The following is a 64,968-nucleotide window of genomic DNA, read 5'->3' on the forward strand; positions in this document are numbered from 1 at the left end:
TCCCTCCTCCTCCCTTTCGTGTTTCCTACCACGCCATTTACCTTCACCTCCACTCAACCCACTCTAACATTTTTTCTCCCTCCCCGCTTTTCCCATTACCTACAATCGGTGCTACTCCCTCACCCATCCTCGCATTTTTTTCTCCCTCCCCAAGACCCTGAACCACCTCTTTTTCCTCAACCGAAACCTCCTCCTTACGCCTAGACAGCTTGGATACTACAAGCGGTTTCTTATCATTGTCCGCAAACTATAAGATGACCAAACCACACATTATTCAAAGCTTTCGACAATTTGTCTGCATTCATCAAGCTTATTCCTCTTGCTACCCTTTTCATTTTGTAAAAAGCTACTTTGTTTTATTAAATTCTTAATTAAATCATTAGGTGATCATATGAAATGACTCCAAATGAACAATTAAAGAATAATATGAACTAAAGTAGGTTAATCATCTTATAAAAAAAAGCTTGTAAAAAAAAATCTTATAAAAAAAGGTGAATATTATTTTATGGCGGTTTTTTTTTTTTTTTTATAAAATGATGCTTAGTTAAATTCAGAACTCGACCATATGTTAGAGTAGTTATGTTCAAATCCAAACCAATCCAAATAAAAAATGTATATTTAATTCAGAAAAATCAAAAACTGCGTAAAATCAAATATCATTGGATGTGATTCTATATTTGTTTCTTCTAAAAACTGTCTGGTTCAAATTATATTTTGGATTGATTTTTCAAAAACAAACCACACGCATACACATATTCTAATACTTATTTTTTTTATTGATATGATATATTTCATCAATCTATTATTCATTGATTTTTAATCTTTTTAAAATTATTTATTAGTTTTCTTTTTACTTTTTTTTAAGGAAGTTTACTTTTTACTATTTTACATGTTTCATGCATATTGGAACATTTTTGTTCCGTAATGTTCCCCAACAAAAATTATATAACACCATTAAAGTATTAGCGCATATTTATTTTGTTTTTGAAAGAAGTATTAGCGCATATGGGGGTGAAAAACACCATGAACTCATAAATCAATATCTAGGATAACAAAATAAAACATAAACTATATTGCATATGCGTTTAATCGTTTTTAATTAGTATTTATCAGTTAACTTTTTGTTTCTCCTTCAAAAAAAATCAATTAATTTTTTATGGATAATTATTAACAATTAATTATCAAATTTGAAATTATTTTCGGATTCTCATAAACCTATAAAATAAGGCTCATTCAATAATAAAAAACAGCACAATCAAATATATTTTATTTAATTTATATGTGGGGTCTGAATTTTTATTTCAATTGCAAAATCAAAAAGTTAGAAAAGGGTAGAATCTCAACCATTCAAATTTTTTATTATTATATTTAAGGTCTAAAGGCCACCTTTCCCACGGTGGAAAAGGATTCACGTTTCCCATGGTAAATAGTATACCACATTTAACTCATCCTTATAAAATCGATTTGTAAACGATGCAGTTTTTTATAAACTCTCTTTAGTCTGTTTTCAGTACATTGTATTACATCTAGTAATATTGGATTTAGTGCTTGAACATAAATAGCATGTCGTTCAAATCGATAACTCTGATACAATATTAAATTACATTGTTCTAGTGTAATACTTTTGCATTTAAGAAAGTTAATTACAAAATGTGATTGCTCTCAAACTTATATGAATGTTTGAGACCTTGCGTGCTATACAAGTTGTTGTAAGTTTTAGAGGTTTCCAAAACCTTGTTTGAAAGGTATTTCTCTTTCAATCAAAATCACTGAAGAAGTGAAGATGTTTATCATACTGGTCTTGAAAAATTGTTACAATTATGGAAACCTATTTATCAATGGAAAAGATTCCATCGGGCTGGGGATTTTTCGAATTTCGATTCTCATGTATTGATGATCTTAGAAGCGTCTGGTCGAATGGTGCTTGGAACTTGAATCCGGGTCTGTTGCGTTTATTTCGTTGGTCACCTGATTTTAATCCATTTAATCATAATCAAACTCATAGCCAGGTATGGGTGCGTTTTCATTATCTTCCTCTGGAATATTGGCATCCGAGAATCCTTTTCGAGATTGCAGGGACTATTGGCACACCTATTTTTAATTGATGAAAGAAAAAAAAAGTTTTAGAGGTCTCCACAGTGAAATCGCAACTGCAAATTGCAGCAGCAATATAGAACCCTGATCTCAAATTCTGAACCATTAAAACATATATAAAGAAGAAAATAGAATAGGTAAAGCATGTAAATTTTACAAACAATCTAGTAAAATAATGAAATTAAATTGCCACTAATAATTAGTTGCATTATCATAAAACATCATAGTCAAAGAAGCCCCATTCTTCTCTTATAGTCACTAATGGTTAATGTAAGATGATGTTTTCTCCCATCATTTTCAGGTATTTGATAACCAATTGTTGCTTCAATTTTTTGTTTCCTTGCAAAAAACACATTTCTTCTTTGTTCTTCTCCACTACCAAACTTCTGAAGTTCAGCCAATGAAATTTGCAACTCAAAATCATGCAACATATTTGATTCTGTTTCAACATCCACAGGAGCAATAGTATCAGTCAACTTTCCTGCATTAGCAGCTTCTTTCAATGATTCTTTTGTAGCCTCGACATCGACTATTTTATCGTCCTTTTCTTCTTTACCATCTTCTTCTTTACTCTCTTTACCTTGATCTTCATTGTAGTAGTTTCTTGACCTTGTCCACCTTCTAGAGAAAGGATCATACCCTTCCTCTCCCGCTTTCAAATTCGCATTCATCATATTTCTATGCTCGGACAGGTTTTTATAATTCTCAACACGATTCTTTCTGTTCATCTCCTCAAGCCTAATAGCCTTAACATTGTTCTCTCTCGCACGACGCAATGCTTCCAATTCTGCCAACTTTGTTTGAATCCTCTCCATCCATGCCTCGTCGTTTTTACTTTCCGCTAATTCAAACTCCCTCTTTAACTTATCCTTTTCGACCGCAACATTCAACGGCCTAGAAGGTGCAGTTTTTTTCTCCTCCAACATTTGTTTCACTGTGGCGGCCGAGTAAACATATGTGTTTGTTTTTCTTATAGCTTCCTTCTTTTCGATTATATTTACCTTACTTGGCATATAGCTACATGTTCTCTCGACTTCTCTAATCCAATGTTTGAACTCTTTCTCTAATGGTGCAGATTCAGAAACTACAGCAACTTGAATTTTTTTAGCAGAATTTTCACTTCCCCAAACACAGACTAAGTACTTATGAGTCACTTTATTTTCTACTTTGTAGTGTTTATTAGGATTACCACACTCAACTTTTTGAACCATGCAGAGTCTATAAACAGGTACATTTTCCGATTTTCCTATACCAACTCTCACAAAACAACCAACTATTAGTTCCTCAAAAAATGGTTCATTCAACCATTTCACAAGCCTTGACCTCTTTATGGTAATTTCTTTTATATCTTCAAACGTCGGTTTATCTAAATCATCCATGTTCTTATCATCATCACTGTCAACTAGTTCGCCGTCATCAGAAGAAGATTCTTTTTCACTTTCAGATCTCACAACACTTTCACTTTCACTTGAGCTACTTGGACTAGTTTCTAATGTTTCTGTCTTCTTTTTCTTCACTTCTGATTTTCCATGATTGTCTGTGACTTGTTGCTTCATTCTTTTCGCGCGCAATTCGCTTAAGGCATCGCCTTTTGCAGCTGTTTTCTCGGCATTTCTAGCTGATGAACGAATCTTGGTAGATGAAGGAAGAGGTGATGATTGATTATTAGAACTAGAAGCTCTTGCAGATGAATTATTTTTTTCTCTCTTCATTCTCATGATCATTTTCTCTTTCACCTCTTTATCGCCTTTTTTGGTTGCTCTTTCAGATAAAATCATTTCTCTTTCGAGTTCTGTCATCTTAGCAAGCCTTTTTTTGTCATCTTCATTCTTGTAAAGATCACCACCAATACCCTCAGATTCTTCACTGCTATCATCTTCTCTAACACCATCTTCACGATCCGTCGATTCAATACCTTCTCCTTTGTTTTTGTCTTCATTGCTACCTCTTTTGGTAGTTTCCAATTCTAACCTCTTCTTCAATGGAACTTGAGATGTAATTGTTTTTGGCCTTTTGTTTCCATTACCAACACCTTTATCAGAATCTTCCTCTTTGGAATCACTTTCATTATCAGATAATGATGCATCCTCGTGTTTCTGTCTCGTGTTTCGAAGCTTTTGTCGCTTTGTCACACCTGCTGCCTCTAGAAGCAAGTTTTCCAAGTCTGACATCCTCTCTTTTCTTGTGGTGTGCAGTTCAAGTTATTATATATATATCAGTTTTCCTGTTATGCAAGACATCCACAAATATGCAATTAGTTTTTTGTTTTGGAGTTTCGAAAATCATTGAAATAAACTTCTTTCTACTTGATTATAATGAATGCCATCTAGTTTGAAACGATATCTTACTCATAATATCTAACTACAGAGACTAATCTCTTAAGATAACTATGATCAATATAACGATTTGACTTCTCTCAACATATATTTTTCTATACACACTCATCGGGGGGGAACCGCTAACCAAATGCATATATACTAATAAATAAATTTAGGCTTTCCTAGACATTAGTATTGAAGTTGGATTTTATTCATGTACATTATCCATGTAAATATTTTTTTGCAAATTTAATCTATCATAATTCTCAGATTCTTCAAAAATATTTAACATTAATCAAAATTACTTTTAAATCACCTATATATATTTGATTGCAATTGTTTGACAATATCAAAATTAAACACTGAACATATATATAAATGTTGCAATAAATATGAAACATTGGCCTTTTAAAGTTCAACGGTGATCATAATATCATAATTACATCTAAAGTCACACGTATGATCGATTGTAATTTTTTGACGGTGTCAAAATTTAACATTGAAGTATATAGAAATGTTGCAATATATACATGCATTCAATAAAAGTGAAGCAGATATGGCAAAAAAGAAAGAATAATGAAAGATAAACGAACCTTAGCCAGAGGCAAATGTGTAATGGAATACCAAGCTCCCAAGGAATGGCTCAGGTAATCAAATTCAACATATAAAGTAAAAGCTAAGTTGATGGTTTGTGTCCTTTGAGTGGATACCTTTTGTTGTGTTTCAGTCTTCTGTAGAGATTTGAGATACGAAATTCATGCAATCAAAACTCAGTAAAATAATTAGAACTCACTATTTCTGGAAACTAACTCCTATAGTTACGTACAAATTCCACACATATTGTTTGACTGCTTCTTCCAACAAAATAGTGTATTTTTTTTCGGTAGATAGACGAAATGGCAAAGTCATTATAAACTCACACATACAAGTGGAGGTACCGGGGTTCGAACCCCTGTCATGGTATCTAGCCTAACAATTTCGGCATTATTCCAGTTGAACTAGGACGTCTGGATAAAATAAATAGTGTATTTTCTAATGGGGTTTTCGGTGCATGTTTGTATTACAGAAATTATATGACATTTTATTCTCAACATTATTATCATCATGTTATATAAAATTCTATCAGTTTTTATTGTTGAATTGTTGAATTAGATTGTGGACTCCGTTTGTAGTGTATTTTGTTTAAGAAAAGTTTAGATTGAAAAAATACTATTGGAACACACCATTTAGGTAACAATACGGAAACCTACACTATTCACCATATTTGTACGGTGAAAAAAGTTTTTTGCTGTCACTTTATTTTGTTTTATGTTTTGTTCGACAAAACTTATTTTTTAATATAAATGAGGATTTTTGTAACACAAAATTTGAGTTGAAAAGTGTATGTGTCTCATTATTGTTAAAACGGTGTGTTATTAGCTGAGTTGCGTGCTATCAGATGCGACTGACATCGTTCATATTAGAGATTATTTACATGGAAATGGAAATACAACATTGGTGCATGTTCTTAGGAACAAAATATGTGTGCAGATTTTATGGCTAAGGAATGATCAAATGCAAGGTGCTCTGCTCACATGCTCCGCCAGGCATGGAATCTCTTATCCTGAGAGATAAGCTTGAAACTTAATTTTGTTTTTCCCTCTTTTTTTCTTTTTTTGCCTCGTTACATTGTAACACTACCAAAAAAAATTAAAACGCTGTGTTCCGATAGCATTGCCGATAGAAATTATGCATGCCATATAAGCACAATGTTTTGTTTAATGAAAGTTTAATTCGTCTTAATAAAAATACTCACTCCGATCTAAATTATAAGCAAAAATTATATTTTCAGATTTGTTTAATTGATGTATCTCATCTATATTATAAACTAGATACATCAATTATTCAATAAATTTCAAAAATTGAGACAAGAGGGAGTACATGCTAAATAAGTACAATATTTTAGCTGTCTATTAACTATAATTTTTCATTCTTGCCCGAAAAATAAAAATCTATAATTTTTCATAAAATAAAAAAAAACTATTGAAACCAAATGATTGTACTCAAATGATTGATAAACTACACCAAATGACGAATTGTTCAAAAGAAATCAAGTTCAATTAATGAGATGTAAGTTGAAGAACTTATCGGAATAAGTTTTGGCGTGAGTATGTGGATATGAGGGAATTTGAATTTGTTGTAGATGAAGGCATTTCAGAGACAATAAAAATAGTAAATATATCATATTCTCTCAAAAAAATAAAAAAGTTAATATATCATATAGCATCATATCAACCAATGATAAATATAAAAAAGTAAAGCTTCAAAGACAACTCATAATTAAAACCATTCATTGATATCAACAAATGATAAAAATCAAAATGTAAAGCAGCTGACCTCAAGAGCCTGAAAAAAACCAGTCCAAGCAAAGCTGAAACCGAATCTCCTGTTCAAATAAGCATCCATTAATGTAAATAATGTGTCTACCTATTTACAAAAAATCTATAAGAATACATTCTATTCAACCTTTGCAAATGGTTATTCATTTCCTTTCTTTTCCTTTCCACAAACAACAAGAAACACTTTAAAAATAACATAAAGGAGACTTATTTCCATCTTTTCTCTCTTTTACCATTGTTTTGAACAACTAGATTTAACTGGCCGGGGAAATTCCATCTTCCTGCAATCTATTGTCTCTCATTAGTGCTGCCAGGTGCTTCAAAGCATGTGAAATTTCATCAGAACTAGGATGTGACATATCACTGGCGACAAACAAGTTGGTCGTTTTGTCAACTACAATCCAGCTACACCCGGGCGTTTTTTGAACTTCATTCTGTACCATTGTTCTCCTTAGAGATTTAGCTTCATCCCAATGTCCTGATCCAGCATGCATATTATAAAGTAGTACATATGGAGAAGAATTTTGCGGTTCTAACTCGATAAGTTTCTCAGCCGCTCTCAGTCCCCTTTTTTCATCTCCATGTATACTGCAAGCACCCAATAAATTAGCCCAAATCATTGCATTGGGTTCCACATCTAGTTTGTCAATGAACTCTTCAGCTTCTTCAAGAAAACCACATCGACCAAGTAGATCAACCATGCAAGCGTGGTGATCTACTCTCGGGTGAATGCTGTAATAGTTTACCATGTTGTCAAAAATTTGTCGACCCTCAGAAACCAGCCCTGCATGACTACAGGCAGTGAGCACTCCAAGGAATGTGACATCATCCGGTGAAACAGATGATAAAGTCATCTCATCAAAGACCTTCAGTGCCCTTTCCGCATAACCATTTTTCGCAAACCCAACAATCATTGAATTCCAAGAAATCACATCTTTTTTTATAGGCAATTCTTCGAAAACTTTTGCAGCACTTTTTACATCTCCGCATTTAGCATACATATCTACAAGGGCACTGCTGGTTAATTCATCTAAGTCAAAACCAGTATGGAAAATCAGAGAATGTATCTCTTGACCGTCTTGCAGCGAGGATAAGAGGGCACAGGCTCGCAGAACGGTAACAAATGTTGCTTGGTCTGGTAAGATATTGTTGTCACGCATTTCTCGGTACAAGTTTAAGGCCTGATCACTGCAATCATTTTGAGTATGTCCAGATATTAAAGCTGTCCACAGCACAATGCTTTTAAGGTTAGATAACTCCGAGAAAAGAATGTTCCCTTCAGCCAACTTCTGTGAATCCATATACATGCCCAACAAAGAGGTACCTAAGAATTCACTACCACATAAAAGACCATTCTTTAATATAGCACAATGAATCTGCATCCCTAAAATCACCTTAGGAGACTCCTTACAACAATCTATGAGGGAGGCAAATGTGATTTCAGATGGCTTCAATCCCAATATCTGCATCTCATGCAGAAGATTAATTGCTTCTTTTGTATCTTTTATAGCATATCCTGCGATCAGAGCATTCATTGAGACCACACTCCACTCGGGCATGCAAGAATAAATTTTACGCGCATCTTCGATTCCCCCACACTTGGAATACATGTCAATAAGAGAGCTTCCAGCGAAAAGGTTTGTGTCTAAACCCAACTTAACTGAAAGGCCATGGAATTGCAGTCCTGCTTCTAGTACCTTAATATTTCCACAAGCACTGAGAATACTGGCCATGCATACCTCGTCCGGTACAACGCCATGTCGATTCATTCTCCGAAACATGTTGAAAGCTTCAGTTTCCTCTTCTTCTTGCACGTATCCAACAAGAATAGCATTCCACGAAATATTATCTCGATATTTCATGCGCTCAAATTGTTTTCTAGCTTCCTTCAAAGCCCCAGCCTTAGCATACATATCCACCAATGCATTGTTCACGCATAAATTATCCGTAAACCTTTTCTTGATAATAGTTGAATGCAACTGGCGACCGATATCTAAGAAATCAAAGCACGCACATGAACTCAAAATGCTAGAGTATGTAAACTCATCCGGGTCATTACCACACCCCATCATCTCAGAGAACAACTCCATAACATCACTTAAACAACCATTCTGCGCATAAACACCAAGAATGGTATTCCACATAACAACATTTCTATCACACACAACATCAAACACTTTCTTCGCATCACACAGCATTTCACATTTCCCATACATATTAATCAACGAACTCGCCACATAAACACTCGACTCAAACCCTAATTTAACCGCCTCCCCATGAACCAACAAACCACACCCCAAATCACCCAAACCAGCAACCGCACTCAAAACACTCGCCAATGTAGACCTCGACGATATCACACCATTCATCCTCATTTTTCGATAAAACTCAACCGCCTCCTTATGATAACCTCTCTTACCATGACCAGAAATCATAACATTCCACGCAACAACATTACCACAACCATCCATCTCATCAAACAATTCACATGCGTGATCCAACTTCCCTAAATTCACACACGCATTCAAAACCGTCACAATCACCAATTCATCCAAAACAAAACCACTTTGCATTTCATCAAACAGTTGGAGTGCGTCATCAAACATCCCAACACGAACATAACCACCAATTAAAGCAGTAAATGTAGCTGTGTCGAGATTGTCTAACCTCGACACAGAATTGAATAATGTTCGAGCGGAGTTCAAACATTTGCATTTAGCGTAGAAATGAATGAGGTGACGTGTGAGTAACGTATCGGATTCGAATCCGTTTTTAATTATGGAAGTATGAACTGATGTACCGAACTCGAGGTTTTCGAGTTTTGTACATGATGATAATGTTGTTGAGAATGAGTTTATTAATGAGGTGTAAGTTTGTGGAAGGCGGGAGTATGTGGAAATGAGGGAATTTGAATTTGAGTTGGTTGTAACGGTTTGGAGTGGCAAGTGGGTATTGGAGTGAATGAGTTTGGGAAATTGGTTGGTTTTGAAGAATTGGGAAATTGGAGAGTGAATGATGAAGCTCAAATGATGAGTAGTGAGTAAACATGTTGCTCTAACTGCTACGCGCATCTATGTTGTATCTGCTGTAGGTGAGTAAACATTCGTTTGTTTGATGTGTTCACAAAATCACAGCTCCTTTTTCTCGGCGGCGGGTATTCGTTTTTCCCCTAATGCAGCCGCACGAGTTTATGACTTGATGTAGCGAATAATAGTCATTTTGGTGGCACAATGATCGATCGAAATTTCAAAATACTCATTAATAATACTTTTTTTTTTTTTTGTCAAGTAGCCTAGAGCTAGAGCTCACACATTTTAATTGTGGAGAAGTGAGGTGTCCGGGGTTCGAACCCCGGCCCCTGCATATAATATGCAATATCCCTATCAACTGAGCTAAGCTCACGGGGATACAGATGAAAATAATTTTTGATTAATATTGATTATAACAGATTTTTTTTTGTGTAAACAAAACAAAAAAAGAACAAAAAATAGAGCAAACCTCTCAAAAGGATAATTCGAGCCGCATCATTTTAGAGGAGATTCTTGAGGTTTATCGGAGGAGACTCATGCCAAAGAAACTCAAGGTCAGAAGAGGCACCAAGCTTGAGAAAAAAAAAATCCGTACATTGATTAATGGTAACATTTTCTTACTCCAATAAATCTTTTATGTCTTGGATTAGAACAAACATAAGCATGAAACCTCATTATTGGGGATGGTGATACAATGTAAAGAATCAGAGTAGCAAACAAAATCAGTAATACCCATTTCTTTGGCCAACAAAAGACCCTTATAGATGGCATAGAGCTCAGCATACAAGATATCAGATGAATTTTGAATGTATCTAGAAAAGCCTGACAAGAAAAAACCTGCATAATTTCTTAAAATTCTTCCATAACCTGCTCTTATAGGAGATCCAAGGCAACTTCCATCAACATTAACGATGACACAAAAATGATTATTGTTGCTCCACTTGATGAATTTGTCTTCATCAATAGTACTTCAAATGGAAGGATAAGAAGCTTTGAGGCTATCAACCATACTTTGAATGTTGAAGGATAATTTAGTGTTCGACCAGTTCTAGTTTCCTAAGCACAGTTATGACAATAAATATTTATGAGGATTGATACGAGAAAATAAATAAGAATATTGAATGATTATTTAAAAAAAAAAAAAGAAGGTATATTAACTCTGATATGACATTATTAACGAACATTTTAACACGAGAGACTATTTTGATTAATGGAATAAAAAATCAATGACTATTTTGGAATTCCGATAGAGAAATTATAGCGAAATCCGCAAGCGCACGGTTCTATCGAAGTAGTAAAATATCGTTCCACGGGGAGTTGTTGTAATTACCGATTTTCTTTCTAATTATGATTAGCTGAAAAGATCAAAGTTTAGAGGTTTAACAAAGCGTTGGAATAAAATTTAGAAATTAAAAGCGGATCGGGATTATTAGTTCGTCATATGACAAATCACTCTCAATCCAAACCTATATTTTCCTCTTATGTTAGATTTATTTTCTAAAGATAGGTTTCTCTAAGGTATTTCATAACTCCTTTCGGTTTCCATGAATGTATTTCGATAACAACCACGCTTATTCTCATGGTTGATTGTTATTGAAATCTTAAGAACGAAACCCTAAAAATCTCAATACTTCACAAAACTATTCATCTGGGGTGTTCCCATCAAGTTTTGTGTTGTCTTGTCTAATCACATTTGTTCCAACATCAAAATTCATCTTTCGATCCATCGTTTGATATTTCAGATGATGAAATAATAGTTATTGGACTTCACCTTTCGGTCCATCGTTCAATACTTTTTATTGAATTTAAAAACTATGTGATTAGATTAGAAAATAGACCAACATAAGAGTAGGTTCTATGCTTGGTTTGATAGGATTTAAGCTATTAGACTCATCCAACAATCCCAAGACCTATAGATCTACTCACTCGTGGTCTTGGTAGATGAAGAAATTAAATTGACGGAATAGATAGACATGGAAGTAGATTGCTGAATGTAAAAGTGCAGAATTGTAAAGAACAAGGAATTAAAGAACAAGAAAATAAAGCTTTGATCAATTTGATTCAATGGAAAACAACTATCACAGATATTTCAAGCTTCAAAGATGAATAACAAGTATGATGGCTGCTCAATTTATAGCCCCAAGACTAGCCTAAACCCTAGAAAAGGTATTAACAATGCATTACAAGGCAACCCATGGGCTTTTAAGTTAAAAATATCACTAAACAAGGCACCTGAAACCACGCACGGTCGTGCTTGCAAGGCACACGACAGTGCTTGGTGAAATCGCAAAAGAAGCAAAGGGAGTACTAGAATCGCGCACGGCCGTGTGTAGCTGAGCACAGACCGTGTGCAGCTCTCGGCGTTGTGGCACATGGTTTGGTAACAGGGGTGCACGGTCAGTGCAGTGGCAGGCACGACCGTGCGCGATAAATAGGCAGAAAAATCTTCATATTTTGCTCCTCAGTCAGCCTTGAATCATGCTTAAATCCTTTCTTTCCCTAACCATGCTTCTAAATCCCTTCTTTTGCTCAAAGACTCGATATTTCATCATATTTGAACCTAAAATAAAAACAAACAAATTTGAAATACCAAAGTTCTAAAAAGAAATTAAAACACATAAAATTCTACTAAAATAAACACTTAAAAACCACCTAATTATTGACTTATCAAAAAACTATAATGGTCACCCGTTGAACCAAAATAACTCTTACCCATTATTTATCTTTAAGTTCAATTTTAATGCGCAAAAGTTTTAACATGGTCAATAAATCACACACAATTCACACCATCAGAATCATGTGTTTGTCTTAAGCTATGGTTTAGATAAAATAAAAGTTAGACGTTTTAAAAACGCTATGAACATTGTCTTTATAACATTTTCTTTTAACACACATTTTTTTATTTGCGAAAATCATGTAGGTCTTACAAGTTTATGTGATATCCATTTAAAAAGTGTAAAACTCACATGAACTGCATCCAATAAGAGTGGGTGTTAAAAAAGAGTGCCTAAACACTCTCAAAACAGGATAGGACCAAACCTTATTTCATTCCTCTATATTTATTCTTAAGCAAGCTCCAAAATCACGTAGTTAAGACATCATATTTTTGCGAAATACTAAAAGCTCGTTGCAATAAGACAACCACTCTTATTAACTAATCATGCTAAAGAGAGAAAATCATGAACAATATGAAAAGTCTTCAGACTAATAGGTAAATTCAAACTTAACTTTGCAAATATGTCTGCTACTTAGTTGGCTACATGTTGAATTTATAGTCACAAAACTTAGAAAGCAATCCACCAATATGTGAAATAATCATTTGGTAAGAAACAGATCTTCTGAGTTTAATTGTCTCATCATTTAGCTCTTCACAAGTAACCAGAAAATGATCATATGTTAAGATAGATTCTATCCGAAGAGAGTTTTGCTCATCTTTCTCATAGTTTGCATTTGGAATTTTGAAAAGGTTTTTAGTTGCTTTTATAAAAACCAATTAAAAATTCTATTTTATTACTATGTTTTATATATATAAAAAAAAAGTGTGAAGTGTCATCTGATGTCAAGAGAGCTTTTACATTACTCACATAAATATCCTAAAACATCTGAATTTCAAGTAAATAAACTCATAATACAAGACTTGGATTGCCTTGATCTATATTTTTCTTTTTGCCTTGTAAATTATCAAAACATAATTATATTCACATGCACATGCACACTAGTTCATGTAATTTTACACCATCTCCAAATTCTTCACTCTAGTAAAAAAGTTGGTTGTGTTTGAAGCTTCTTTATCTTTCTCCTGTTTGCTCTGGGGTCAACCCTCCCTTTCCACAGCTGGGGCAACTGATCAACCCAAATCCTTGGCAGCCAAAGCATCTATACAATTATACTAGTGTATTAGGAAGGTTAAATATATTTTTAATCTTTATAAAATATATATCTATTAAGTTTAGTTTCTAAAACAGTTATTGACACATCACAATACTAGTCCATGTTTTGTGTCACGGTAAATATGTTAAAATCACGATAATTTATTGTTATTTTCCAGAAACCACATTTATAGCTTTTGCAAAATCACGGTAGATTACTATCATACCAAAGATAATGCAAGGGAGAAGAACTTACTTCCACCGTTCAAACACATTTCCATTCTTTTTATTCTTTCCTGATCCCTGTAAAAGTCCAAATTAAACAATCATTCTAATTAAAAACATAGCTGCAATGGCAATATATGAAAATAATCATTTTTACTAATGTATAATTGTTTAGGATTTAATTTGTAGACATTTCATAAATAATAATAATAGGCAGATGCTACTCACACCCCAAAAAACAAGTTACACCTCCGACTGACTAATATATCCTTTAACTAAAATAAAAATTTCAAATTAATCTAAAATTCTTTCATCCATCGCTTAATCACTGAAACCTAACGTAAACCTAATTCACATATTCCTCCTTTCAAACACACACACACACACACACACACCGTGTTTTTGAAACTTCCAAACCTAATTCACATATTGGCTAATCCGTAAACTTAATTTACATTAACCTAATTTCACATATTGCGTGCACAGAGTCTCTCTGAAATCAACTATCTTAGCTAATCCGTAAACTTAATTTACATTAACCTCTTTAATTGTACATTTGTAAACTAAATTTACATTAACCCTCTTATATATATATATATATAGGACATATCAAGTGAGAGGACTTTTATAATGAGAGATGAGAGTGTTCAATTGTGGCCCTTAGATTAATCTTTATGGTAATACTTAATTTTGGCAATAGCATCCTATTCTTTCCGACCTCTGGTTTCCTTCGTGTCTTTTCCGTTATTTTTTTTAGCGATCATTCTTCCTTACGAACAAAAAAACAATTCTTCTTTGATACTGTTGCGATTCTTTCTTTTAGATCTAACATTTTCGGTTCTTGAGCAAGGCTGATTCTTATTCAACTTTAATTTCTCTATAATAAAAATCATGCTTTTAATCAAATTGTCTATCGAATCTAAACAAATTAGAGTCACAGCTGTTTGAATTTAACCCTTTTCCAAAATTGAATTTTATGGCTAAGCAACCTGTTTTCTTTCACGATTGGGAGACGAAAGTGGTTCTGGAACAGAAAGAAGCGTGAGAGACCACGTAAGTTTGAATTTAACCCTGACCAAAAAAACCCCAAAAAATGGGTCTTTTTATTTACAATGGTGATAGGGAAGGATTTTGTTTTGACCAAATGATGAAATTAAGACCATGAAAATAAGAAGAGACACAAAAAGAACCTGTAGAAGTTACACAGAGAGAGAAAGACGAAGTGGAGAAGAAGAAGTGTATAGGTTGCACTACTTGACCCATTTTAAAGAGCATTTTAATCTCAGCCTTTGATTTAAATCCAACGGTCGAAATTAATTCCTCTCATCTCTCATTATAACTACTCCTCTCACTTGATATGTCCTCATATATATATATATATATATATATATATATATAAACTTAATTTACATTAACCTAAATTGAACATAAGTAAACTGAATTCACACTAACCTCTTATATACATACGTAAACTTAATTTACATTAACCTAAATTAAACATACGTAAATTGAATTTACATTGACGTAGCTTGAACATACGTAAACTAAATTTACACTAACTCTCTGTAAACTGAAATTACACTAACCCTCTTATATAAATACGTAAACTTAATTTACATTAACCTAAATTGATCATAAGTAAACTGAATTGACGCTAACATCTTATATACACATGTAAACTTAATTTACATTAACATAAATTAAACATACGTAAATTGAATTTACATTAACGTAGATTGAACATAGATTGAACATACGTAAACTAAATTTACAATAACCGTAAACTGAAATTATACTAACCCTCTTATATAAATATGTAAACTTAATTTACATTAACCTAAATTGAACATAAGTAAACTGAATTGACACTAACCTCTTATATACACACGTAAACTTAATTTACATTAACCTAAATTGAACATAAGTAAACTGAATTTACATTAACCTAAATTGAACATACATAAACTGAATTTACATTAACTTACACTAACCTCTCATATAGATACGTAAACTTAATTTACACTAACCTCTCACTAAGTGAAATCAAATTGCGGTTAACACGTGCATATCTCATACCAAAACAAATATAAACTCTTAGAAAATGAAATTTATGAATAGATTACAGATCAATGACAAAGATGTTGATTCAGATCTTGGTTGCACATCTATGATGATTTGTGGATGAAAGGGGTGAGAATTTAGAATGATCATAAAAGATGAGTTTTTAGAAATTTACTTGAACAGAGCAATTTTGATATTATTGTAAAATTTTAAATAAATTTGGATATAACTAGAATTATATAGGGTGAGACTAGCAAAGAGTCATAATAATACTACCTTACATCCTGGACATTCGATGGCCCCTTTGCCTTCGCAACTTTTACAGCTTTTAAAAAATATCTACACAACAGCAATGAAACATGAAAAATCAACAACAAAAGCACCCAATTAATATGGCAATATTAGTAAGATAAGGTTTAAAAGACAATACATATTGTGCAAGCACACAATTTAAGTCGAGAATCGAATTAAGATTCTTTCGAACAATTTGTAAGGAGATCCATCCCAATCACTTGGTTAACGGAAAAAGATTATTTAAAAAATATGGAACCTTCTAATCATATAATTTGGAAACTCTAGCGTGGAGTTTGTGCAAAGATAAACAAATAAGATTGTTCATGATCTTGCTAAAGTGGCCATATATACCGTTAGTGTTATAATTAATGCCGATGATACTTAGCAAGATAATGTTTGATTGTTATCGTTGTACGAAATTATAATGATTAAATTTTAATTATTGAAATGCTATAAATAACAATATTTTCGTAAAAAAAAAAAAAAAAAAAAAAAAAAAAAAAAAAAAAAAACATAGTTTGTATAAGCTAAAGTATGCAAACCGAATTAAATGAGAATCCTTTTGAAGCAGAAGTAGTGATTGTGCTCTGTCTTCGTTGTATACTTCTTGTTAGTGTGATTGGTTGAAGTGGAACTTTATGAAGAAAAGTTGGTGGAGCCGCAGCACCATTGTAGCAACAAAAAGAGATAGAGGACATTTTTTTTCTTCCTGTGAATGTGATCAGTGGTTGTGTGTGTATCTTGCAAAGAAATGGATAATAAGAGGGTTTGTCACGTGTGGTTGTTCTTTTTCCTAGTTTACTTAAATTGTTTTTAATTTTATAACGAGGAAACCATCAAATTAGTCCTTGTCTTTGCAAGTGATTCTCAAATTAGTCATTGACTCTATTAATGTTTGGCAAAAGTTTTTCAATTAAATCCCTCGTCGTGTGAAAAAAAAAACATAGAAACATGGATTTAATTAAGAAACTTTTGACAAAGACATGACTATTTTAAAATATTACTAAAGTCATAGACTAATTTGATAATCACTTACAAGACAGACGGGGCCTAAATTGGTGGTTTACACTTTTCATAATCCTATCAAAGCCAAAGGTGCTTCAAACACTTTTGGTTTGAAATGAAGTTGTTTTACTATATATATAAAAAAAAAAAACATGATATTAATTTTAATAGATTTTTTCACAAAATTATAATTTTGATATCCAAAAATTGATCCAAACTAAACCTCATCAAATTGGATCGGGTTGTATTTTGCTAGATGTCATCCCAACCGAACCACTAATATTTACTTTTTTAGATCGGGTGGCTTTTTGCCTCAAATCGATATAAATTGCCAAGTTATCGTAAGTGGTTTTCACATAGTTTATGTTTTTATTTAGCATTTATTTTCATGATTTCGGTGACTCAATGCATTGTAGTTTTGTTTGTCGTCTTAGTGCGACGTTTGTTTGTTTAAGATTGACAGGTCTAGCTCAATAAACTACATATTCAATCGATGACAATATCGTCGACATTATAGATCCAGAAACATGAATATGTTTGTCACTTAGATTTTGTCATATTATTTATAGACATGTTGTCGTTTTATGATTTGTCAAATCAACCAAAAAAGTTGTGATTTTTTTTTCCAGTGCAAATGGATATGCGACAACATAAGTAGATTAAAAGGAAAATAGTATAAAGAACGGGGAGACATAAAGTCTTACCTAGTCTAAAGTAAAAACAATTAGCGCAGATGGCTAAAACAAAAAACAAAATACATAACAAACAACACTAAATGGTACAGTAACCACAAATCACAATCCGAACTAAAAATCCACACACCAGTGCAGAATCACAAAGGTGTAGGATTCGACCACCAACAAGGAATGAAAACCACACACCTACGACCCATTGCGCTGCGACAATAAGTCATAGTTTTAAAAATCAAACTGGTCATCAAACCGACAAGATTACTAAATCACTGGTTGAACCGCGAGAAGAGTCTGATGACTCAATAGTATCTTTTGGTCTCTAAAAACTATTTTTCTTATTGAATTGTATTAAACCGGTTGACTTGGTATGTAAAAACTTATAACACTTATAAAATCTTAGTAAAATAACTTTATATAGTTTAATTTAGGCTTAATTATATAAATGGTCCCTTAAATAATTATGAGATTTCAATTTGGTCCCATTAATAATTTTCGTTCCATTTCGGTCCTTTAAATTACCTCCGTCCATCATTTAAATCCATTCTGTTAACTTTTGTGAAAAACTGTTAACATTCATCTTCCATTTCATCACCTTCATCGTAAAATCCAGAAAATTCATCATATTCATCACCAAATCCAGAAAAATTCATCATCTTCATCATCAAATCCATCATAAAATCCAGAAAAATAAAAGAAACTCTAAAATTAAATGTAAATTAGTATTCATCATCATCCAAAATTAAAACAAATTTAAACCCATCAATCTTCAAACAACAATAACAAATGAAATTAAATTAAAATTCTGCAAAATTCTTCAAACATTATGAAAATGATGATAAACACAATGAATTTATGAAAAACTGCAGCAACAACAACAGAGGCCAGGAAGTGCTTAAGGCAAGGAATTACAAATAGAGGCTAAAATGACAATAGCAGCTAAAGAAAACACAGGCTGCTAGCCAAACAAAACATCATCCAAACAGCCCACAATTAAACACCCACACCATTCGAAACCTGCTACTGCCACCAGCAAACCCCTCAGCAAAAGCCCCCAAACAACATTAAAATTTTAGTATAACACACAAAAATAGCACACCTAAACTTTAATTCCTGATGAACGCAAGAATTGAAGGAAAAAATGGGGAAAATTTGTAGATTTTTTTATAAAAAAAATAAAAATTAATTTGAAATCAAAATAAGTTTATGACTCAATGATAAAGGTTCAATAACAAGGATCTTTACTCCATTTTTTCAAACAATGTTTCCAAGAACAACCTTAAAATTCATCTTCATCTCCAAATCTCTTCAATTCGTAGATCCCATCAAACAACCACTCACTGCCATATTCTTTAACATTTTACAGATTCTTCTAATTGTTGATTGTGATTGGTGGAATTTCTACGATTGCAAATCCTTGAGGTTAGGGTTTGAAAATTTGGGGAAAAGTTTTAAAGGTTAGAATTTCTATGATTGTGATTGTAATTGGTTGAATTTCTATGATTGTAAATAGTTAATTTGGGGAGGAATTTCGCTTTCTGGAATCAAGGAGAGGTGTGGGGTTGTTGTGGTGAGAAGAGAGACAAGGGAGAAAAGATAAGTGAAGGGTTTGGGAAAAGGGGATGGCGTCTGTTGTTATTATGATGTTGGGAAAAGAGTTAAATATTTTTTTTGTAAGGAAGAGTTATTTGTTGTTTTTATTTATGAGCTTAAACTTTGTCAATTTGGGTTTAATTTAAGTTTTTCTTTTCTTTTCTGGATTTGATATTCAAGGTGATGAAGATGATGAATTTTTCTGGGTTTGCTGATGAATACGATGAATTTTCTGGATTTTACGATGAAGGTGATGAAATAGAAGATGAATGTTAACAGTTTTTCACAAAAGTTAACATAATGGATTTAAATGATAGAGGGATGTAACTTAAAAGACCAAAATGGGACGAAAATTAATAAATGGACCAAATTGAAATCTCATAATTATTTAAAGGACCATTTATGTAATTAAGCCTTTAATTTAATAAGAATTTGGTTTTCATTTTTATTTTGAAAGTAAGAATATAATATTCATAAAAGGCATGTATATTTATAAACAAAATAAAGCAAGTATTAATTAAAATTTAATGTTCTTGTCAAAAAATTATACAACTTAATGTTTTAAAATCAATTTGAATATGTGTATAGCTATGTAAATAAAACATGACATATATGTTATAAAAAATGCTTAGTTCAGTAGCATAGAGTTTTCTTGTTTAACTGAATTGACATGAGTTTGATTCCCACACTTGCCACTTTTATCATATGATTTTTTTTAAAAATGAACGCCGGCTTATTATCATTGAACCGGTCCGCGTCGGATTACACGAATTTGACCGGTTTAATAAAAGTTTGATCGGTTCAACTAGACGGATGGTTTGATATAAGGAATGGATCGGTAATGTGTCCGGTTCATGGTTCGGTTGGTTCAATAAGACGGTTCGTCCGATTTTTAAAACTTTGCAGTAAGCATCCACAATTATTTATAGCCAAATCAAACACAAGCAACCCAAAATCAATTGAAATCCAGACAAAGGATGATAAATCAACGGGTCTGAGCACAATAAAAATTGGCACCAATCAAAGCCCAAATCAAGGGATAGAAAAATGACAGAGCTCCATCCATCGACAACACGTGAAGCAACCACGACGAATACCAACAACAATGACCCTCTGACATGGAGGCGATATATTTAAAAACAAATCACCACCAACCAACAAAACAACGCCACCTCACATCCCTTGATAGATTTTAATGTCAACGATGATCAAGAGGACAATTAGAGAAGGTTAGGAGGCTTTTGAGGCTTGTACGTTGAAAGGAACACAATACGACAACAATGACGTCTTGAAGCCAACATGCTGCCGTTAAGAACACGACAGGAAACACCATGGATCTAGAAACTTATAATTGAGTCACACAAAACTAGATCTCACCCACCATAAGCCGTTGGCGCTGCAACAACCACAAAAAATGAACAACAACCATTAATAGAAAACAAAGAGAACCACCACACTTCTCCAACAAAAACAAATAGAGACCACTGCACAAAACTGTGCCAAAGAGAACCGACACAAGTGGGATGTAGATGTATGGGCCATCATCGCACCACCATCTACATCTTGAAAGGAGAAAGTTTGGATAAAAGGGTAGGTGTGTGCAAGTAAAATGAGAGAGGTGACAGTCTATTTGTTTTGGAGAGAGTACGTTTTCGATATAAAAAATTAGTGAAGGAATTGGACTTAAACCATCCATTTAAATTTGGATGAATAATCCATCCAACTTATTTTAAAGATCCAATAGATCACCTAAAATGATAATACATGTCCTTTTGATAAAATTGGTTGACTTAGGTATAAATAATTATATTAATTAATTTAAAATAAAACAAAAAAAATCTGGAAAAAGCTGAATATTTAAATAAACGAATATTAATTTATATTAATTTTAAAAAGAATTATATTAATATTAATTTAAAATATCAATATAAATTAATTTATATTAATATATAAATTAAATTCATAATAAAAACTGAATATTAATTTCAATTCTTAAATGTCTCGCCGCCAAAAAGTTATTGGAGTATCATCGTCCTCCACTTTGGCGGTTCCTGGAGCTCTGTCGTGCACTACTACCGATGTCCCACCATATTTACAATATTTAATCATTTGTTTCTTAATTTTTTTGTTAAAACTATTTTAATTATTTTTTTTGACACATTTTTCAAATAAAGTGAAGATAAACTCATTTTGAGATAAGATTTATTGTTCAAATTTTGCGTAGTATAAAATTATTACAAAATTCAATTAGTCAAAACAAACAAAAAAACTAAGTCAGAAAAACAAAAGCGAAATTCAAAGAAATTAATTCCTCCACCCTCACCTACAAGTCTCAACCACTCACCACCATGGCAGCACCACCGTTCTCTCCTCTCATCCATTCCACAACCTTCTCTTCCTCCCCCTAACCACTCCCAACCACCACAACACCGACGCAAAATCCCAATTCAAAACGAAGAACCATCGAATTTGAAATTCAACATTGATATCACATGTCAAAATCGGAGAATTCAATGGGATTAGGATCAACAACAACAACAACAACATCATCATCTGTATCATCCAAAATTCACCCTTCCAATCATCCACCAGAACTCGATCCTTCTTCCTACGCTCTCGAGAAATTCAAACTCTACGAAACCAGAGCGGTTCGTAACAACATTCAATTTCATTTTCTTTCATAACTGTATAACCTAACATTCATCAATTAATTTTGATTTTTTTTTTTTTTTTTGTAATTGTGTAGAGGTTTTATTTAATTGGAAGTGATCGGAACAAGAGATTCTTTCGCGTATTGAAAATTGATCGATCAGAACAGTCTGATCTTAGTATCAGTCAAGATCCTGTGTTGTATTCGCAGCAGGAAATTAAGAGTTTGCTTCAGCGGATTGCTGAAGGTAATCGAGCTACCGGTGGACTTACTTTCGTCGCTAAAGTTTTTGGAATTGCAGGTTAGTAAAGAGTTTTTACACTGTCAATCAATAATAACTGTTTTATTACTAGAAACAAATAATAACTGTTTTATTACTAATCAATGATAACTGTTTTACACTGTATAATTATTTTACACATGCTTATTCATTAGTTGATGTGGCAACAGATGATTGGATGTATTTGTAAAATAATTCGTGCATACTGATTAAATTCTGTTAGAACCATTTGACTTTTATTATAACCACGTGGAAGTCATGCACATAATTGGTTGTTTTGATTGTGATGTAATGCAGTGTAAAATTGTATGAAAACTAAACCGTTGTAATATACTAGCAGAAAAATAGGCACATTAGTTTAGTGTAAAAGTGCATGAAAATTTGATAGTTGTTTGTGATGTGCTGACAGTATTGCTAGTTGTTTGTGTTGACAGTGTTATAGGCGTGTATTGAAGTTGTTTAAATTTGATAGTTGTTTATGATGTGCTGATAGTGTAAAAGCATAGTAGTCAACTGCGGTAGCGGTGTGTAGCGGCCGACCCCAAAAGTGGGATAGTGTATAGTGGTCACCAATATTTGATTATTTTTTTGGACAAATTACATGAATAATACTCTAAAGTATAAAATAAAAAAACTTATATCTCATAAAACATTCATAAATCAAAACACCAAAAAACAAAAGACAGAGAACAATAAAAAAAATCATAAAAGAAGAGAAACCATAAAACAAAAGAAAACAGAGGAAGAAAAAAATCAGAGAAAGAGAGAAGAGATCCCCAGGTTACATTTTCCAGTTGGAAGATAGAAGAGTGTGTTTTCTGGTGCATGTAAGAAGAGAGAAAGAGTTGAAAAATGTTAAGGTTTTAAAAATATGGTCAATTTAGAAAATTCCTATTAAAATCAAATAGCGGTTGAAGCGGCCGCTATCCGCTACACCGCTATAGCAGCTGAAGCGGCCGCTTTTTCATTCTGAAACCGCTATGACGATTATTGTAGCGGTTTGTTGCCGCTATGCTACACTCGGCCGCTATAGGCTGCTATTGACTACTCTGTGTAAAAGTGCATGAAAATTAAACTATTGTGTTATACTAGTAGAAAATTGGGAACATTAGTTTAGAGGCTTGTTTGGATAAACAACTTATTTGCAGTTTATATCATGAGTGCTTATCATGATAAGTGCTTATGTATAAATTATTTCTATAAAAAAAGATAAAGTAAAGTTAAACTGTTTTAATATAAACTATAAGTCATTTTCATAAGAGGAAAATTTTATCGGACAGTTGTAAGACCGACAATGTTGTATGGAAAGTAGTGTTGGGCGGTTAAGAACCAACTCGAGAATAAAGTAAGCGTAGCAGAGATGAGGATGTTGGATTGGATGTGTGGTAAAACTAGACGGGATATAGGATTAGAAATGACAACTTTAGAGCGAGAGAGTTAGGGTAGCACCTATTCTAGTAAATATGGTGGAAACTCTGCTTAGGTGGTCTGGCCACGTGGAGAGAATCTTTGTAGATTCTGTAGTAAGGAGAGTAGATAAGATGGAAAGTAGTCAAATCACTAGAGGTAGAGGAAGACGTAGAAAAACTATACGTGAAACCAAGATCTAGAGATTAATTAGTTGGATAGAATTAGAAATAAGGTATATATGATAGAACATTATGGCGTTGTTTTATCTGGATTTATCTAAAATTTAATTTCAATATTCATGTTGTATCTTTTTATATTTAAATTTGGAAAGGAACTGTGTTGTTAAGAACAAATTTATACAGACAATAACTCCGACAAAAATTAATAGTTACTCTTGGAGTTTCCTTTATGTTATAAATACTTTTATATCTATATATCTTTTGTCCCTAATCTTTAGTTTAACTTTCAATATAGTCTTGCTTATATACCAGATCGGTCATTTTTGTCAATTATGATCCCAAGGCTGTTAACTGTGATATTGTTTTAGTCCATCATCTTTGATTTTGTACAAACAAGATGATCCGTATCTTTAACCTTTGTTATGAAATGGTGCTTTATCTTTATTTTTAGTTTTGATTTGGTCCAACAAATACTGTCACATAAGTCACAATTACAAATGTTAGTAACAAGATTTGGAGCTGATCATTTTGGTCAATTTTTTTATCACATACCATATATATAAATAAATTTAAATGTCAAACATAACTAGTAATTATTCTTATTGATTCTCTTGTGTTTTTCTAGGCTGCATCAAGTTTCTCGAGTCTTACTATTTGATTCTCGTTACTAAGCGCAGACAAATTGGTTCTATATGTGGCCATGCAATTTATAGCATCAAGGAGAGCCAATTAATTACAATTCCACATGTGTCAATTCAATCTGATTTAGCTCACTCTAAAACTGAGCTAAGGTAATTTGATTGCATCTGATAACTGCAATCAAAATTTGTCGATCTTTATAAATTGAACTGGGAAACGACTTAACATTGCTTACTTCCACTGCAGATACAAAAAGCTTTTGTCCAGTGTTGATTTGACCAAGGATTTCTTCTTTAGTTATACTTACCCTATAATGCAAAGTCTGCAAAAGAACGTCTCGTCCGATCAAGAAGGAGGGATGCCATACGATAATATATTTGTCTGGAATGCTTATTTGACACAAGCTATCAGATCTAGATGCAATAACACCATATGGACTATAGCTTTGGTTCATGGCCATTTTAGGCAGGTTTGTCTTTTCTTTTGTGCAGCCTGTCAATTATGATAGTTACTGTCAAATTAAGCTTATATACTCTTGTTTTAAACATGTGTTATCATTAAACATCCATGATTGGTTTTCAGTATTTGTAAATTATAGTTATCAAAGCAAGAAAAACATTGTTCAAAATTTAGTACTATCGGGAATTAGGATTCTTGGGATAGAATAGACAGTTGATTTGGAGTAAAGCTTTGGTTCCTGTTCATTTTAGGCAGGTTTGTTTTTCTTAGTTGTGTGTGTCAATGTCATTAATCATAGTTTGTTATTTGTTTAGTCCTAAGCGTAGTTACTCTTGTTTCTAGCATGCATTTCCGTTAAAGATTCACGATCAATTTACAGTATTTGTAAATTACTTGCTATTAAAGCAATGGGAATTTGTACAAAAAAATCAAGAGGAACATTGTCCAAAATTTACTACTATTGGGAATTAGGATGCCTGAGATAGAATCATAGAAAAAACCTGAATTGGTTCAATGTCTCTTCTTGGTGGCTGTGCAATAATGGGTTGATACAAACATGTTTCTATATGGGTCTATCTGACAGAATTTCAGGTTCCGGTACCGTTCACCTTAAAGCAACAATTATATTTATTACCAAGTGCTAGGGTGAGAGCAAGGACTGAAAACAGAATATGATGTTGGTAGATGAGTGGAAAAACTGAGATTCATCGTTTTAAATGTCATTCAAACACGTCTTGATTTAAAACTAATTTATTAAGACTTTATTTTTAAATAATTTCATTTGAAGTCTTCTTTTATGAAACAGTTTTCAACAACTAAAACACTATAGAATCAAACATGTTATTGACTTTCTTGGCTAACTTCGTTCTTTTCTTTAGTTAATAATAAGATGGCTTTCAGTTAATAAATCCCATTTCTCTCTCTTTGCTCACTCTCCATAATCTGTATGAGGGAAAGTAATTTTGGATGATACAAAGAGGAGACCCGACACAATGTTTTGAGTTGTCATGTAATACGAAGTTGTAGGTTCAAGTTGTGGAATGAGCCTCTTGCAAATGCAAGATAAGGCTGCTCAGAGTAGACCCTCAGTGGCTTCAATCCTGTTTCTAGTCAACCTCCCACTCCATCACTACTATTGTTTTTGAAAATGAAATTTCATACAATGTTCCCAAAAAACGAGAATTTATATAGATTAACCATGATGTATATTTGTAGTGTTAGTGGTAGCACGTTATATTTTTAATGCTGTAGATTTTTATGCGCTTATGTGGTGCTCCCACAACTTTCTAGGTCCATCACTACTAGCCATGGTGTGAACTTAATAGCACGGATAGCACTTGGGTGACATTGTGGTTGATGAAATTGGCCTACCACAATGTCACAAGGCTTTCTTCTCTCTCTTTCACAAAGTTTTTCTGTTTTTTGTACACTTGTGACATTGTGGTTGGCCAATGTCACCCAAGTGCTATCCTAATAGCACCAGGTTGACCTTTTTTTTTTTTTTTTTTTTTTAATTTTTTTTTTTTTATAACTAAAACATAATATATATAGAGATAAAATAGGGAAAGTACTGTTTGGGTTATAATATATGCTCTAAAACAGTAAAACATGCAAAGCAAGAAGGAAAGAGAAAGAGTTGACAACGCTGAAACCATTGGGAAATTTAGTTCATCCATACAGGACTTTTGATTGAGATGAACTTCTATGCCTCAAAAGAGCTATTTGATTGTGATTGATATTTTCTTAGAGTATCTATGATTATCTCATAAGATTAGATTCTTATCTTAGTATCTTATTGCTTGTTTGGAATAGCGGTGGATTTGCATTTTTCGCGTCCCAAGACAGATATAACGTGAAAATGAAGAAGCTACATTTTGTAGCTTTACAGAAAATGTACGTTAAGCTTGCATTCACCGCAAAAACAAACAAGAGCTTAGACTATCTCTATTAGTTCCATATTTCTGAACTAACGGTAACCAGTAACTAAAACATACCACATATATGTACGAATATTACACGTAAGACATAATTCATTGCCTTTTTCTTTTCTCCGTAATTACTTGATTTTATTGTCCTGTCAATCAGTTTATGTTGTAAATAATGAAGTTTTATGATTATTATTAGTAATTTGTAATTGTCTCATTAGTCATTAGTCAGGCCCATTAGCTTAGAATAGCCTATATAAACACATCAGTGGTTGTACATTATTTATCTCTGAAATATAATATTAAGTTTTCACAGTTTATTTATCCAGAGCCTTTGTCATTTTATAACCAATTTAAGATCTATAAAATTGCAGGCTCGTTTATCGATCTTTGGGAGGGACTTCAGTGTTTCCTTGATTTCTCGACGCTCTAGACATTTTGCAGGGACACGGTAAGTTCATGGTTTGATATTTTATTTATATTTCACATTCTAGTTCCATGCAATTGAATCAGATGTTATGAAATCATTGGGATAATTTAAATTAGATAGCTATTTAAGTTTCTATTATTCAATTTCAATTTCAATTTCTTCCTTAACATTGTGTTGCTAAATGAATTGGAATATGTAGTAGTAGTTAAATATGGAATATTCTTTGTTGTCATAAATTATCTGTATTTTGTAAAGTATTTGGTGTACAGTGTCTATTTGGCCATAATGAAGTTGTTGGATTAATTTTCTTCATCAAGAATTATTTTTGTAGTTACCTGAAAAGGGGAGTGAATGATCGAGGGAGAGTTGCTAATGATGTTGAGACAGAGCAGATTGTCCTTGACGAAGAAGCTGGCTCCTGCAAGGGCAAAATGAGTTCAGTTGTGCAAATGCGTGGATCAATACCACTTTTCTGGTCACAAGAAGCATCAAGATTTAGCCCTAAGCCTGACATAATTTGTAAGAATACAGTTGGGATTAATATTAATCTGTTCATTGTTAAATTGTACGCTGTTGTAACACTTTCCTTTCGATCTTTTGCTCCCCCTGTTTTGACTTCCAGTGCAGAGATACGATCCAACATACCAGGCAACAAAATTCCATTTTGAAGACCTTGCTCAGAGATATGGCAATCCAATTATTGTCCTTAATTTGATCAAGGTAATTCCTAATAAAAAATAATAATGAAGCTCACAAATACTAATTATTGTTAATAATGAAGCTCACAAATACTAATTATTGTTCTTACTTGTAGAAAAAAGTAATGTTCTTCCATTTCCCCATCCCCATTTCAGAATAGCACTTTCCCATGGTTTTACAAAATGGCTTCTCATTGGGAAATTTAAATTTCAGTCTAGAACTTTTTTTTGTTCACAACAGCTAATCTTTAAATAAAAAATGACCAAAGATCTGAATGAAATGGACACTGCCTAAAAATGAAGCATATAGTATTTTATCCAACGTTCTATACCATAAAATCTTCTTTTGGATAGGATTCTTTGCTTTGCTCTGGTTCCTAGCAGTTTATGGTCAGTATTTTTTTTTTAAATTGGTTTCTTGGTGCACATCAAGACAAATAAGAGAGATATTTTGAGCTAATGCTGAAAGTTTCCTTTTTGGTTGCTGATGTTAGGATCCCTGATAATGCGGTCATGTTTAACTCCTCTCAATAATTTCTTTAAGCAAAAATGGTCATAAGTTTCGAAATAATACCACGACAACAATTTCATAAAAATAAGTTCGTAATATTACTATTTCTCTACCTTAGTTATCTAAAACCCATAAACTTCAACAAGAATTAATGTTGATCCTTCATTTTTTTTCTCTGGGTTTAGTAGTGTGGAAGCGATGATTTTTTATAAAAGAAGAGAAATAATAAGAACATTGAGTATGATAACGGTACGATATGATTTATAATAAATTGATAGTTGCTTAATACATATGAGAACAAAGTGCTGTTGTGAAGAAATAAGGACAGCAAGAAATAAATCATAATAATAACTCGGTAATCAAGAAATAAATCATAATAAATCATAATCAAATGGTGGGACCCCTTTCCGGACCCTGCGTATGCGGGAGCTTTAGTGCACCGGGTTGCCCTTTAACTTTTGGGAAAATCCAAAGTCTCACATTGAATAGTGATAAGGTCTGAAACGAGTTTATAAAGAGTGACATTCCTCAACTTACAAGTCGGTTTTTGAAGGATGAGTTAGACTCAATATAAAACTTAATAATAACCTGAGATATTCTAAGATTAGAAATTGATCTTATACGATAAACTAGATTTTTTCCCTTTTTGCATACTTATTTCTTCATTGAAATATTCTCTTTATAATTTTTGTGGCTTATTTAAATGATAAATTGTAGACAGTTGAGAAAAGGCCTCGAGAAATGATGCTGAGGCGTGAATTTGCAAATGCTGTTGGGTATCTGAACCAAATTCTACCAGCAGAGAGCCATCTTAGATTTATTCACTGGGACTTTCACAAGTTTGCAAAAACGTGAGGAAGCTTTACCATATTGTTCTTCAATACCAGTCTTTTCATTTTTTTCTGCAGTTCTATTTTAAATCTGACTATTCTCTATTATGCTCTGCTGTTTTCAAAGCAAGTCTGCCAATGTTTTGGCAGTTTTAGGAGCTGTAGCAAGTGAAGCACTTGATCTAACAAGTTTTTACTATAGTGGCAAGCCCAACATTGTAAAGAGGGCAAACAAGAGTAATCGAACAAGCACAGCAAGGTAGGATCCATTGTTTGAATTGTTAACTAACATTGAATACAATTTTTTTCTTGTTTTTCATTTATGTTTTAGTTGAATCGTAGCTGTACTGCAAAAATATCAAATTTTTCCGATGTTGTCAACACAGATCACACAATGCCATGATGTCTTAACATGAATTTTTTCCAATGGCATCCCATTTAAATCTAATTTTTTCTAATCGGTTTGGCCTTTTTATGGTTCTGTTTCTCCGCCTTGGATAATTGGACTATTCTCCATCTCATCCACCCTCATTTTGCTGGTGCTTATACAATTATTTTCCATCGTTGCCCAAACCACCTATGGTGGTGTAAGGTAGATTATCATATTTTTCATAGAAGGTGCTACCCCGATTCCTTAAAAATCTATCATTCTCAATTCTATATTGTTTTGTGTGGCCACTCATGTATCACAACATTCTCATCTCTGCATTATTAAGCTTACTTTGCTGTTTGCCTTTGAGTCACAAGACAACTTTGTCATGTGTATTGTATCGTGGAGAGTGAACAACAGAAGATAATTCATTAAAGGAGACTTTATTTATTTTTTTAGTGAAAATTATTGACCTATGTTGAAGTTGTAAGATTTTAGATAAAAGGAAAAGAAGAGAGAAAACAATAAGAACATTGAATATTATTGATGATGACTTGATAGTAGCTTCCTGATACTCAATTGATATTTATAACCAAGTGATTACTTCAACTCTACAACTAAATCCATTGCTTTCTTTCAAAAAAATAAAAATAAATCCATTGCTTATAGGAATAATACTAACAAACCCAATCAGCGATATTTACTCAACATAATATAATTTAAATCTAATAATATCTTAACAACCTACAAGAGCTCTAACTCTTCCCTTGACTTGTCATGGTGGGAGACAACATCGGGTTGTCCATCATCATGATTATTTTTATTATTATTATTATTTAGATCCAAATGTCATCATTTAATCAATATACCTGACCGTGCCTAGTGACATACGGATTGGTGGTAGTTTGTCATTGGTGGTGTGATTAGTGTTAAGTCTGGGAGATTCTTATGTTACAAAACGTTGTTGAAGTTTTTATTTTGTATGTGTAAAAAAGCAATATGTTGCTCAAGAGAAAGAAAATTATATTTACATTTCAACATCTCCTTATACAGGGATGCTTCGTTGAGAGATCTGACAGCTAGTTCTGGAGATCTTGCAAGGCTTGGAATCAGTAGTGAAGTGCTAAATTCTATGGCTAATCGAGATAGAGAGACTGACATGAATCACCAGAACAAAGATGATTATTTTAATAGTGATACACCACATTTTCAGAGTGGAGTCCTACGTACCAACTGCATTGACTGCTTGGACCGTACAAATGTCGCCCAATATGCTTATGGCCTACAAGCTTTAGGACGCCAGCTCCATGCAATGGGTTTGTCTGATGTGCCAAAAGTGGATCCTGACAGTAGTATTGCAGCAGCTCTAATGGATATGTATCAAAGTATGGGAGATGCTCTTGCGCAGCAGTATGGTGGTTCTGCAGCTCACAATACTGTATGACGTATTTTACATGATTTTAAATTGGCGTAATCTGTAGGATAAAGTGTCTAATTTTCTTATTTGTATCTTACATTGATGTGATAATAGATGTATTTTTTGTGAATTTATAGGTGTTTCCAGAGAGGCAGGGAAAGTGGAAAGCAACGACACAATCAAGAGAATTTTTAAAATCCATAAAACGATATTACAGCAATGCTTATACGGATGGTGAAAAACAAGATGCAATAAACTTGTATTATTCCTTCCACCTATTTCATGTTTCCTAATCGGAATTTATATCTCATCTTTAATAATATTGGGTTTTTTTAGTTTCTAATATTTAGAGGGTCTTGCAACTTGTGCACTTAGGGCACATGTTAAGTAACTCAAAATTAGAAATTTTGCATTGAAAAGAATAATTTTTGTACTTTTAAGAATTTGAATACACGACCTTTGAGATTGAATTACCGTGTAGTTCTTTAACACGTGCACTTAGGGTACATGTTAGCATTTTCCATATTTAAATTTAAATACTTTAGCCCGTTGTTAATTTTGTCTTGAATAGTCTAAAATACTGATGCCATTGTTCCATTGCCAGATTCTTAGGTTACTTCAAACCACAGGAAGGAAAACCTGCTCTATGGGAGCTTGATTCAGATTATTATCTCCATGTATCTGGCATTGGAGATGATCTTTTTCCTGAGAAGTTGTGAGTCCTCCTTGTTACTTTCTTTATTTATGAGCATTCCACTTTATTATTTAATGATTTGTGCAGTGTCTATTTTTATTTATTTAATTATTTTTTATTTCCATTTTATGATTTAGTTTCCTTAGAGAGAGTAGATTCATAATTGTGATTATTTTCAATCCCTACGTGCGGAGATTTCCTTATATGTACGGCACTACAGTGTTAATTTCGCAAGTGTATCATTACATACTCAAATATGAGAAATTAATTTGTTTCAAGTTGTCATCAGAGCACAAGGTTTTGATCTAGCAAAGCCGTCACCCTAAATCCTCTGGTTACGCCATATCCTTGGGAGTTATATATGTCAAAATATAACCTCCCTTCAAGTTGGTCCTTATCCTGTATTTTGTTTGTACTTCCAAAAAAATACGACCTCCCTTCTGTTAGAAGTTATATATGTCAAAATCCATCCCCGATGCTTCTATAATATGTTAAATTTGATCTTGCTATTCCCATCTTTTTTATATACTGTATATTTACCTTTCCGATCTTCAATATCTTTTTCAAATCTGCAGTTGTGAACCAAATCTCAAGTCTTCTGGGAGAGACGGAACAATCTTCACCCCTGTACCAGCTTGCAGAGATGATTTCTCACGCATAAAGCTGACATCATTTGACAAGTTAATTGAAAAGACCTGTAGTACAATTAAAAATGTAAGGCTTTCCTGCGAACCTGATCAGAAGCCAGGTGGAGTTTCTGGAAACAGTGGTGTAGCACCTGATGCAGCGTAATGTCTCTTATTCTTTGTCTCTGTTTGATGATTTTAGTTCTGTTAGAAACCTTGAAACAGGTTTTTCAGAGGGAGCGGTGAGAAAAACAGAGAAAGGAAAGGAAAATTAATACTTTTGTAGTTTTTATTGAATTAAAAAGAACCTAAGGAGACAACTCTCATTCTAATGGTTTCCCCTTTTATAGCACGGCATATGCTTATTCTTCAAATCTAGATTTCTGAATGCCTTCCTTCTATCTTGCTCCTATTACGTAAACCACTGTAATGAACTATCCATCCCTTTAAATATTCAAATTATAAATAACTAAACTGACATCGAACTGTCTAACTAGCTCAGACCCTGCTCCGTTTTATTTTTACTATATTAACATTGTAGAGTGTTTTCTTTTGCGCATTGTTTTTTATTTCATTATGTGCGCTTGTGAATACTAAATTTTTTCCTGTCATTTGTTTTAACACCGGGTTCCTCTACCTGTGCTTGGTGATTTATGATGACAACAGTTGATATTGTTCCCTTGTTATTGCTTCTTAATACCTGCATTACTGAGTTGTATGGTCAGCATGATGTGTTGTCATATGCTTTCCCTTCATTTACTTCAACTTATTTTTCTCTCAATGCTTGGGATTCTTAATATGCACCATTATTTGTTTTGTTTAAGAAAATTGATATGCAAAAGCATCATTGTCAATTTGATTAATTGGAGATTGTCTTTTGACATAATATTAAATAGTCCAGAGAAACTTGCAAAGTTTTTGGTTACGATTTTACCTCATGCAAATGGGAAAATGTTGGATTTCCTACAAACTTTTACACTCTTATCCACAATATTCATAGAGTTCATTCTGTAAATTACTCCAATTGACATTGAACAACATCTAATACAAAGGAGCCATTAATTTGTTTGTTAAAATCAGTATAATTCTTCACCAATCTCTTGTTTTTAAATATATTCCCTTCATTTCTATACATGTAAGTTCCTTGCTAAAACTTTAGTTGCAATGTCAGTTTCCACTTCCCTGCCAACCATGTGTAGTTTTAGGTGGGAAATAGTGGGCGGAGTGTCAGCTTGTGTGATGTAAAAATAATACGAGCATCGTGAGGTAATTCTTGTTGATTCACTGCTTGTCTGTTGTGTTTATCCAGTGAGATACAGCTTAAAAGCCCAAATTGGCTTTTTGGCCAGAGAAAGTATGAAGAAGGTTCCTCTGCTGCAAAAGTTGCTTCTAGTGAAACCGACATTGAGGGATGTCATGCTAATGACTTTTGCAACTTGAATTGGCTTTCCTCTGGTAATGATATGAATGAAGAGGATGTTTTTCATAGGTATGTATCTTGAACATGGATTATCCTTACAAGGCTTTGATACATCTTCTATATATCCTTAGATGTTCAGTGTCCCGTTCTGTTATTTTTCCTACTTAATAACATCCGCACATCAGATAACCTCTGTATATTTAGTACATTGTGATTTGTGAGTTTAGTTTGCAACGTTTTACTGATGATGCTTTTCACATATCCTTGACTTTTTAGGTACTTTACAATGACCTCAGCAAACGAGTCCAATGGTTGGTATGGAGGCACCCTCCTTGGTGATCAAGATGAAAGCAGTGAGATATATAGACATTATGCTGAGTTATGTCAGGTATGTAATTTCATGTGAATATTAACTATTCCTACGCCTACCTGAAAAAAAATGTCATGGTGGATCTTGGTGTAGTAATGACGGGCAGGTTGAAGGTTAATAAACATCCTTGGTCTCACTTGCTATATATTCTTCTGTTTGTTTATACAACATGCAAGAAATTTACAACGACAACCAAAGCCTTATCCCACTAAGTTGGGTCGGCTACATGGATGAAATTACACCATAATATCATAAAGACATAAACCATATTTTGGTCCAACTCTTTAATCTTCAAGTCTTTCCTAAAGTTTCTATAATATACAATATAAGGAAATCAACAAACAAATAAATAATGACATATAGGTATTAATAAATAACAGAACATGTAGGATTTTTGTGTGTTGTGTTATTACATCTTATGCTGCCAAGATGCAGTTTTTCTAGTATTTTACCCACACCTTCATCTACTTCTACAGGGACCTGCCTTTGAACTTTTCCAAGATGATCATGAAAGAGAGCAACACTACGCGGATGCTCTAAGCATGAGTTCATTTGAAATTATAAATGAAGCTGGTGTTGCAGCAGAGATGGAAGCAGCTCTAAAGGAGTATGACCAAGTTGGTGCTGACCTTGGGATCATTCCCTCATCTTGTAAATTCTTCGCCGATGATCCAAGTTGGTTGACGAGGTGGTTAATTGGGGACGAAAAAGTACCCAGGATATGATGAGCTTTTGGCATGTATTTGGAATGATTGATTTTTGTACTATTTGAACTCTTGTTTAGTCCTATGTAAAGTCATAGTTAATGTCAGTTTTCTTATCAAGTTCAATTCTTCATTTTTGTTTTGAATTATGACTCTTTTTGTTCCATACAAGAATGTCACCTTTTGTTTTTAGGCTTTATTTAATTTGTTAGTATATTATATTAGTTAGGTCACTTGTCCCTTCTGTTTTAAGTTTGCTACTCAATTCGATAAACCAGTTATTATCGTGTTACATAATAACTGATTATTCCTAATGCCTCTTTGTTTATAACTAAGGCGTTGCCTCTTATTAATGCAAGCTTTTCATTTTATCAAAAGCTAATAAAGTTTATGAAATCTTATCTTATCTTATCTTATATACAAATGCAAAGAAAAGTTGCAAGCAAACCCTAGGTTTGCCATTTTTTTTTTTTTTTTTTTATACCAAAAAGCCCCTCTTGGCACCAAAATGCAAGGTCATGTGATAATTATGCCCATTGATTGTATCAATGCAATCAATGAATGCCATTTGTATCATAGTTTCTTCTATAAAAAAATCACAATGATTATCTTATATACAAATGCAAAGAAAAGTTGCAAGCAAACTCTAGAAAAATCCTAGGTTTGCCATTGTTTTTTTTTTATTACCAAAATGCCCCTCTTGGCACCAAAATGCAAGGTCATGTGATAATTCTGCCCATTGATTGTATCAATGCAATCAATGAATGCCATTTGTATCATAGTTTCTTCTATAAAAAAATCACAATGATTATACAAATCTTATGATGCATTCTTAAGCAACAATAAATAATATTTTGTTTGCCTAGATAAGAAAACAATAACTTCATTGTCACTCTATACCTAAAGGCTACATCAAGGTGCAATCTATGCACCTTTATCGCCACCCTATAGATAAAAGGCTAGATGATAGACTTTGACTTTAGTCAGAAAAATGACTATATTTCAAATTTACAAAGAAAAGGCTATACATCGAGACATAAAAGTTGTAATTATTAATAGCAAGAGGGTTTGTCTTCTTTGGTTTCACTTTTTTAGCTACACGATAAAAGGATTTTGTTGCAATGCATTCCAATCTTTTTTGATGTCTTTCCACTTCTGTGTATAGCATGGAGAAGATACAAACAAAACAGCAGGAATAGGTTATTGTCAAAAACACAAAATACCTAAACAATTCAACGAGACTCAAATTTATTGGAAGGAATTATGCAAAAGATATGAGACATGATGGAATTCAAATCATCGTCAGGGAAGAATATTGAAAAGTTTATAACAAAAAATTAAAATAAATAAAGCATCCCTTGAATTAATGATATGTTGATGTACATTCTTGAAATATTAGAGAAATTCTTTCTTTATTAAGCTGAAACTAAATCATTGTAGGCCTGGCATCAAGCTTTGGCTCAATATACCAAGTGAGACTAAAATAAGTGCATGTTTGAAAGAGAGTTGAGATGGGTAAAATCAAATGAAGTATATAGAAAACGAAGAAAAAAAATTGTTGTACCTGAACAATAGTGCACTATATTGGATGATAAACAAGCATTAAATTTTAATTAGATGATAAACAAAATACAATAATTCGCAAGAGATCAAATGGTAGTGCATGTTTGTTAGATCAAAGTGTCAGTCACCATATTACACCTTAGGTGCAAATTAAGACTGGGGCGACAATTACTATCATCACATCCAAAGAATATAATCAATGAACAGAATTGAAAAAGTGAAAAGCTATTATACCTTCACACAGATCTTGCGATCGCTTTGGGGTCTTTTGAAATGTTTGACCCTCTTCTTTATGATCTTCTTGGTGAGAAGTGGCACATCCATTGTTGATGAGCTGCTATGAAGTGAGGAGTTACGTGAATATATATAAACATCGTATCTAGGGTTTGTTACCTGAACAATAGTGCACTATATTAAAGTCGCTATGAAAAACTGTAATTTATTGTGATTAAAACCCTTAACCATATTCAGATTGTTATTTCTAAGTTTTACCACTAAGAAACAAAAATTAATAGACAAAAAAGGAAGGAAATCAAGTAGAAAATCAAAATGCTTCATAAACATATTTGAAGAAAAGGATAACAAAATGAAAATAGTATGAAATATCTTTCTATCTAGCACAATTTTGGTATGTTCTTTCATCGATTTTGTGGAGCAGAGGTAGATGACAAAGGCTATGATGCTTGAATTGATAAAAACGTGGGTAATGCTTGAAAACTCCATAAAACAAAATGACCCATTTTTCGATTTTGTTCCTCTGATACAAAAACTACTAACTCTGACATAATATGATTTTTATTCCATGTGACTGATGATAAGTGGAAAAACTATCTAATGAATTTTACCAAGAATGTTCGTTAATTAATGTTATTATTACTTATGTAATCTCTTAATCAAGTTTCAACTATATTATATTTAACCTATTTTTTATTTACTATGCTTATTGTGCTTATCATTGACCCGTGTGAAGCACGGGAGCACGATTTAGTATGATAAAATTTAGAGTAATATAAAATGGAGTTCTATAATTTAGATTTAAAAAAAATCAGTGGAATGGGTATTCCATTCCCTAATTTGGTGTGTATTAAGATACAATCCTACCTCTTATATTAGACTATTACTTTTCCCGTCCTATGAGGTACTCATGCATCCTATAGAATTTCCCAAAATGCATTTCGGATTATAAAATTCGAAAAAATATGAAATGCAATTTGGATTATATAATCCGAACTACTTCAATATATATAAGGAAAATCACCCCTCCTATTTTACAGTTTTACAGTTTCAAATTTTCACTCTCTCTCTCATCCCAAAATCCGAACCACAAAAATCTGTCCAAACTTAAGAGTTTTTTTTTGCTCAAAATCACCGCATTTGAAGCTTTAACAAACATCAAAGTGAAGGTTAGTAGTGACTCGTTATGCATGCAAGTTAATTAGGTCGGTTTTTTTTTCCTGTACACTGAAGCTGTTCGGATTTTATAATCCGAATTGTATTGTTGCAGTTCGGATTATGTAATCCGAGTTATACCAATGTTATTTTTTTCCCTTGTGTTGTGCATTTTATGTTGATTGTGTCTTACCCTATTATGCATGTTACATGTATGAATCATTTGCATTAACCTCAAAATCTTTTGCATTAACCTCAAAACTTAAGGCTCATACTCAGGATTAAAAAAAATTTAACATTTTCTTTGTCATCTTTGCAAACTCAATTTATGTGTCCATGTCCTCCTGGGAAACATTATTAGGGAATTTTTTAAAGTGACAACTTGTCAAACTTCCTTAGTGATGATTCAATATGGTGTGTACATTATCACAATATTTTATAGTGTCTTCTGTGTTGCCTTCATTGGAATCAAAATCTACCTTACTTTAAATTTATTTCTCAATTTGTGATAATGTTTTATTGTGTTAGTCAAATGAAAATGTGATGTATGCTTCCACAAAGATATCAATATCTTTAAAATGGTGCTTCTTCTAATGACTTTGTCAATGTAAAGATAGTTCATGCAACCAGAAATATTACATGAGAGCAAACTTATTTGAGTTGGACCTTCATGTTTTCTCCTCTGTCTCACCTCCACTTCATTGTTTGTAGTTACTATCATCAAATATATATTTTCCAGAGATTCCAAGTCTTCAATAAGTGGAACTATTGGTAAAATAATTGTAGAAAAGGTTGTCTTATGGTACTTTTATAAGTACATGAAAAATATGACATTATAGTTATATTTTTTTTTTGATATAAAATATGGTGAGAAACTCAAAAGTGAATTTTGATTCATAGAATAAATGATGATGGATAAATATTCCAACAATCCAATTCAGCAACAATTAAATAACTTAACAAATGATAATATAACCTCATTGCTGGACATCAATTAAATGAATGAACTCAACATGAACCAATCAGAACAAAACCATGGTATATATTTCTCATAAATTGATTCTATATTAAAATTATAGTATACCACAATTATTAATATTTCAATCCATGTAATTGATTCCACATTCTTTAATATTAATTAATAATCTTCTTTCAAACAATATGATCATATCACCACTCAAATTTGGAAGAAAAAAAAGAGCATCGTTAATTTTATTTTTTTTAATAAAAGTTTAGGTGTCAAACTTAGCATTATTCAAGTAAATTTTTACTATTAACATTAATAATCTTCTACGACTATAGAAATAATACACACACACACACACATGGAAACATATGTTATAACATAATTCTCTCATTTTTTTAAAAAACAAGTCTTATCTATTATAAAAGTAACCGCTACTTTCCGTATAAAAAAAATCAACCACTATTTTTTTAGTAGGGAAAGAAAAAATAATCAACCACTACTAACAGTATCTAAGATATTTTAATCTATATGATAAGTTCTATTATATTTTTCAAATCCATATGCAAACCCTTATAGAAAAATGTTTTTATTCAACAATATTTTTTCAACTAAAAATAAATTTTACTCTCTTTAGTTGAAGATATATCCTTAAATAAATATTGGATAATATTTCTTCAACAAAAAACGAGTACATACTTGATGAGACCAAAAACAAAATAGATAGTGAAGGGAAAGTGAAGGAGAAACCATTGAATGACAGGCCTGATAAGTCAGTTCCAAAATAACCATTTATGTTGCTTCACCAAATACCTAGATTGTGACCAAGTTTTGAGTCATTATTTATAGACTAAATTTTGAATTAAATTAATTTGTGTGTCTGAAATCTATTTAAGAAACATTTATAAACCCCCAACATATACTAAGGGAAAAAAAGCATCAATCGATTAATTATATATAGTTTTCATTAAACTACGTTTCTTTGTCTCATTATTATATATGCATTTATTTGCTATTCTTTAGTTTATTGATATTTATATTTTTGCAAATTGTAGATGTGGACAGATGCTAGACCAAATTCCATACACAGACAACCTAACGAATCTGATCAATATTCATGTCAATTTCATGTAAATTTCTACGATGATCAAGGTTCACTTGGTACAAAGTTAAAAACTCTGAATAAAGAGGTCAATGTAATTGGAATATATCAAATTTTCATCCTCCAAAGACTTTAACAAAATACATGTGAAAGATTGTTAAGAAAACTGATAGTTATGAAGTTAATCCCAAAAATTAGGATTCATCACAAATACCGCTCTTTATTGCTATAATCTAAAAATTTTTTTTGCTAGGCAAGGAGAGAGGACAAACATCAAAAGGAAACACCGACATCCCAACTAAGTTGGCACCCTGGAAAACCCCCATTCTATGCTGCCAAACTCTAAAATTTTATTAAAAAAAAGGGGAAAATATATACAAGAAGAGGGGACTATGCCAAAACCCTAAGAAGAAAATAAACAGAAAAAGCTAAAACATACTACAACATACTAAGGAAACATGTAGTTATGCCATCTAACTCTATCACGAAAGAAATCCAAATGCATGCAACTCCGTTGGAAGAGAGTCCAACCAAACAAAACCTTGAATGGCGTGACCCATATTCGCTAATCTGTCAGCACAATAGTTACCTTCGCGAAAGATATGGGAAGAAATAATCTGACCTCCAAGGCTACGAGCATTATGCCATCTGTTCCATAATCTAGATTACTTTTCAGAAAATTTTATCTAATCTTTCTTGGTGTGTTACCACATCTTTTTTAAAGAAGGTTTCGTTCATTATATGATTTGTGCACAACAAGGTTGTGTATCAAGTTATGGTAAATGATACTGATATTAGTAGTCCTTCTCTCATGAATGTTTTGAACTTCAAATAAAAAAACGGATCACTAGTATCTATTGTTTCACAATTCAATCATGATCATGACCGAAAGGAAGGTGCAACGCGGCTAATGTCAAAGACCTTCCTTGACACTGGCTGCATTGCATCTTCTTCTCCATCATAATCATGATCAAATTGAGAAAAAACAGGTAGCAGTGATCCATTTTTTGATTTTATGTTCAAAACATTCATAAGACAAGGATTACTAATATCAATATTATTTCCCATAAGGTGATACATAACCTTGTTGTGCACAAATCTTATAATGAAAGAAATCTTCTATAAAAAATATGTCGTAAGAAACCAAGAAAGATCGGACAAAAATTTTCTGAAAATAATTTTGTGTGAGCTAAAATAATTTTGAAGAAATGGATACCTTTGTGGAAGCATATATCACACTTTGAATTTGATGAGATGGATGAGATTAATCCATTAACAAAACTTTATAAATCAATTTCAAGTATTGTATTTTTTGAAAATTGAAGAAGTTTGGAGAAATGTTTGTGTTTGGAGCAATTTATTCTCATTGAGTTATTTGGGTTTAATAAACTCAATTGAAAATCCTATTCTTAAATTTTTTTAAGCTTGAATGGTTAGTGAGATTGATGCTTATGTTGCGAAATTTCAAATTGTGGTGATTGTTATATTTATTTATATTCACATGTAATTCAAGACAACTGAAAAAAAAATATAAAAAATTATTTGTCTATTAAGTAAGGAAAGTAAATAAAAAATATAAAAAACTAATTAACAAAATCAAGTCAAATTTTTAATATTAAATGTTTTATATTCATCTATGAATATGAATGAATTCAATGCAATAAAGTAAGGAAAGTAAATAAAAAATATAAAAAACTAATTAACAAAATCAAGTCAATTTTCTAATATTAAATGTTTTATATTCATCTAGTAATATGAATGAATTCAATGCAATAAAATAAGTTGACCACAATTTTCCTTAAGAAAAAGTTGACCACAATTTTCCTTAAAAAAAAGTTGACCAATATTTTTCAATTAATTTTAAAATATTTTAAAAGTATTCTCAAATTATGTTAAATTAAATAATAATCAAATACACAAGAATATAGATAACACCATAATATTTATGAAACAAGTGATAGATACTCGATCTTTAAGGTGCCATTTAATTTGGGAAAGGAGAGTTCTTTCCCACCATGGGAAAGTTGATCATGTCCATTAGATTAAATGAGGAACATATTCCTATCATACTCTCTCAACCACTAGATTATATTTTTATACTATCTTTCACACTCTCTCTTTCATGTCCCCACACACCCATGTGAAAGATAATATAAAAAAAATAATCTAGTGGTTGAGAGAGTATGATAGGAATATGTTCCTCATTTAATCTAATGGACATGATCAACTTTCCCATGGTGGGAAAGAACTCTCCTTTCCCAAATTAAATGACACCGATCTTTAAATTCTCAATTGTCTCTTACAACCTTCCGCGATAATATTTAAACCATAAATTTGAGATTATAAGACTAACTTCATTTAAAAGTATTCCACAGAATTAACAATTATGTTCTAAATGTCTTTATTACTTTAACTACTGTGTTATTCTAAATGTTTTTGTTACTTTAACTATTGTGTAAAGCAAAATTAATTTTTCATGTACATTCTTAATTAATTATTTATAATCTTAAACTCACTTGGGTTGGTCTAGTGATATTGACTTGGGATTTGGAAGTGTGCTCCGACTCAAGGTCCCATGTTCGATTATCTCTGTGCTAATTTAGATGGACTAATTTAGTTTATTCAAGAAAAAAAATCATAATCTTAAATAAATAGGCCATAAAAATTTATTTTTACTAATTTGTAAGGAACATAAAAATAAAAAATACTACTTAATAAATAATATAAACCTTTTAGTATTAAATATTCATATTATTGTTTTAATATATGTTATAATTACATTTACATATAAATCAATCAACATCTTCAAAAATGATTTTTGTCATCATAATGGAAAGCAATATAATATATGTAAAATTTACAAACACTCTTTTATTTTAGGCCCTATTTAGTCAACACTTACTTTTGCAATTAATGCATCCATATTGCTATACAAATATTATTATATTTAGATTTAAAATGCATCCATATTACTATACAAATATTATATTTAGATTTAATTAAATCTAAATATAATATTTGTATAGCAATATGAATGCATTAATTGCAAAAGTAAGTGTTGACTAAATAGGGCCTAAAATAATAGAGTATTCATCATTTCTATATTAAATTCAATATTCATACGTTTTTGTTAACATATTTTATAATATACATTTGCACATAAATCAAGTCAATTTTTCAATCGACATTAAGGTAAATAACAAATAAAAAAAATGCTATTAACTACCTATTCCTTCAATCCGAATGTAATAATATAGAGTGATGTGAACAAATTTAATGGAGAAATATAAGTTTTGACCATAATTGTTCAATTAGCATTTAAATTAATTTTAAGGTTATTTTGAAATCATGTCCAATTAAAATACAAAAAAAGTGACGACATAATATTTAGACATTAATATATATTTGGTCCCTTAACTATTTTTAAAAGTTCAGTTTGAACACTTAACTTTAAAACCATTTAAGTTGATCATTTAACTTATGTTGCATTGGTTAACACAATTTGATCATTTTTGTTTTTTATTGATAAACACCATTAAATATCGGTGATGTGGATTCAAAAAACTTTAGTTTAGTCTCTTAACTTATGGTATAATTCAATATGGTCTTTTAATTTATCTATAAAGTTCAATTTAGTCTTTAAAATCAAACATCAAATAATTACAAAAGAAAATAACATTGTAATGTGTCTTAAGTTAACCGATTCATTCTTCATCCCATGTGACAAGCATATGATAAAACCAATTATTTTGACCAATTTGGATGAGGAAGACAATATTGTGTGGATGAGAATTATAGCAGTAAATCGGGTTATCATTTTATTCAGCTGAATTGGTTCTTTAAGTTGTGGTCATGTTGCATTTTTGTGCTTCATGTTAATTTTATGATTGAATGAACCATAACTTATGTTCCACATCAAGAATGTCAGCACATTATGAGTCGTTGTGAAGCTTCAAATCAAGAATGTTGGGTCTTTGTCTAATTTGGATAATTCCATTGATTAGACATTTGAAATTCCTCTATTGAAATTGTAATTATATGTTCATTCTCTTTGTCCTTGAAGTTCTTTGTTTGTTTCTACACGTGGTCAGAAGAAGAAAAACTGTATTATCAGACTTTGATAGAAACAACTACAGAAGAGGACAAATCTGACATGGAGTCTGGGTCCCTCAAGATCTTCTGTACTTTCAAAGTCCGGAGGTCTTTAGAGTTTGATGGTCTCCAGAGTCTGATGTAGATCTTAAGCTTCTCAGAAACATCCTTTCTTCTGATCTGAGGCATTGACTTCTGGTTGACCTTTCTTCAGATCTTCTACCATAGTCTTTGAGCTTCTCTTCTACTTCTGATGTTCTTATACATGTTCAGACCTTGTTAAATTTTAATATATGGTCCTTTACACTTGAACATATATTATCATATCCAATTGTTCTTTAATATTTTGTTATCATCAAAACCTTAGAGGAATTGTACAAATTAATTTTGTTCCAACCTATATGCTGAAAAATAAAGAGAGTAGGGAAGAGAAAAGTATTCAAATAGATTACACTGGTTCCCCTTCTAACCTAACAGTATTCCAGTTCCATCACCCCATGACGCATCTAACAATCTTGCTACTTAATCAAGATAAAACTCCATTATCATTACAACAAGAATCTTCACCGAACCCTATGATGAAATTCTCACAAACTTTGAACAAATATCTTCACCAAACAATGTGATGAAATTATTACAACCTTTGAACAAGAATCTTCACCAAACACTATAATAAAATTCTTAACAAATGTTGAAGAACTTTTTTGTAGCTGTATCAAATCAAAATCACTTTCAAATGAATATAACTTAATGCCCATAAGCCTTTTTGGATATGAAAATATAATCAAGGTTACAAAAATGTAAGTTTGAAAGTTTAAGTGAGAAAATGACGTTCGATCTTAGACTTTTTGAATTTGAAAGTTGGTGAATGTTGTTTAGATGTCAAATGTACTTATAGAGTCCATAGAAAACGTATATGAAGCAAGACACCAGTTCCAAGGTATTCCATGAATCATTACTATGTCGGTGGAAGCCCTAGAGGCCAATGGTTTATGTTAAACTTATGTTATGTATCATGACTTTTATTATTAAATAATATATGGCACTCTTTATTATATTTTTTGTAATGTTAATAAAGTCCCTAAAATAGATAGTTCGTGCAATGATATATTAAGTGTGATTTAATCATTAGATTACATTAACATAAAGAACGCTATTCTTAAATGTATCCGTAGTCAAACTTTAATATGAATTAGGATAATAATAAAGCTTCGAGACTATTATGTATGTAGACTGATGACCACATCTCATGAGTCATAGATATGAGATATTAAGTCTATACATAGGTATAAATAATATTTATATTGGATTGACCCACCGTTAGAATACTACATAGTATGTTATGAAAATGTCATAAGATATTATCACAGGGATAATAATGTATATCACTCATAGACCTGAAACCACTATGATCCGTAGATGTGTACTCAAGTGCTTTATTGTCATTCTAACGTTGTCTGTAAAAGGATAACCATAATGTTGGCTAATGGGTACTCGATGAATCATGCTGAGGGACATGAGTGTCCTAGATGAGATTTTTCCATCCTCATAACATGAGATATATCTTTAGGCCTCTTGATGAAATATGACTATAAAGTTGCATGACCATGCCGAGTCAATATGAGATATTGGACTTATTCGTTATTCAGTATATTTCGGGATCAAGAAATATAAATATTGATCTATACAAGGGTGGTAATATCTATGCCTTGTGATTAATATAGATATGAGGACAAATAAGTAATTGTACACATGAAGGTTTCGTCATATCACTTGACATTCTTGTCACTTGGGTAGCAATGATGTGTTGCTAAATACATATCACTGTTTATAATATTAAATACTAGATTTAATATTATTGGCAACGTGACTAGAACCTATGGGGTCACACACAAAAGAAAGGTCAAAAGAGAAATATAAGTAAGACTTATATGATGGGTGCGTTTAGAAAAGAACGCTAATTAGTTAACAAAAGACTAAACTCGCTATTGGGCTTACGGAAGCCCAATAGATACTTCTGACTTGCAGAGCACACTAGGAGTTCTATAAATAGAACCCTCGTGCTGAAGTCTTGGTTACATGTTTTAGAAACCCTAATTCTCCCAAACCTCTAATCGCTTGGCTAGCACCAGGAATTGGAGGAGCATTGTTCGTGTGGAGGCTCTGCTCCTTGCTTAGCTGTGATCGTGGTTCACTTTTGCTGCAGTTTGAGGTAATATTCATTCACTGATTCATGACAAATTCGTGATGATCCAAGTAAAGAAAATCAAAATTTTTATTCCGCTGCATGTTTTAGATTTTCCTTCATACTAATTAGTTGAATCACATCAGTTCATCCAAAAAAAATATTGGTACAGGTGGTAACTGATTCCTATGTTTTGGTAATCGGTTACACATTTTCAACGTTAAAAAAATTGAAAAATAAAATTAACTACTAAGTTATTATACATATTGGGTAATCTGTTACACAATCAAAAATATTTAAAAAAGACAATGAAAACCAGTTTTCCAACATTTTAAAAGCTTGCTTCTCGTAGACTCTTATAGAGAATGAATTGTGATTAAATTCAAATGAACTCGGACCATACTTACAATGTTTCACACTATACAATCTAAAAGTCTTTATCTTCATCTCGCGCCTCCATAATTTTTTTTCTTTTGTGATGTTTTGTTTGTTATTATCAAAACCCAACCAAGTCTAGGAAGCAAATCTTCTTCACATATTTAAATTATATCTTTTTTTTTTATTTTTTTTATTTTTTATTTTTACGTTAAAGATGATTTTATTAACAAAAGTTTGGCAATAAATCGAATGCCAAGACTGCAGATACAAGGTGGAGTCTCTTCGATCCATATGCAATCTAAATTATGAAGAGCATGTTTAGATAAATAATGAGCAACTTGATTGGCTTCATGCCTAACATGAAATTTTTTTAAACTACGAAAACAAACACTTAAGCTAATACAATCTTCAATAATAGAGCCGAAATAGGTGGAAGATTGTTGATGAGTATTCAACGCCAAGACTACATTAGAAACATCTGATTCTTTTTTTTTTTTGGTTAAGAAGCATCTGATTCTTCTATAAGATTCATAAAACACATGACTTTCACACACTCCAAACCCTTTCGCATAGCTATAGCTTATGCAACCTCCGAGTCTGATAAAAAAAGACTTGCCAGCAGCTAGCAGCTACGAAACACCTTCATTATCTCTTACCACAACACCGATACCCCATTTACCCTCCTTTATCAGACTTGCTGCATCAACATTAAGATTATAGAAACCACTAAAAGGAGGTGTCCAATGAACATTAAATATTGGCAAAATTGGACTCTACTTAGTGCCTCCAACAACACCGTATTAGCACTCTTAAAATTCACAATAGATCTTTGTGCCTTTTGGAAAATGACAGTCACATCAACATCAGTCCCCTCAAAACATTTTTTTATTTCTAGCACAACATATATCATAACACAAGGCCAAAACATGAACAATAATATCCTCACCAGCATCAATAATATTTCTCTCCAACCACTCCGAAAAAGGTACGTACTTGGGATCATGCATGTTAAATACAACGACTAAAGAGGAAGCAAACCATATCTGCTTTGACCAATGGTACTCCATAAAAAGGTGTTAAATTGTCTCATTATGATGCTCACAAAAAACAAAATATGGATCACTACTTATTCCTTTTTTAAAAAGATCATTTTTTACCGATAGTTTTACATGTAGAATCCTCCAGGAAAAATGAATGTGTCTTGGAATACTTTTTATTTTCCATAATTTTTTCCACACTTGGTGATCATTGTCCAGCATTGAGTTATGGGAAACTTCTACTTCACGCCTTGCCTTTAAGAAATGGTATGAACTCTTCGCAAAGAAAATAGCTGACCGTGAAGCACCCCACACAAATTCATCTTGTAATTAAGAGAGAAAAATTGGCAATTGAAGAATTTGTTCAACCTCAAAAGGGAGAAAAATGTCATTAATTAAAGGGGCATTCCAACATCGAATATCATGATGAATAAGATCTAAAACAAACATAATATCACAATTAGGAGGTTTAGGGGACCAAATCTTGTGTCCATTTTGATAAGGAAGCCAATTATCCTCTCATACGTTAATTAGACGAGCATCCCCTGTAACACCCCGTTTTCCCAACATAAAAAAAAATCATAAAAATAACCAGAGTTACGTTTTCCACATAAACAGAATGCTACACTTCTTTTCTTAAAAATCATAAACGGAATAATTAACTATTATCCATCAAAAATTTAATAACAAAATATTCAATGCTTGGCAGCGGAATTTATTTCAACATCTAAATAGTCTTTGGCACAAAGGCTTCATCATAAATATCTCATAGAAATTCAGTCTAAAAACATAGTCATAAACTTCATAAAGTAACACGTAAGGAATAGAAAAGCATGCAACAAAGTTCTCATCACGTTACGTATCAGAGCACCTAAAGACACACGTGAGAGATAGTCCACTCACGACAGCAATCTAACAGCAACTTAAACTCGATCACCTGCAAGGTACTCATACGAAGAGCAACATTTTCAAGCAGAAGGGGTGAGATTTCACATTCAATAATAATAAGCATATAATTCATCAAAAGCATTTAACAACTTACACTTCATCAATTAATAACATTACTCTTCTTATAATACTTCGTTAATAACTCAATCAACTTCTAATCATCATTAACTTCATATTCATCACATTATACACAATGTCATATAGTAACATAAACATCACATCATAAACATCATTTTATAACATCATATACTTCACATCATAAACATCATCATATAACAACATAAACAACATCATAAACAACATAACAACATCATAATCAACATCATAAACACTTCATTAACGACACATGGGTAAATAACAACTTAACAACAACGACACGACTTCAACTCGACAATGCAACTTAGACATCTTACACATCTTGAACCATCTAGACAAAATGCAACTACGACCTCTTAATCATGCATGCGGTACCAACCAGAGCATCAAGCCCCCAACGTATTGAGCATAAATACACTCCCAAGGTATCAAACCCTCAACTTAAAGAGAAAAAGCTCACATGACATCAAGCCCTCAACGTATTGAGCATAAATACACTCCCAGGGCATCAAGCCCTCAACTTAAAGAGCAAAAGCTCACAGGGCATCAAGCCCTCAACGTAAATGAGTATGCATGGACTCAACAACTAAGGCAACGACAACCAACAACTTCAACGACATCGACAACAACTTACAACTTTAACGACATTGACAACAACTTACAACTTTAACTACTTGACCAACATATGCAACTTAATGATTTAATAATCAATACAGCAGAGACAACAACATACATCAACTTCACAACATAGCATCATTAATAATAACAACATGAATGATATAACAATATTATTTTTCTATATCATACCTATTCCACATAAATATATGTAACTCAAATTATTCAACAACAACATTCACATAATATATGTATTTCAAATTATCCAACAAAGATATTCACGTCAAACCAAATTAGATCCATCACAACATAGGTTAAATACTCTTAAACACCCTAGTTGAACTGATAGTACTTCTAGTTTTGAGGTTTGGAATTATTCCATAAGTTTTGGATTAACTTAGAAACGGTTATGCTGAATTTTCACTAAGACCTCCTTGGAATATTTTCATCATATCTCAAGAACCAAAAATCATTTGCACGTAAAACCAAAGCTACTGGAAAGCTAACTCAATCATCTACAACTTTCATGTTTACACCAAAGGCCAATTTAAAACAGAAACGTGTGAAAAAGACGCAAGAACATGAAACAAGACCTGTTGTCAGAGAGCAACTCGGGAAAAACCCACCTTTCACCCCAAAATTTCAATTTTAACTTCCCTATGCCCAAATTTGATCCAAAAACTTGTGTAACCATTTATATACATGTTAAGACACTCAAAACCATATAAAACATTGCACTAAAATTAACCCATGATGAACATCAATTCTACACAAATTCAACGGATTTTCTACTCTATTAACAACCAATTACAATTTCAAAACCTAATTCCCAAATTCCCATAACTACAACCTACAACATGCTAAACTCAATTTCAGAATTATACAACTTAGAATTAGAGAAAGTTAGTCCCACCCTTACCTTAAATATGATGATCGGTCTCTACACTAAATAACATAATATTTCCACACCAAATAACATAATATATTATACTAATAAATACCAACATATAACATAGCAAAATATCACTCATCAAAATAAATCGACTAAATTATAAAAAGACATCTAAACTCAATAAAATAAATAAATAATAAAATAGGGCGTTACATCCCCTACTCTCCACAAACCATCTTTCTCAATAACATCCACACAAGCTTGCATAATACTTCTCCACGTATAACTTGGGCAATAACTAATTGAAGCTCTCAAGAAATTACTTCTAGGAAAATACCTTGCTTTTAAACACTGTGAGATTAATAAGTCGTCGTTGTGCATTATACGCCAACCATGTTTAGACAACATTGCAAGGTTGAACTGATGAAATATTCTAAAGCCCATTCCACCTTTCTTTTTTTCCTTACATAATGTGTCCAATTTAATCCAATGAACTTTACCCTCACCTTGTTTGGATTCTACGAAGGTTGTTAGGTTTGTATTTTGTGATTGGCCGTATTTTATTAAAATAAGTGTTCTAGCAAGATGTTGGACAAGATGTCTCGACATGTTGGTACGACATCGTAGTCTGCCTTGTTTCACATTCTTGGAAGATTGAATTTTTGCGTAAGATCACTGAAGATTTGATTGAAGATATGATTCACGCGACTTGTGCTCCAAGAGACCTGTGTTTCTGGAAGCTTCCTTTGCCGGTTTAATGCTGTCATGATGCTAGTTTATGTGCTTGATGTATGGATACACATGGGTGTGTTCTGTTTCTTGTGTACTGATGTCATACCAGATGTCTTGACATCCTGTTGTAAGAATTTATTTTTCTCTGAAGTTGGTTGCTTATGAGAGTTTATTTCTCGTTGAAATTTCTTTTGTTGTTTCTGTCAGGCTGGGTTTTCTATTTTTTGTTGGTGCATGTCTCTGTTGTTCTGGATGATGTTCCAACATGTCCATTGTGCGTTAGTTTTGAAGATGTTTCTTTTGAAATTAATGCTGAAGTTTTCTTTTATTACTTTCTTTCAAGTTTAGTTCTTGTGATAAAACGAAAGAAAGTGTGATTTTATTCCTCCTGTTCTTTTTATCTGTGCAAGTTTTTGTGGTTATTAAAGATGTGCTATGCAAAGGTTGTTTTAGCCAAAATTTATCAAAGGGGGAGATTGTTAGGTTTGTATTTTGTGATTGGCCGCATTTTGTTAAAACAAGTGTTCTGAGTTAACATTCTCAACAAATTCTGATCTCACCTTTTTGTGTGTTGCAGCATCCGCATATGCATCAAGAGGTTTCTCAAAAGCCTTTGACGAGCCAATACCCTGTGGATTCTCTTTTTCCTTCCAATGTGGAATTAACGGTTTCTTTGGCACCTATTTTTCTACCTTTGTCTTGTATCTCTTTTTTCTTACTGGTGTCCACCACAAGATCTTTCTCCATGCCGTTATCTGTCCCACTAACTTGTTGCGGGTGCAACCATCGAAAAGTGGAAACAATGTGACCAATAACCTAACAATGTGAGGAAAAATTAGGATGCCACTTGTAGGCAACCTCAATATTGAAAGCAAATCCTTCCCTTTCAACCATTACTTCATGAAATAGACGACGAGAAAAGTCCAAATCCACCAAAACACATGTGTAATGACCAAAGGTACGATTCTTAGTGGTTGTATCAATGATTAGGAGCGTGCCAAAAGCGCTAGCAATTTCACAGAGTTCTTTCCAACCAATATTCTTATGGAAACTCCATAAGTCTTATCCACACTTGAGCTTGTGTGTGTGTGTCGTTGTGTGTGCTTATTGAATTATTTTGTACATTGAGATAGACGAATCAATCCAGGATTCAAGATGTTGATCTTCAAAAGATGCGAAGGAAAACTCATAAAACTATTTACCAAGGGTGGTCATCTTCCAAGGTCCTGTTGTTGTCCAATGTTTCGACTACTTTGTTGTGATATCTTTGGCTGTGTAGGGCTTGTCAGTTGTCACCCTTGTTTAGAACAAGCCTTCCATGTAAATGACAGCTACAAACTTGTAATCCCTTGACATACATATCCTCTTTGATTTTAATAGATAAGGAATCACCTTTAATAGTAGGCAGTGGAAGTGGGTCAGTAATGGGAGGTTGAAGAAGGGGAAATAATCTGAGCGAATGAGCGTTGCTGCTGAACAAGATTTGACAAAGCTAATTAATTTTATACCACACAAGGCCATGGACATGTGAAGGTCATGCCTGGGTCAAAAGAAAGTACCAAATGCAACACGCAGTAATTTATAATTTCAAAGGCACATAAAAACATGAATGAATTGGCAACCGTGAATAGAGAATTGCTTGAATATTGGAAAGTGAACCAATCCAAAGTGACAAATATGGTGATTTATGTGAATGAATTAATGCTACCAGTTGTAAAAAGGTGTGTTGAATTGAAATTAATATGTAGCTATATCACAATCACATATGACAATGATCATGAAAAAACAGTTGCAAAAGCAGCGCCGATGTAGATATTTGGAAACCCTAGCAGAGCCGTCAGCCGAAACTACAATTTTTATTGATAACACTTTTGTCCTTGATCTTCTTTTTTTTTCGATTTAATCTTTGATGTCGTAAAATGTCAACATTTTTATCATTCTTTATGGAAAATATTCCATTTGATATTTTAGTTGAATTTGTTTTTATTTTAGTCAACCCGTATGTAGAATTGTGGAGGTGAACACAAGTGAGATTTGTCCTACACTTTATAAGGATGTTAATTTGGTACTGCATGTGTTGGAACAAGATGAGAACAACGCGCCTTTTACTCCCGTTTTGACAAAAAAACAACACAAGGCTCTCAATAGGTCAGCTTATAATACTCATTCAAAGGGTGATCCTCCATCCACTTCTCAATGAAGATCTTTCTTTGGAATATTAGAGGTATAGGAAATTCGGAATCCTAAACTACACTTCATGATTTTTATCAGAATCATAGAGCAGAGATTATGTTTATTGTTGAACCTAAGGTACCTCTTTCGCATCTTCCTACTTGGTATTGGACTTCGATTCAGGTTATGGGTTATTGTATGAATAATACAGCGCCTCTTGCTCCTAATCTATGGCGCTTTGGGGTCGTGTTATTTCTCTCTGGGTTAATAGGCTTTTATCCCCCTGCCATTTAGGTGATATATGGTTTACCCCCATGTAAAAAAAAGTTTGGAGATCCCCCCTTATAATTTAAAGATTCTTTGGTTTTAGACTCTCGGTGCATATGACTGTGCATTTTCGCTGACGTGGCAAGGGGTAAACCAAATTTTGCCAATATGACAGGGGATAAAAGCCTATTAACCCATAAATTTCTGCACAGTCATATGCACTGAGGGTCCAAAACCAATGAATCTTTAAATTGCAAGGGGGGATCTCTAAACTTTTTTTATACAGGGGGTAAACCATATATCGCCCAAATGGCAGGGGGTAAAAGTCTATTAACCCTTCTCCCTCTTGTATTTTTGTGTCTTTGCAATGTATTTTGTTAAAGTTGGAATGACATAGTCGGATTGTGTATATAGCTAGTGTGCATGCAAGCACGTAGCATAGGCTTTTGTGGACTGACCTTTCTCGTCTCCAATGCATGTTATTGGGGCTTTACCTTTTTTTGGTGACTTTAATGCGGTCTTCGGGGTGCATGAGAAACGGTTGTGCACATAAGTTGGCTAATCATGTGTACGGTGTTTTACCCAATTTTATTAGCCATGATTTTTCTAGAGACCATGTTGGACTTCCTAATTACCGTGTTCCTTAGGTCTCGGTTTTATTTTGTTTTAGTGCTTTCTTTTTGCGTGTTCAGGTCTGGTCCCCCGCTTGTATATTTTTTCCTTTTTATAATAAAAATTTATGAGAATGGTGGCAAAGGATGGAGGTGATCATGGGGTGCAAACCTAGTTAGAATATCTTGTCTCCTCCTAATGTTTTCCATTGCTTTTGATTCAGAAAAAAATGTTGTTGAAATTAAATTCAAATTAATATTGCGTTTATATAATCAATCAAGCTTGTTTGAAACAAAACAAAAAACTACGATATTTGATTAGATGATGTTAACGGTACATTGCACACGGGTTAGATCACTAGTTTTTAACAGTCTATTATTAAAAAGAGAGTTTACATATGTGAGTTAACTTGTTTTTTAATCTAAAATTGTAAACCGGTAAGATTTAAGAGTTAACTCGTGAGTGTAACAACTTAACTACACATGAATACAACAAGCAACATCCAAAACATAAAGCATACAACCCAAACACAATTCAAAACAAAACCCTACTTGGCTCCACAATGATTTTTCCAGTAGCATGGCCATCAATGATCTTAGACCAAGCATATTCAGCTTTGCCCAAAGGAAACTTGGAGTCAATTATTGTCTTAAGTTTTCCATCTTTCACTAATTCAGCTAGATGTTCTAAGCCCTCACGTTTGATAGTTACAATAAAAGGTACCCACAACTTCTTTGAAAAGGTAAGTTTCTTCAACGCATATTTCATCAATGAACTTGGTCCAGGTGTTAAATCTACAACAATTCCATTTTCTGTCAAATTTGGTTCAAAAGTTGACCATGGTATTCCAGCAGTACAATGTATTACTGCATCATATTTCCTACCAGATGGACTCTTCAGTGATGCTCCCTCTGGAGTCTTGTAGTCGAGAACCTCATCGGCGCCTAAGCTCTTGATAAGCTCAATATTTCTAGCACCACAAGTGGCTGTGACATGGTTGTTTCCTAGTTTGGCAAGTTGAACTGCATATACACCTACGCCACCTGAAGCAGCGGTTACCAGAATGTTTTTGGGTTCACCAGTACGATCAAGTTTAATTCCTGCCATTTTTGTGATGGCATCATGAGCCGCGAGACCGGCTACAGGTAAACCGGCACCTTCAGCAGCTGAGACTTCAGATGGTCTCAAAGTTGTTAAGCTCTCGCTAGCCACCGCAAACTCAGCTAGTCCACCCCCATCCTGTTATTTAACAAAACATGAAATAAATATTAATAGATAATAACGAGTAATGTATCTAATGTGAGTGTGCGAGCGTATATAATTGAAAATTATATATAGAATTGAAAATCATTTCATATTCATGAAATTGTGTTGCAATTTACACTTGAAATTGAGACCATAGGAAGAAATGAGAAGTAACACAAAGAAGTAAAAGAAAGAGATACTTACTTGATTGTTGAGTTTAGCAATAACTTTGTCTCCAACTTTGAAATCTTTAACTTGTGATCCAAAATCTACTACCTCTCCTGCTACATCGGTGCCTGAATCAAAGTCACAAAACAAAGAAATGTAAATTATGTCTTTATTTGGCAAGAGAAAAAATAGTTTAATCCAAACGGAGCTTAATAAAAAAAAAAGGATAAGATAATCATACAAGGAGTGAAGGGAAATTTTCGAGGCAATAAATAGCGAAGAAGACCATCTTGAATCTTCCAATCAACTGGATTAATGCTACTTGCTTCCACTTTGATTAAAACTTCATTGGCCTTTGGAGTTGGAATATGAACTTCAACATGCTGCTTAAAACAAACCAACAATATTGAATTGAATTAGAGTGACTCATGCAAATGTAAATGGAATTATAGTACTTTCTATGTTTTGGAATCATGCAAATGTATGCTTTTACTTTCCATATTGCAAATACATACTAGTATAAGTCCCTTAAATCAAAATTAGTTTTAATTAGGAATTTATTTGAGAAAGAACAATAATTATATAAATAGACATGTATTTGAGAAAAAAACTTTACTTGTAGAATGCATAACTGGGTCAAAATAGTTTCAAATGTATGCTCATGCTGTTATATTAGGGCATGTTTGGATTGGTTTGTTTGAGCTTATTTACTGGCACAAGCACTTATGAAGTTATGAAATATTGGGAGAACTTCTGAAAATAGCTTATGAAATTATAACTGGTACGAAAACAATTTAGTTTAACTTCATCTTTTTATATAAGCTGTAAATTAAGCTGTTTATCCAAATAGGACCTACATAATTGCCGAGAAGGAGAAGTTAGTCCCAATGGAATTAACACCGGACCATGGTTCCATGGTACGATCTTCGATCACATTGTCAACTTGCTTTTGATGTTGATTTTCCAGGTCATGAAACTCCAATTTAACTCCAACCCTTCCCTTCCTAGACTTTTTTCTTAAATAGAAAAGGTTTAGGCTTTTTTAAAAGTCTATAATTAGCCTAAAAGGTCAGGTCATTGGCCATAAAAAAAGCCTCTTAGGCCTATTAGGTCGGCCTATTTAAGTAAATATGAATAATATTATTTATTATTATATTACATTTTGTACTTTGAATTAAAATAAAAATGTGTTAACTTTTTCAGTAATTTAAGCTTACTAATATACATTAATTTTTTGCATATTTAAATGTATTATTGTAAACTAGAATTGAAATATGATACAATATATAGTCAAATTCTCTAAAAATTCATGTTGATTATCAAAAGAGAGTTTAATTTAATTGATATATTAGTTCGCTAATCTATTTAAACTTAGATCACATTACTGATTTAAAGATATTTATATGAAATAGGCTTTTAAACAGGCTAACAGACCATATCAAGCTTTTAAAAGGTCAGACTCAGGCCTAAAAAGTAAGTCTATGACAGGTCGTAGGCCAGGCTTAGGCCTTCAAAAAAATTGGCAGGCCAGGTTCAGGCCTTACAAAGCTTAGCTTGGTCTAGCCTATTTCCATCCCTAATTGCATCTAGTGGAGAAAATGAGTGGGAAAGAAGAAAAAAGATATTGAATGACCGACTGTATTTAGTGTTAAACCATTGATCATTTTTTACCAATACACATTTCTTTCTTCTTTTAATATTGAAATTCCTTTTATCAGATTTTCTAATATAGTACAATAAAATAATAAATTTTAGTAAAATAAAATTCATTAACCGTGAGGTAAGTATACCAAAATCATACTATTTTCTCAGATCTTATGTATAAAAAAAATTTGAGTCAATAAAAATGAATGTATTTTAGATTAACAACATAATTTTTTGTTGATTCAATTTTTTTTATATATTAAATCGTAAGGATAACCTAAAATGGAATATAAACAAAAAAAAATATAGTGATATATATGATTAAAAATTTAGTCAATAAATATCAATTTTTCAACTACTTTTTTCCCTTCTATTTTAGTATGGATTATTTATACTTTGAAAGAAATGATAAATGAGTGATGATTACCTTAAGTCCAGAAGGACCTCCATCATAGGAATCGTACTGAACTGCATGCATGAGTTTGATAGCCATGTGATATATTATCTTTCTATATTGTACCACACTCTACACTTAAAGAGTCTAGTTTGGTTTAAGTGACACCACAACTCACTTTTTTATAGACCTCTTCACTAGGGTTTTAAATTTATTTTTAGATTTTTTAAATTAGTTTAATATAGCATGTGTTTTGCAAGGGACGTAGTACTATTTTATTTTCTTCTGAGTCAAGTTTTGTTCACATTTACTGCTGTCCTATAGAGCTTCATGAAGATTCTATATTTGTTATGATATTTATAAAACTAGTTTAATTTAATATGCACGTGTACATTAGCTGATTGGATTTTGTAAAGTATTGAATTAAATATTCTTAGATTTAATTATATGATTTAAAAACACAATAATTTATTAATGATGAAGCACATGGTATGCCTCAATGTACAACATAATTTGTTTTAATCGGCGCCGAGTGAAGACTATTGATACACATTTGATTTGATTCTAAATATGACATTTGGCGTAAGTCTATAACCTTTACACCTGTTATGTTATCAATGATTCAATGGATCATATCATATCTCGTTTCAAAAATATTAATTACTAGATTAGATGTTTAACATGCAATTTGATTTGATTCTGAATATAAGATTTGGTGTATTGTCAATGACTCAGAATAAATTACTGGATTCTTAACATGCAATAAAAAGCAACACACAATTTAACTATTCTAATGTTTAAACAGTCGAGGGAAAAAAATTAAACATTTAAGAAGACAATAATCTCAAAGACTCGCTTGTTAGATTGAGCTTGGCCGGAATCTACAATGAAATTGATGTTCATTTGTGTATTTGCTAACACTTCGACCTTCAAGTTAATATAATTTTTTAGGTGAGTGTGAGATTTAAAATAATGCATATTTAAATAGACGGTGATCTAAGGATTATACAACATAATTGGATTTGGGTAAGCCTCAAGTCAAGTTTGAATCAGTAGTCCTTCAGTTAAATGTGAGAAAAACAAAATAAGGATGAGTTTGTGTTGGTATTTACAACAAAAAAAAAATTAATTGTTTATCAAAAATAGTTCACAGTCTGATCAGAAGTAGAGTTTAGTCGGAGTCTAAAACTAACTATGCAGCGAAATCAAGAGAGAGAGACGTCACAAGCAAATTATCCTACTTCCTTTTGCAATCCGAAGGTAATTCAGTCCCTTTGCACTTTTAAGAGATTTTTCACTATAATCGCACACAATTACAATTTGCTCAAACACACAATAAGAGACTTTTTTAATCAGAGTTTAACAAATAAATAAGATTGTGTTTACACACTTGATATACAATCACATGTGTAAGAAACTTAAAGGGCAAGTGACTTTTGAACACTTAGAAAATTTTATGGTCGAAAGTTTGTAAGAATTTTTCTAAGTATTTGGGCGTTATTGATTTTGACAGAGGAATGATAATTGTAAAAAGATAGAATTCTTGTTGTATTTCTTCAACTATTAGGTCTGTGAGAGTTAACTTAAAATCAGGTTTCTGCAGAATCGTGGTACGATGGCTGGGCAACGTGGCACGATGGAGGTTTCAGTTTTTTGAGGCAAGACACTGGAAAAATCGTGGCACGATGGTGCGCTGGCAGCGAAAAACAGAAACATATTTTTGAGTGCAGATTTGTTCCAAATTTTAAGCGAAACTTTTACTATAAATATAGACCTTGTATCAGAGCAAACTTGGAGATAGAGGGGGCTGAAACAAGGGTTTAGAAAGGCAACAACAAAACTAGGGTTTGTATAGAGTTTGTCTCTTCGGAACAAACACTAGGGTTTGTGGGTTGATTCACCTTGGGAAACACTATTAGGATTGAGTCTCCTGGTTACCGGAAGAGTCTAGGACTTTGGGTAGAATTAGGCGGGAGACTTATTCTTGTAACCCATTGATTTCTCTTTGTAACGTTACTCATCATATAGTGGATCGGAGGGCTGCTCTCTCCCCTAGACTAGGTCAATTTGGACCGAACTGGGTCAACAAATTCTTTTGTGTTCTTCTCTTCCTTGTGTTCTTCTCGCCATTGTTTTCTACTTTTGGCTTGTATTTAATTGTTCCATACACTTTGTTTTTGGTTGCTTGATTATCTCTTGCTCCACACATCAAGTTGTTATTGGTGTGATTTTTCATCGAAATTCACAATAATTGGCGCCCACCGTGGGGCAAGGGTCAAAGGATAATCAAGTATCATGGGTTCAAAGTGGGATATTGAGAAGTTTACTGGAGGTAACGATTTTGGGTTATGGAAGGTAAAGATGGAAGCGGTGTTAATACAGCAAAAGTGTGAGAAAGCTTTGAAGGGTGAAGGTTCGTTACCGGTCACCATGTCACAAGCGGAAAAGACCGAGATGGTGGACAAGGCCAGGAGTGCCATTGTCTTGTGCCTCGGGGATAAAGTTTTGAGAGAAGTAGCAAAGGAAGCAACCGTGGCATCGATGTGGGCAAAGTTGGAATCTTTGTATATGACAAAGCCTTTGGCTCATCGGCAATTCCTAAAGCAACGACTCTACTCATTCAGGATGGTAGAGTCAAAGGCCATCATGGAGCAACTTACGGAGTTCAACAAAATCCTTGATGACTTGGAGAATATTGAGGTGCAACTTAAGGATGAGGATAAAGCTATACTCTTGGTGTGTGCTCTACCGAAATCTTTTGAATCGTTCAAAGATACCATGCTCTATGGCAAGGAAGGCACTATTACCTTGGAAGAAGTTCAAGCGGCTTTGAGAACCAAGGAGTTGACCAAGTCTAAGGACTTGACTCATGAACACGGTGAGGGCCTAAGTGTCTCAAGAGGGAATGGTGGAGGTAGAGGTAACCGGAGAAAGAGTGGTAACAAGTCAAAGTTTGAATGCTTTAACTGTCACAAGATGGGTCACTTCAAGAAGGATTGTCCGGAGGTTAATGGTAACTCCGCACAAATTGTCTCTGAGGGTTATGAGGATGCGGGTGCTCTGATGGTGTGGTGTTGTTTGGAGGATGAAGAAGGTGATGTGTCTCACCTTGAGATTGATGCCTAGTGGAGCGGTGGTCGTCTGGAGAGACGTTAAACACTCAACATCAGCCTGGAGAGGCGGTGGTAAGAATACTCATGATCTATCTGTTGAGGTGGAGTTTCAAGGTTGAAGACATAGTGGGATGTACACATTTGCTAATTGAGGTAGAGTACGCTCAGCGTGAGGTGGAGTTGAACACACCGGTAATGGTACGACTATGAAGGACCTTGGGTGCTATGCTCTATGGTGAGCAAGGGATTTCTTCATGAAGTTGAAGAATGTATAGCACGGCTTGCGAGATTACTCTAAAAGAAGGCCAAGGGTGATTGGATGCAAGGTGATCTTAAAGGAAGCGGGAGATGTTCTGCGTTGAAGATGTTATGGTGAATGCTTGTGGGACTACCTAAAACTCCTAGTGTAGTTGGACTGCAAGGACCTTCGAGAAGGCGGAAGACATTCCGATGGTTGAAAGGGTTATGAGGTGTATACTTGTGGATTACTCTAAAAGCCAAGGGTGATTGGGTACAAGTAGATCTTCAAGGAAAGCGGGAGATGTCTCGTATTGAAGAGTATGGTATAGTCTTGTAGAACTACCTGAAATTCCTAGCGTAGTTGGACTACAAGGATCTTCGAGAAGGCGGAAGACATTCTGATGGCTGAAGAGGTTAAGGTGTAAACTTGTGAAGCTACTTGGAGTAGTGGGAAGCAAGGGAAAGAGCAGCAAGGAGGTTGATGATTGGCATCATCACTGATTTGAAGTCAAGGTGGAGAATTGTGAGAGTTAACTTAAAATCAGGTTTCTGCAGAATCGTGGCACGATGGCTGGGCAACGTGGCACGATGGAGGTTTCAGTTTTTTGAGGCAAGGCACTAGAAAAATCGTGGCACGATGGTGTGATGACAGCGAAAAACAGAAACAAATTTTTGAGTGCAGATTTGTTCAAAATTTTAAGCGAAACTTTTACTATAAATATAGACCTTGTATCAGAGCAAACTTGGAGATAGAGGGGGCTGAAACAAGGGTTTAGAAAGGCAACAACAAAACTAGGGTTTGTATAGAGTTTGTCTCTTCGGAACAAACACTAGGGTTTGTGGGTTGATTCACCTTGGGAAACACTATTAGGATTGAGTCTCCTGGTTACGGGAAGAGGCTAGGACTTTGGGTAGAATTAGGCGGGAGACTTATTCTTGTAACCCATTGATTTCTCTTTGTAACGTTACTCATCATATAGTGGATCGGAGGGCTGCTCTCTCCCCTAGACTAGGTCAATTTGGACCGAACTGGGTCAACAAATTCTTTTGTGTTCTTCTCTTCCTTGTGTTCTTCTCGCCGTTGTTTTCTACTTTTGGCTTGTATTTAATTGTTCCATACACTTTGTTTTTGGCTGCTTGATTATCTCTTGCTCCATACATCAAGTTGTTATTGGTGTGATTTTTCATCGAATTCACAACAAGGTCCTTATATAGGAGAGAATGAGTGAGCCATTGTTAAAAAGGTATAAGTGCATCAATTAAGTCCTTGAGAAGCTTGATGAGAGATGTTGAAACTTTTTCTCTTATGGATGATGCGTTGAATAGTCATTCGAAAATCATTTGCTTATGATAGCGACATTACTTTTGAAGAGTAACAATAAACATAGATTAGAGAAAGTTAAGAATAATAAGAAGTATAGTTGCTCTTAGAAATCAATTAGAAACAAACCAAGAATAAGAAAAAACAGAAAAAGAAGAAGAAAAATAAAAGAGAGAGGGAAACAATGAAGAAGGAAGAAGGAAGAATGAAAAGGAGAGGGAAAGAGAGAAACTCAATTGGGGTTTTGTATTGTTGTGTTGGTGTCATAAGAAAAGAAGAAAATAATTTTATTTTTTTTTGTTTTAATTTTTTTTTTTGTTTCTTCTCAATTGGTATGAATTTATGAATATGAATTTTTAATTTTTTGTTTTTTTATGAATTTATGAATATGATTGATGAAGATGAAGGAAGAGGAAGATGGAAGAAGATGAAGAAAGGTGAAAAAAGTTAGGTGTTGATGGTTGTCAATTAAAAAAAAGTCAAACGATTAAGTTAAAGAAATCAAATGGTTTAAATTAAAGAAATTAATAGGGTTTATGGTGGACCACCTACACTGTTGGTCCACCGTAGACATTTGGGGTTAAACTTAAAAGTCAGAGATTTATTTAGCAAATGGAGGAAAAAGTGAGGGACCAAAACGAGTGTTTTATTAATTATGAGACCAAAATAAAAACTTCAAATTATATAGGGGACTAATGGAACAAATAAGCCCAAAATTTATTAGTAGCCAAGTCCCTACACAAGAAGAACATAGACCGCTAAGACAAAATAAATTAAAGGACATCTTATATAGACAGAACACACAAAAAAAAAAAAAAAAAACTCATACACCTCATACATAAACCCCCCAATAAAGACACCACCCAACTAAGGGCTACCATTAAAACCAATCAAATTACTGACAACCAAAACTAAAGCCAACACCAAAATCAAAGTAAAACCCCCAAACATTGAGCCAAATCTTCAAACTACATTGTGAATGACCTCAAAAACAAGTTCCAAACAACTACCGTCCGCTACTCGCACTAAAACCCTTTCAAAAAACCATAAAACTGACCAAACACCTATAACCATCACCTTACCTTATCTTCCCATAATTGAGACCAAATAAACACCCGAAAAAAACTTATTCCAACACCTATTCGAATTTCATCACTAATCGAAACCCGGTCCGTTAGAGAAGACACCATAACACGGCCAAAAACTTGAGTCTAGAAACTGACTCCCGATCTCAAGAAAAGGTGATCAACCCACAATACTCAAAAAAACAAATCAGTAAGACACTCCTCAACTTCCGGTCCACCACATAAGACACCATAACCCAACTTAAAATTAGACATTAACTCCCGATCTCGAAGGAAAATCAATCAGCACACCAGAATCCAAAAAACAAATTTCAAAGGTAGTCAACAGGTGGAATGGTAGCGCATACAAAACGAGGTTGAAAAATGGTCCAACTAGAAATCAACCAAAAATCAAACCATGAGCCAATTGAAAACAACCCTAAAATCGACAAGAGCTACCAGCGGGGGAGATAGACCTAGATCGGAGGTTACCACGAGCAGACAATGGATGAAAATAATCCCTAAAGACAAAACATCCCACAAGCTCCTCATCATCATAACCAGAACCAAAAACTCACTTTCTTGAAAAAGTGAACTAATTTAGGTATTCTTTTTTTTTTTTTTTTTTAACCAAAGAGTAGCTAGCAAAGTGCTAGGCTATATATATATATATATATATATATATATATATATATATATATATATATATATATATATATATATATATATATATAAGATATAGAGGAAAACAAAAGAAGGAATAGAGGGGGACCAAACCAAAACCCCTTAACTAGGAACAAACCTAAAATTAGGCCAACTTAGCTTATCCTTTACAAAAGATGCATTTATACAAGCTGACACCTCTAACCAATTTTAGGTATTCAAAAGTTGAAACAAGTTGACTGTTTATATATATATATATATATATATATATATATATCATACAACACTCATTGTTGATGATGTCCTACAATACAGTGTCATGCTGGATGGTGACCTATTTATCTCTATATGCAATGAAATTTGGGTCTTGTTACTTGTTAGATACATCCCTCATTGTGGTGTCATGTTGGATGGTGACTCATAATGCAGTGTCATATTGAATGGTGATTCCCTATGGTTTTAAAAAACGGTCTTTTATCGAGAAAAAGGCCGCGGCAAAAAGGTATAGGTAGTCGATATTATCGATTTTTTACTGTTTTTACACAGTGAACAAAAGTTACGACGAAAAGCCATTACAGCCTCGATGAAACACCGTTACAACCACAAAAAAATGTCATTCATGACAATAGACACATAGTCCGGATAATTTTTCAATTAAGATAGATGAAAATCATATTTTTAGTACATATTTGATCATAAATTACATAATGTTATCTTCTTATATAGTTTAAGTTATTTACATTACTATCATTATTATTTAAGAGTTGAACAATGTTGTGATTAATTCACACCGCGACAACAACAATCCATAACGCAACATTCGTAACAGCCGAAATCGTGAAATCATATCCACGACCGCAACCGTTATTTAAAACATTGCACAACCCTATGTGGAGTGATAAAAT

General features: G+C 33.0%; 4 protein-coding genes and 1 non-coding gene across 6 annotated transcripts; 1 reads left to right on the forward strand and 4 right to left on the reverse strand.

Annotated features, from left to right (window-relative positions):
• Window positions 1-2,238: 2,238 nt before the first annotated feature.
• Window positions 2,239-10,030, reverse strand: LOC25491764 (protein RTF1 homolog). Of its 2 annotated transcripts, none has more exons than XM_013599785.3 (3): window positions 6,789-7,024; window positions 5,006-5,143; window positions 2,239-4,318 (listed from the first exon to the last, which is right to left on the reverse strand). In XM_013599785.3, exon 3 carries the CDS (start codon window positions 4,263-4,265, stop codon window positions 2,322-2,324), a length of 1,944 nt encoding a protein of 647 aa, XP_013455239.1. In that variant the 5' UTR covers window positions 4,266-4,318; window positions 5,006-5,143; window positions 6,789-7,024; the 3' UTR covers window positions 2,239-2,321. The 2 variants fall into 2 exon arrangements, 1 of the variants encoding a protein (XP_013455239.1); XR_005645904.1 differs by lacking the exon at window positions 2,239-4,318 and having other exon boundaries at window positions 6,789-6,837; window positions 7,024-10,030.
• A 3,341-nt stretch (window positions 10,031-13,371) lies between these two features.
• On the reverse strand, window positions 13,372-16,992 carry LOC25491766 (protein PHOTOSYSTEM I ASSEMBLY 2, chloroplastic). The gene is made up of 4 exons (XM_013599787.3): window positions 16,811-16,992; window positions 16,251-16,313; window positions 13,945-13,991; window positions 13,372-13,695 (listed from the first exon to the last, which is right to left on the reverse strand). The coding sequence occupies exons 1-4, from the start codon at window positions 16,964-16,966 to the stop codon at window positions 13,608-13,610; spliced, it is 354 nt and encodes a 117-aa protein (XP_013455241.1). The 5' UTR covers window positions 16,967-16,992; the 3' UTR covers window positions 13,372-13,607.
• A 4,802-nt stretch (window positions 16,993-21,794) lies between these two features.
• Window positions 21,795-35,400, forward strand: LOC25491767 (phosphatidylinositol-3-phosphatase SAC1). Its single transcript, XM_013599788.3, has 16 exons — window positions 21,795-22,203; window positions 22,302-22,506; window positions 24,700-24,865; window positions 24,960-25,182; window positions 27,472-27,548; window positions 27,859-28,046; window positions 28,150-28,247; window positions 29,454-29,587; window positions 29,694-29,825; window positions 30,990-31,374; window positions 31,491-31,612; window positions 31,958-32,068; window positions 32,623-32,835; window positions 33,983-34,162; window positions 34,370-34,481; window positions 34,940-35,400. Exons 1-16 carry the CDS (start codon window positions 22,048-22,050, stop codon window positions 35,186-35,188), a joined length of 2,751 nt encoding a protein of 916 aa, XP_013455242.1. The 5' UTR covers window positions 21,795-22,047; the 3' UTR covers window positions 35,189-35,400.
• Window positions 35,401-36,839: 1,439 nt separating this feature from the next.
• Window positions 36,840-36,915, reverse strand: LOC112421536 (small nucleolar RNA U31b). Its single transcript, XR_003011862.1, has one exon. It is a non-coding gene; the product is annotated as a small nucleolar RNA U31b (small nucleolar RNA).
• A 17,739-nt stretch (window positions 36,916-54,654) lies between these two features.
• Window positions 54,655-57,808, reverse strand: LOC25491771 (chloroplast envelope quinone oxidoreductase homolog). The gene is made up of 4 exons (XM_013599793.3): window positions 57,696-57,808; window positions 55,866-56,007; window positions 55,661-55,752; window positions 54,655-55,450 (listed from the first exon to the last, which is right to left on the reverse strand). The coding sequence occupies exons 1-4, from the start codon at window positions 57,759-57,761 to the stop codon at window positions 54,746-54,748; spliced, it is 1,005 nt and encodes a 334-aa protein (XP_013455247.1). The 5' UTR covers window positions 57,762-57,808; the 3' UTR covers window positions 54,655-54,745.
• Window positions 57,809-64,968: the final 7,160 nt, after the last annotated feature.

The sequence above is a fragment of the Medicago truncatula genome, chromosome 4 (assembly GCF_003473485.1).
Source record: "Medicago truncatula cultivar Jemalong A17 chromosome 4, MtrunA17r5.0-ANR, whole genome shotgun sequence".
Classification (NCBI taxonomy): Eukaryota; Viridiplantae; Streptophyta; class Magnoliopsida; order Fabales; family Fabaceae; genus Medicago; species Medicago truncatula.

Excerpts from the sequence above, each read along its gene's own strand:
- LOC25491767 (XM_013599788.3), top strand. The coding sequence starts at position 22,048 with ATGTCAAAATCGGAGAATTCAATGGGATTAGGATCAACAACAACAACA. Across the intron at positions 24,866-24,959 it reads CACTCTAAAACTGAGCTAAG|ATACAAAAAGCTTTTGTCCA; the intron begins GTAATTTGATTG and ends CTTCCACTGCAG. Across the intron at positions 31,375-31,490 it reads GTTCTGCAGCTCACAATACT|GTGTTTCCAGAGAGGCAGGG; the intron begins GTATGACGTATT and ends GTGAATTTATAG.
- LOC25491764 (XM_013599785.3), bottom strand. The coding sequence starts at position 4,265 with ATGTCAGACTTGGAAAACTTGCTTCTAGAGGCAGCAGGTGTGACAAAG.
- LOC25491766 (XM_013599787.3), bottom strand. The coding sequence starts at position 16,966 with ATGTCCTCTATCTCTTTTTGTTGCTACAATGGTGCTGCGGCTCCACCA. Across the intron at positions 13,992-16,250 it reads TCGAATGTCCAGGATGTAAG|GGATCAGGAAAGAATAAAAA; the intron begins GTAGTATTATTA and ends GGACTTTTACAG. Across the intron at positions 13,696-13,944 it reads AATGTGTTTGAACGGTGGAA|ATGCTTTGGCTGCCAAGGAT; the intron begins GTAAGTTCTTCT and ends ATAATTGTATAG.
- LOC25491771 (XM_013599793.3), bottom strand. The coding sequence starts at position 57,761 with ATGGCTATCAAACTCATGCATGCAGTTCAGTACGATTCCTATGATGGA. Across the intron at positions 55,753-55,865 it reads AAAATTTCCCTTCACTCCTT|GCACCGATGTAGCAGGAGAG; the intron begins GTATGATTATCT and ends ACTTTGATTCAG. Across the intron at positions 55,451-55,660 it reads TTGCTAAACTCAACAATCAA|GATGGGGGTGGACTAGCTGA; the intron begins GTAAGTATCTCT and ends GTTAAATAACAG.